The sequence below is a fragment of the Rhinolophus hipposideros genome (genome assembly GCF_964194185.1).
Source record: "Rhinolophus hipposideros genome assembly, chromosome: 22".
Lineage (NCBI taxonomy): Eukaryota > Metazoa > Chordata > Mammalia > Chiroptera > Rhinolophidae > Rhinolophus > Rhinolophus hipposideros.
The window spans coordinates 24,454,081-24,515,028 of record NC_138068.1 but is presented as its reverse complement, the minus strand read 5'-3'; the positions used below and the strand labels follow the sequence as shown (position 1 = coordinate 24,515,028).

The 60,948-nt window shown below is 44.6% G+C and overlaps 1 protein-coding gene across 1 annotated transcript; it reads right to left on the bottom strand.

The window, feature by feature from the left end:
- Positions 1 to 6,582: 6,582 nt before the first annotated feature.
- Positions 6,583 to 35,809, bottom strand: TGM3 (transglutaminase 3; the record flags this gene model as incomplete). The annotated part of the gene is made up of 13 exons (XM_081033776.1): positions 6,583 to 6,730; positions 7,136 to 7,269; positions 11,093 to 11,250; positions 13,796 to 14,104; positions 17,826 to 18,071; positions 19,685 to 19,788; positions 29,110 to 29,245; positions 29,354 to 29,531; positions 32,474 to 32,602; positions 33,945 to 34,063; positions 34,695 to 34,937; positions 35,282 to 35,455; positions 35,776 to 35,809. 13 exons carry the CDS (start codon positions 35,807 to 35,809, stop codon positions 6,583 to 6,585), a joined length of 2,112 nt encoding a protein of 703 aa, XP_080889902.1.
- Positions 35,810 to 60,948: the final 25,139 nt, after the last annotated feature.

Here is a 60,948-nt window from a genome sequence, read left to right as displayed (position 1 = left end):
TTTCCTTTTTAACTTCTTCTTTGAACCATGGGTTATTCAGAATACTTGTCTTTAGTTTCTAAATATTTGAGGATTTTCAGATATATTTATGTTATTGACTTCTAATTTACTTTCATTGTGGCCAAAGAACATTGGAACTCTTTATAACTGTCATTCTTCTTGATGGATTGACACTTTTATCATTATAAAATATTTTTCTTTTTTTCTAGAAGTTATTTTTATAACAATTTTCATCTATTTTGTCTGATATTTGTATAGCTGCTCCAGCTTTCTGTTATTATTTGTATGGTATATCATTTCCCATCCTTTTACATTTAACATATTTCTGACTTTATACTTAAAATTGAGTTTTTATAGCAGAATATAGTTGGTTTTTGCTTTTTAAAATCCAATCTGACAATATTTGCTTTTCAATTGAGGGGTTTAGCCATTTACATTTTATTATTAGTGATTATAATAATTAAATGATTATTAATATGTTTGGGTTTTAATCTACCATCCTGCTACTTATATTTTTGTCTGTCTCATCTTTTTTTTGTTCCCATTTCCCTCTTTTCCTTCTTTATTTTTCTATTAATTGAGTATTCTTTACTATTACATTAATTGAATGTACTCAAAAATTGTCAGGAGGCTTTGGTTAGAAAGAAATCACAAAAATTTATTCAAGGATCTTAGAGTTGGCAAACTGGAAACACAACTAGGCAATTCCCAGAGTGTTCTGAAGAAGAAAGAAAAACTAAGAGTTCTTATAGTGAAGTTGTATCCTTGAGAGTCATCAGTTAGCTCTCTTATTGGTCCAAGACAGATATCAGTTGGATGTCAGGAGGTCTATATGATGGATGCCGGATGATCTGAAGGATGGGCACCAAATTGTCTGGTTGCATCTTAAGTCCTTTGTGGAGTACTCAGAGTTATCTGTAGGTTTGATGTATGTCCAAGCATCGATACACAACAAACTGATGTATCTCTAGGTATTGACGCAGGACTGGAAAGTTCAAAAGTTTAAGTCCCCAAGCTAGTTAAGAATGAGAAAAAGAAATGTTTCCTCATGCCTCAGCTTGTGTAATGTCAATAATTTAGCAACTTGGTTAAAATGACTCCAATTTATATTTTCTGTATCTTCACTCTTTCCTCACATTACACCTGCTTTGTTGGTTTATTAATCACAACTCTATGGTTTTTCATTTGTTTTATTTTCTTTTAATGTTGCTTAAGTTAATAGTGTACATCTTTAGTCTGTCTCAAATGATATTTTATCACTTCATGTAGGATATAAGAAATTTACATCAGTATAGTTCAATTTCTCCCTTCTCAGCCATTGTGCTAAGACTTTCATACTTTTTCCTTCTATAGTGTTATAAGCCCCACAACACATCACTATTATTTTTGCATTAAATGTGGAGGAGGGAACTGCTGAATTTGTTAGTGATGTAATGCCTCTATCACCAACCCATTCCTGATGACCTTACTGAGTGATGGGTGCATCCAATGTGCCCGCCAATAGAACATAGTCTTCTGGCAGGTGTAGGGGGAAGGGTCTCCTGGACCCTCATAGTATGTCAAGACCACTATGCCCACTTCCCTGAGCCTTTTAATCCCTTCCTCTACTATCTGTCATGACAATTCAACCATTTCAACTTCACTCAACAGAAACCATTACTTTTCCCAGACATTTGGAGCCACTAAGCCACAAGTTTGTACCAGCCCTGGTCCTTGCTAGGCTGTTAAATCCTGTATCACAGAAGAATGGCCCCACGTTAATAAACTTTTTCTATTCAGGCTAATGTTCCGGTCCCTTTGATCAAGTACCCTCAAATCCACGAATCCTGATCCTGTTGGCACGTGATGGCTCATGTTTGCTACTTCATTGGAGTGTAGACTCTTTATTCCCTTATTTGGCTAAACACATCCTCAGCTGAGTTATGTTGCAACTTAATATTACTTATCAGCTTGGAAGCCAAGAGAGGAGGGAGGGGCAGGTCCTGAGTGGGGCTTCCATTAACCTGCAGGGGAGAGACCTCTTCATGTTCTTCCCACATGGAGGGATATTAGATCTTAACAGGAAGGCGGGGCAACCACCTTTATAGGCTCTGAAGATTTAGATGAGTCTGGGGATCCAAGATCTTTGAGGGTGTCCACCCAGATGCAGTTTTCCCATATTGCCTGAGATGGTACATGGGATGAGGATGGGGTTCTCATTGGCACCTGAGTGGTGAGCGAGGCCATTCCAAGCTCCCATATTACTGCTTCCTTTCTTATGCTGCTGCTGGTGTCAATTGTCAGTTGGATCTTCTAAGAAATAGACACTGAGATGTGGTTAGAAGCGTAAGAGGTTTATTGTGGAAGGTACTGTCTTTTTAAAAGGGAAGAAAGCAGGATTGAGCAAGAGAGAGCTCAGACTAAGACGAAGATCTGACAAAGTCTCAGTTAATCCAACAGAGAGCCCCAGAACAAAAATTTCCCACTAGAGGAACCCAACCACAGGCAGAAATCAGCAGACCCCAGTTTCCCTACGGGCTCAGTAATTGCTCAAAGCTACTCGAGAGGAGCATTACTTGGGCTCAAAAGCTGAGCTGGAGTGCAAGGGTACTAATAGTGGGGAGTTGTCCCTTGCAGCCCAACAAGTTGTTACTTAAAGGGAGAACGAAATGACACCCATCCACGGTTGACACAAGGATAAATCAGCCTTCTTCATATAGTGGTTTTGGGACAGTATTCGAGGAGGGTGAGCACAGAAAACACAAGGCCTGTTGAGTCTTAGGCTTCAGAATACACCTGACTTCTACCATGTTCTATTGGTTAAAGCAAATCAACAGACCAGCTCAGATTCAAGGGGTAAGAAATAGATTCCATCTCTTGGTGCAAAGGAATGGCCAAAGACTCAATAAAAGAGGTGTGTTTACAGGGATGGGAGAAATTATTGTGGCCATCTTTGTCAACATCTGCCATAGCTAATATTTTTTAACCTGTACGATACACAAGGCATATTAAATCCTCATGAGGTAAGTTCTATTATTATCCTAATTTTATAAGACAGGAAAACTAGGAAAAGAGAGGTTGAGTAGCTTGATCAAGCTCACACAGCTGGAAAGTGGTGGGGACAGGTTTTGAATGGAGGCAGAGGGCACAGCAAGTACGGTTCCTGGGTCTGGACCTTTTCTGAATAATATGCTTTTGATGGTAGAGACTGTGATTCCTTCATCTCTGTATGCCTGCCTCCTGGTCCAGTGTCCACCTGGCATACGGAAGACTCTCAATGATATTAATGTAGGTGAATCAGTTAGGAAGACTTTAATTTCCATATACCCAACTAAAAGTATCTGCAACAATAAGAACATGTATTATCCCACTTAATAGTGCGTCTGCAGACTGCTGGTGTTAGGGTTGGTTAATTAAATATCTTATCAATGTCAGAGCTCTGAGTTATTTTTTCTATTTTTTCGTCTTCCCCTCATACTTATACAATGACTGCCACTGCTCGAGACATCATCAGTTACAGGACCCTGTTCAAAGGAAAAAAAGGAGCCGGGCTTCTCTTTCCCAAGTTTCCTGTTTTATCGGAAGTAAAAATCTTTCCCAAATCCTGTTAGAAAACTTTCCTTACATTCCACCAGTCAGAACTGGGTTAGGTGTCCACCTTTTGGGAAAAGGAAAAAAAGATTGTCGTGATGGGTTTTGAACCCTAGACGAAACCAGGATTCAATTAGCAAGGAAGAAGGAGGAATGACGGTAGGCCACCGAAAGTGTCTGACACATTAGCATAGTAGCTTTTGCTCTGAAGGTAGACAGAAGGGTTTCTCCATTTCATGGCTCTGTGATCTTGCACAAATGACTCAACACCTCTGAGCCTTAGCTCCCTCAAAGGTAACAGGGGGGATGTTAGTATCCATCCTATAGGTTTGTTGGGATGATTAAATCAAGTATTGACTATAAAGTGCTTGGCTCAGGGCCTGGCATTTAGTAAGTGTTTTCCAGAGGCAGTGATTAACTGTGTATTAAATTGCATTATTTCTTCAAATGTGTAAGGGTGGGACTCAATAAGAATGACAGTTAAAAAAAGACATAGAAGGGATTCTCATGACTCATACTGTTCCTTTCAAAGATTCATGGGTACAAGTGTGCACTTGAATACAAACACTCATTCATCTATCAGACCTATCTATCTGTGTGCATTGGCTGAGGACTCTCTGCCTGGGTAAAGAATGCAGAAACGAAGGAGGTCTGGTCTCTGTCATGTAGGTCTCTGACAGACTAGTCAGACCTACATTCAGGGTTGATGTGTCAGTGGTGGAGGTGTGCTGCTCCGTGCTCCCTTCAATAAGAGACCTGCTGGCCAGTGGCATGGAGTGTCTCTAAGACCTGCCTCAGCTTTGGAGCTGAGGCCATGCGTGTACGTGGCCACTGCTGCCGCGTGGCGATGTCTGAGTGAGACATCTTGGGACTTCCCATCTATTCCTTCCTGCTGGATGAACCGTGAACATTTTTTTCTGAGCTGGAACAGCTAACCAGAACCACTAGGTGGAAGCTACAAGTGGAGGATGACAGAGTCATTAGACAAAGGAGCCTGGGCCCCTGAACTGCCTCCTTTGGCTCTTACACAAGAGAGAAATAAATGCCCATCTTGTTTAGGACCTTGGCATTTTGGGTTTCCTTGCAATGACATTTGACTATATACCCTACCCAAAGCCACCTAATTCTGGGGTTCAGTTAGCGGGTCCACTTGCGTCTCAATTGCAGTCTCCAACTTCAATTCCATTAGAAGTAAATGTAGCATTGTGGCCTTTGTCTGCTATGCTTTTGTTTTATTGCTAAAATTCTTCAGAATCCAAGTGGGGTAGAAGGATGCTATTAGGTAGAAGACATGTGCCTAGGCTTAGTTACAAACTCCACATGGATTTTTAATGTGGTACCTAGAGGGCGGAAACCAGAAGGCAGGGATCATGATGTTGTTGATTTTCAAGCTCTCTGGATCCCGTGGCTCCGCACAGAGCCTGGGACAAGTTAGGATCTCAGGAAATGCTTGCTGACAAGTCTGATGCTTGAGAGAATTAAGGTCTCACATGGATGGGAGGAAATGGAAAGCTCTGCACTTCTTTCTTCCTATCAGAAACCAATGCAGAAGTCTATTTCATCCTAACCTCCTCACTAGGGAAGGGGGCAGTCTCTCAGGAGGAACTGAACATGCCATCTCCAGGCTGAGTCAAGGGGCAAAGAAGGCCCCAAGAACACTTGGAGTGAGCGGTGAAGTTTGTAAGCGAGAGACAGGCCCGCCACTTGCAGTTGGAGGCCTGCTGTGCGGCAGAGACCGGGAGGTGTGGCTGTGTCCAGACACCGGAGCTGTGGCCTGCTCAGAGTTCCTTGACATTGGGGCAAGTGACAGACGCAGGAGGAGGCGAGGACAGTGCCTCCTGAAAGCCTGGGTGAGGCCCGAGCTACGCATGGAGAGAAAGCTTTGAGCTGACTGTGACGTTGGACTGGTCCTTCAAATTCAGAAAGTGAGGTATGATTGCCAAAATGGTGCCATCAGCACAGGTGACAGGAAAGATATGGGCTATACTTGGGGTTATTTCAAGGGCAAAGACTAAGGAACCATCAGAGCGTGTGTGAAGGCAGAGAAGATTCCCATTGAGTTAGCAGTGCTGTGGCCACCGAAAGTAGCACGTTTTCTCCTGGCTACAAGAGGAGGAGTGTGGCACGAGGAGGAAAGAGCCCAGCATAAACAGAGGCCAGGCTACAGAGGACTCCTGCTCTGCTAAAGAGCTCCAGTGAAGACTTTGAAGTCCCTTTTCACTCTGATGCCTGTAGAGGGCTCTAAAAGAGAGTGCTCGGCCACAGAGAGAACACTTAAAGCCTGCATGACAAGGAGCTCACTGCTAAGGCAGCCTAATCTAGTTTGGGACATCAAATCAGAAAGTTTTCCTAAATTGACTTGAAATGTCTCCCTAGTTTTGCAGCTGGAGACACACAAAGCAAGCCCACTCCTTTTGGGCATTGGAATGTGGAGAACAAGTCTTCCCAAGGTCATCCCTTCACAGGAAGGACATGGCCCCGGCCATTCTCTCCTTTTCTACCACCTTAGGTGAAGGAGCAGTCTTGAAGAGCCGATGCTGTGTGATTGCACTCTTTTTAATGTTTATTTTGAGTGCAAGAGTGTGAGTGCCATGACAGAAGGTTAACCATCCCCTCCCCTCCACAGGGGCCCCACGCTGGAACAGGAATGTCCCAACTGCAGGCTTGGGATCAGCAAACAGTCCAAACTGGCTTCTCCCTGGTATGCATTCAGAGAGTTGCTGGGTCAGGTACCATTCATCCTGCTGCAATGGTGGGTGGGAGGGCTGAGTGGGGCCTGGGGCTCACAGAGCAGGCAGCCACAGGGAGAAGCAGCCAGGGAATGTGAAAAACTGATCAAGTCTCGGGTCGGGGTGGAGCCAGGCCAGCCTGGGAGTGAGGGAACAGGGTGTGCTGGAGGCTGGAGCTGCTCGTCCAGGAAGCCTTAGGGAATGGAGTGGCTTTCCCAGGCTGGACAGGTGAGCCCTGCCTGCTCCATGGTACCCAAGTTTGTATGTGGGTCACCCGGGCCCTTCACTCGGCCACATCAATGGACAGCATAGCCTTGATTGCAGGAAACTTGTTGCAGGAGAAATCAGCGAGCAGCTGCTTGGTGCCACTCCGTGTGGGCATGATTTCAAAACGCACCCGGGACCGCTCCTTGGGGCGCAGGGTTGGCACACTGTTGGGGAAGAGCACGAGTCAATATTGATGGTGAGATTCACGGACCGCAGACTGGATGGGCCTCTGCGGCCTCAAGTCCTGCTCTGGTTGGGACCGGACAAGGTCACTGCTCCTTTAGTTCCCTCTCACTGCCACCCTGAGTCACCAGATCCCTCCAGCCCTGGGACCGCTCAGCAGGTGGAGGTAGGGGTTCCATGATCTCCCAAATATGCTAAGCCCTGAGGACCAGCTCCAAGTTCTGGTGCCTTAGACTTCCTGAGAGTTCAAGTTTGGTGAAGCCCCAAACCAAGGGCAAATGTGCATGCCTACATGCAGATTCTCGAGTTCCAAGGCTAGAGAAGCTCTGTGTGCCCAGCGCCCCCCTCCGACCACCCCACCTGGGCCCTTTAAGCCTGGGACTCACTCGATCTTGAGGTTGCCCAGCAGCAGGCCGCTCCCTTCCACCATCAGCACGCAGTTCTTCACTGGCTCGTCCAGCGGGTTGGAGAACAGCATCTGTACGTTCACAGGCTTCCGCACCTTGGCCCGCTCCAGCAGCTACGGGGGGAGAGGGGTTGACAGTCAGCACACTTGATGCTCGGCTCACCTGCCATTCGGTGAGAGCTGACAGGGCTGGCTGGGTGACTGGGTCATGGGGAAGATGTCACTGAGGACAAAGGCACGCAGGACTTCCTAAGTGTCAGCGACATTCATGCAGGGGGTTCCTAGGAAATTGCTATGATCCTCATGCTACAGACAGGACTCCCTTGCTGAGGGGGAAGGCGGCACATTGTAGTGGCTGAGAGCACTTTAACTTCCCTGCCGGGTTCACCATCCCTTTTCCAATTCACCTCGGGAAGGGCATCCACTTCTTCCCAGGACAGCCTGGTTCCGCTGCGGCCTACTCTGAGTGTTGGGAAAGGTTTCATTCTGAACTTAATAACAGTTCTTTCCTTGAACCTCACTCCCTGGTCCTGTTTCTTCCCTTCAAGGCTGGAAGCCCCCTCTCTGAGCTGCTCTCCACAGGACGCGGTGTTGGGCCCCCATTTCAATTCAGGTCATTCTCTTCTGATGACACCCTATCTAGTGATATCCTTCAAACTTCTGGAGCCCAGAGTTTCCTTACATGCTATCTTGTGGCCTGGACAGGGCTCCAACATTGCACTGTCCTTGGTCAGAGGCCAGAGAAGCCTAGGCTTCCAGACAGAAAAGCAAACCTGGATGATTTGTTTGCTTCCAAAAAGAAAAGCTTGTGGTTCTGCCAAGAAGCAGACATGACTGGGTCTTAACTTCTTTGTCTGATAAATGGACTAGTCATCCCTTCCTGCCTTCTTCTGTGGGATAGGAGGGCCCGTATGAGATCATGGATGGGAAGAAAGCTGAAATTGTATAGAAACTGAAATTGTATGGTTGGTGGATTTCTTTTCTTCTTCTTTTGAGGACCACTACAGGGGGCTGCTTTTTGTGTTTCTTTTTCTTTTTCTTGCCACGAATCCTTATAGCAACCGTTTTACAGTACGAACGGTATAGTTCAGAAAGATTGAATAGCCAGGGCCTCCCTGGTTTCAGAGCGTTTGCTCTCCTCACTAGTAATGCCTACCAATAATTTGTGCGTAACTAAAACATTTTAGAGACCATGGTCTATACCATAATTTCTCCCGTGGAACTCATTTCAGTGTATGACATAATTTGAAGGGTGAAGCATAATTTTATGCCCTTGGGTTACAACAAGACTACATGAATGGTGCCATGTTTTTCACATTGATATTCAATTTGAGAGTTCCATGTACTTGTTTTTCTTTCTTTATTGTTGTTCACCACCCTGTCCTATTGGCCGAAATCTGTACATGCACCCAAAGGAGAGGATAAAGGCCACTAGAAACCAGTGTGTGATAGTGGTCCCTGGATGAATAAAGGACATCACCCTTTGGCAAAACGTTCAGATTTCATGGTTCAGATTCTACAGTGTAAGGACCTCACTGCTAAGGGCCAATCAATGCCAGATAAGATAATGGGGTTTTACCCCAATTCGTATTTTTTCATACAGATCACCCTTATAAGATTGAAAAACTGCACCCTGCTCTGAATGAGCTATGCAGCAATTCATTCAGTTAAGACAAGGAAGGATGTCTTGATTCTCTGAAAGCCCAAGTAGAGGAGAGAATGTGTTAGGAGGAAATACACACAAAGAGGCCCACAAGAAGGAAGACCAGATGGCTTTTAACAAGATTCAAGAAGAAAGTTCTCGATGGTATATTTCCAGCCTGTATGCATTCTGATTTCCTTTTACAGACTCTTTAAAGACAAAGCAGACTTGATATGGAAATCCAAAAGATGTAACACAAAAGTATTGAATAAAAGATAAGGCTATGAGAAGGGTTGAGAATATTAGATAAGAGATTATAATGGGGAGAAACCTAAACTTCATTTAAGCATGGATCATTTTAAAGCAGAATTGTTTTCATAACTGAACTGGCTGTTACCCAGCCTCGTTTACCAGCCTCAGGAATGAGAATAAGGACTGGGCTGTCCATCAAGTCTTCAGTGACAGGGCACATTTCTTGGAAATGCCCTGGGAAGCAGGGGAGGCCTTAACACACAGGGAACAAGTATGGACAGACAATGAAAACTATGGGTGGCGAAGAATGCCAGCCTGGAGCCAAGTGTCTCTGTTCCAGGGGAGAGAGATGTTTTTGTTTCACAAATACCGATTATCTTCTATGATATGGCAGGGGAGGCATTGATGGCCCTGAGCATGGGGAGCACCTACGCTCATGCAGTTTATGTCTGCTGGAGATAGCGACCAAGCAATTGCACAAATCAAGGTATAACTTCAACTAATACAAATGCCGTGAAGCAAGAGGACACAGGCTCAAGAGGTGTTTAACTGGAGACCAGGCTGAATTTTGTGGGGGAGGTGTGGAAGGTCAGGAAAGGCTTCCCTAAAGAAATGACATCCTACAAGGAAACTGTTTTATCATCCCCGTTACAGAGTTGGAGCAACTGAGACTCAGAGATTAAGGGACATACGCAGGGTCACTGCTGATAAATGACGGGGCCTGGATACAAGGTTATAAACCCAAAGGTTGAACTACTGCCCCGCTCTGCTTTCGCCTAAACTGGCTGTCCAGTCCCTGACTCTCTAGCTCCTGAGAGGGAGGGTCACCCTGCCCATTCTGAAGCACAGGACAGACTAACCAGGACAGTGAAAGGGCTCAATCTCAGGCTAACTGCATGGCTGTAGGAGCCTTGGGTCCTCCTGACCTCTGTCTGAGCTCCCTGTGGCCAGGGTGCAGCTTGGGAAGATGGGACCAGGGTATCCACAATTATCCAGCTCCTCTAGAAATCTGGGGCTCAAGAGGCTGGCAGCATTGTGATGGAACAGAGAAAGGCAATCACTACCTAGACAGGTGGGGCACACGGTAGCTACAGCAAACGCCTGACCCATGAGGCTAGGCTGTCTGTGGGACCTCAGGGGAAGACCCCATCTCCTCTGCCTGCCCTTGCCTGCCAGTCCCTAACCCTTTAAGTTTGTGTTGTCTGGTTCTGGTGGCCTACACCCTGGGCTGAGGGGCCGGCAGGCCCAGGGGCTGGAGAGGAGGGACAGGCTTAGAGTCAGCACAAGTACTCCTGGCCCAGGCACCGAGGAAGGGATAGAGGGCCCCAGGAGCCTGGGAGCAGAGCCCGAAGCCAGAGCAGAGAGGCAGCCTCATTTTCCACCACTGTGAAGATGCTGCTGCTGGGTCCGGACGTGCTGGATGTCTTGGGAAGGGCCCTGGGCTGGGAGTCCCAGGGCCTGATGTCTAGCCCTGGCTCTTGCAGTAACTATCAGTTCTTTCTCTCTGGGTCTCAGTTTACTCTTGTGTGAAGCGTCAGAGTATGGGAGCATGAGACTAGGCTCCTAAGAGCCCACAGTTGTGTAACTCTGGGGTCTAGAGAGTGGAGCGATACATGTGAGTTGTGCCCATTTTTGATCTGCTCTACAAATATGTGTGGGGGCTGGGCTGTGATCTCCCTGCAGGCAGAACCCAGCTCCTGGGGCCCTCTGTGATTCTGGAGTCTGGCATGGCCCAGGGCACAGCAGACGCCCAGAGCGGAGTGGGTGGAAGAGTGAACAGAAGAGTCCCTCCAGCAACTACTGAGCTGCTCCCCCCAGTGGCTCTAGGACTGGAACCAAAGAAGACACAGGGCAATGTGCCCGTTTATCTCACTGGCCAGGGAACAAGGTTTGAGCAGGATCTCTTGGAGGATCCGTTTGGCAGAGACTGGACCAGAGCTGAGCCCAGTCCTCTGCCCCTCTCAGCAGGGAAGGACCTTCCTTGTGGTCTGGGAGGGCCATGGCGCACAGGGCTGGCTGGGGTCGCCTTCCCCACCCCTTTACCTCCAGGGTCAGGGTGGGGTTGTCCAGGATGACATCCCTTTCCACCACCACCTCAGCCTCGTCGGAGGCCTGGCATATGGCTGTGGTCCGGATCATGTTGTCCGCTTTCAGGTACTTCTCATACTGAGCGTACGTGATCTTCACGGGATGTTGTATTTCTGGAAGGAGAAGCCAGGGGAGCAGAGTGAGAGGGAGTGGGGTTGGCTTCTGAAACCTTTTTCAAAGCTGATACCAAGTCAAGTCAGTGCGAGCAGGCCAGGAATATCTGTAGCCCAGGGCTTGACTGAGTCCTCCCTGGGCCAACCCTTGTGGGAAACACCCCCCTCTCCTGTGCAGGCTCTAGAGGAGGGACCAGGGAGAGGCCAGGACTGTAGCTGGCTGGGCAGATTCCCAGGAGGACAGGCTTATAGGGGCTGAAGCTTCCTCCACATCCAGAAAACGTCAGAGGGCAAATTTCCTTCTAAGGGGCAAGGGAAGAATACAAATGTTAACTGATTGCTTAGTGATGATAGCAATAATGATGACAACACAGTAAAAACTAGGGAGGGAAGCCAGGGATTGGCAAAATGAGAGCTCGGGATCCTCCCAGTTCATTCCATAGCCTGGGATTCTACGGCAGCAGTGTTCGAAGCACCTCCCCGCCTCGGGTCTCTTCTGCTCCCAAGTCGTCTGCACGTATCAGTCAGACAAGGCTTCAGAAGAACTTTTGTTTTTCTTTTCCCAAATCATGTCACTCCTGTTCCATGTCACCTCAAAAATCTTCCGTGGCTCATCACTAAATAAAATTCAGATCCCTCAATCTGGCCCTGCATCACTGAGCCCAACTCACCTCTCCCTTAACTACAATTTTTTACTTATATATATATATATATATAGTTACAAGAAGTGGAGTTCAGCATTAGGAATAGAGACAGTGGAAATGTAATAGCTGTGTGCCATGTCAGAGGGGTAGTGGATGGGGGGAGGGGGGTTGTCACTGTGAGAGGGATATAAATGATGCAGGTCTAGTACATTGTTTTGTACACCTGAAACTAACCAAAAAAAAGGAAAAAGAAAAAAGAAAAAGAAAGAACCTTCTGCACCTCTCATTGTTCCTTCTCAGGACAGGCACATTGTCACCTCCCTGCTTTGACTCACATTGTTCTCTCAGGTGGAAATGCCTTCCCCAGCTTATCTCCATTCATCTGGCTCCTCCCCAAGCTTTAAGGCTCCCATCTGGTACCACAGACCACAGGTACCTCTCCTTTCTCTGTGGTCCAGGGCAGCCCCATCTCTCCACACTGTCATGCTCGGTGGCCTGGAGACACCCCTTTGAGGTAAGGCTGTAAGGAGGAAGCTGCCTCTGCTTTTAGAGAAATTTGTCTGGAGACATTTGCCCAGTCTGCCCCAAATGAAGATATGACAGGCCCTTGCATCACCTGGTCCAACCCTCTCAGACAGTGAACACTGAGGCTCCCTTCTGAAAATGGCTGAGGACTTCTTAACAGGGTCACTTGGAAAGTAGGTGACAGCATCCGGACCAGTTCACCTGTTTCCTCGCCCCTTCCCATTTCATTAAACCTCTTGCAGAAGTTTTTTTTTTTTTTAACCATTTCTCTCATGTGAATTACTTTTGGCCTACAAAGACAGCTCTTCTCTTGAGCTCTGAAGGTGAACAACAGCTAGGTAGTTGCTTTTGGTATGAGGAAGATTTCTGCTAAAATTCAGCCAGAAGTCAGGTTGCTAGGGGACTGCCGCCTTCTGACAGGTAAAACGTGTCTCAGGTTCCTCTGCAGACAGACTTCTTTCAAGATGGACTGTGTAATTAATCAGTTTTTATTATTTCTTTCTGTGAAGCAAATCACCACCCCACCCTTGTTAATCTTCTCTGTAAGTCTCAACTTTTCATAACAGCTTGAGGGATTTTGCCAGTGTGGGCACACCTGCGTTGTAATCCTTCCAGGGCACCAGCCTTTCCCTGCTCCGCCTGCTCCCTTCCCGTCTATGCCACCCAAGAGCAAGGAGTAACTGTTCCTCCCAAATTCTCAGACCTCCAAGAAAACCCATTGCTGTCGTCAGGAAACTCCACTCACTCCTGGACAGCTGTGGGGAACATTAGGCGAGGGTACAAGACCCTGTGGTACATTGCAACACTTCTAGGTGAAAAGTGATTCATTGTGGGGTGGGGTGGGTGGGCGTGGCATGTGGGGGATGGAGGTGGCAGCAGTATGTCCTAGAAAATGGGTGTGGAAGGTGGTACTCGATGTAGCATCAGGAAACCTAGGACCAAGAGCCTGGCATCGCCATTTACTAGCTACGACACTTAATCTCTTTGGCGAATCACAATCTCTCCAAGCCTCAGTTTTGGCCTCTGTAAAATGGGGATACTGAAATCTGTCCTTTACAGAAAGTCAAATGAGGTAGTCTATAAGGAAGCACTCTGCACACTGTGGGAAGTGGTATATACCTGTAAGGGATAATGTGGTATGTCTATTAATCCCCCAAGGCTCCCTCCTTCCTCACTGAGGGCATAAAAGGATTTGGGTTGGCACCATGCGTCAGCAACTTCCAAAACTTCAAAATCTAAGGCTTCACCGCAGAGGCCCCGTGCTGTTTGATCTTTAGACGATTGAGTCAGTTCCGATAGGAACTCTCCAACCCCAACAGAGTATCAGTGACCTTGGATGCATGGTGCCTCAACAACCTAGAGGAAGAATGAGTTACCTTCTTCAGGGTCCAGAGATATTGTGATGGAGTCCTTCCACACTTCGTGTACAAGCGTGCCATTGTACACGATGGTCCAGGCAGTCATGTTTACTGTCACTGTCTTCATATCTCTCGTCAGGTTTTTCACCAAGAGGGCTAGGTTGACTTCTTTGCCCACTGCTAGTATGCCATTGACCTTGAACTTGCCAGAGATGCTGGGCTCCCGTTCCTCATTTGTCCTGCCTCCTGCAGATGTTGGGCCAAATGAACTGTTGGGTTTAAGTTTCCCCACAGCTTTTTCGAACACTTTTCTTTCCTGGCTGGAACCTATGTGGGGGGAAAAGAGAGAAGCATCTCAGAGACGCAGTGGTAACCTGGACAGAGGACAGTGTCCTGCCTGGAAAGTGGCCTGGGACTAACACTGGTTCTGCTGCTGTACAGTGATTCTGACCCAAGCAAGTGTCCAACTTCTCCAGGTCACCATTTCGTCCTCTTTAACATTTTCGCTGCGACCTTCATCTATAGTTGAATGCTATTTCCATGCCGCTGACTGCGGTGTTTGGCTTTACCCCAGGAACTCAGTGTTCCAGAAGGGCAGTTTAAGAAAACGGATGTACATTTTTCTATATTTTTGTATTTTTCAAGAATGAATAATGATAGGAAATGTTTATACTTTAAAGTAATCATTGATTTTAACAAAATGTAGTACCTTAACTGTATTTACTTAAAAATATAAATATTGTAATTATTTTCTGTGGGTTTTTGACACATATTGGAGAACAAATTTGAAATCAGTTAATGCAGTGAAAAGGTTACGGTAAGGCTCTCAGACCAGCCAGTCTATGGTGCTTTTCCAATCAGCTCTAAATTTCTAAGGAGCTGTATGTAAGGAAAGCTTTCTCAGCAACAGTATAAAATTACTATATGGCTTGATATTTTTGCTTAGGTTAATTAGGTTAGATTTCTTTCTTTGTTTTTTTTTTTTTGAATAAAAGTTTCCTTGTAAGACTTAAAGAACAAACAGATAATTTAAAAATAAATAAAAACTGAGCTGAAAAGGTTTGAATGAGTTCACAGGCTAAATAAATAAATAAATAAGGTTATGATTTAGAATTGGCTTCAGTAGAATTTCTTTCAAACCAATTTACCGTGTTATTCTGCTTTGTTTCTAAAGGTGTTTTGGAGTTGAAGAGCGTTACTTTTGTCTGGGTCAGCTGACAGTAACTTCCCATGGTTGGTATGGTTCCAAGTTATGACTAGTTATGACTAAATTGTCAAGAGAGTTCAGGTTTCAGACACACAAAGGATGTGTTTCCTGACTGACTCAGATTGTGGGTCCCGCTGAATGTGATGGTATAAACATCCCGCGGAGAACAGCCATGATGAATGCTAAAGTTCATGGCTGTTGGGCACTAAGAGCTGAGTGATAAACTCCAAATTTCTGAGCCAGTGTTGAGGTCCCTGCCTTGATCTGAAGATAGAACCACTATCAATGGGAAGGTATTGATCTTCCAGGAACATGGACAGAGGTACACAAGGAATTACCATGTTTACATCTGCAGACCGTATTTATGGCTTCTACCTTCCTCAACCAACCTGGGAAATTTTTCAGACTCCAGATGACTTATTATAAGCACGTTCCCCATACGTTACATGTAAGAACTGGCTGAGATCTCAGAGACCAATTCATCCAAGCCCAGCATGCTAGAATGAAGGCTCTAAGCAGGGAAGTGACTGGTCCAAGTGACAAGTCTAATCTGGAGATTAGAAGCAGAGAGGGAGCCAGTCTTCACGACCCCATAGTTCAAGGTTCCTCCCACACTCCCTACCGAAAAGGAGGCAGGCAGCCAGATTACCCGAACTGGTAGCTCCTGGTGGGCTGGGTTCCTTTTGGTGACTTCCCATTCTCCAGCCGAGTTGTAAGTCCACACCCAGGGCTGATGTCTGCGCAGGGAGCAGAACCTTCTGTGCCCAGGACCTCAGAGCTGGTGTGTTTGCACAATGAGGCTCAGAGCCTAGATACCTATATAGGTCACCTGCTGGGCTTACTCAAGACTAAGCTTCCTGCTACTGTTTTCTCTCTTGGTGTTACTATTGCACAAATGCTTAGCAACCCATTTTATGAGCTTTTCTTCCCTAGGGCCCTCAGAGACAAACGCATCATTAGGTAAGGAGAACTGGGCAACAACAGGCAGGGTGATGAGCCCTGCTGTCACGCAGGGGCTGGGGCGTTGCCAGGAATCCTGCAGGGATTCTCTCCAACCTGGCTAAAACCTGGCCCCTCTTCATTGTTTAGAAGGTTTGGCTGGGACAGCCAGAGCCCCCAAGAAATAGAATCAAGGCATGACAGTAAGGTAGGGCACGCCCACAGAGTCATATATTCAAGTAAGCGGTGCACTTCAAAAGTCAGCTTGGGAGGTCATTATTCCAATGAGGCTGCAGATGTTCAAACTGGAAAAAAAAATCACCACTATTTGTGAAGTCCTCACTCTGTGCCAGGCACTGCACTCAGTGCTTTAGAAACACCAGTTCATTTACATCCTACTGAAGACGGGCATCGCTACTGTCATTCTACAGGTGAGGAAACAGGGGATCAGGGATCCTAAGAATCATGCTTGAGGTCGCATAGTTCTACGTGGTAGGACTGGAGTTCACCTCTTGCCCTGGGTGGTTTGTTCTCTGGCCCCTTCGCTTGTTTCCACGTCATGACATCACTGAAAATGCTTGTCTTCTATCTGCCTTCCCCTCTGATCTATGAGCTCTTCAAGGGCAGGAGCCTCTGTTGCCTCCCCAGAGCTGAGCACAGAGCAGGCGCTGGTGGAGGTCTCAGTCCATGTTTATTGACTGAGAGAAGGGCCATCTGATCCCGACAGTGCGAATAGCTTGCAGAAACAGATGGGCCAAATTGAGGTCACTAATATTCATTGCCCTAGAGTTGTGCCTGCAAATGTCCACAAATACCACTACCCAGAGGGTCATGCAACTGAACTTGGAGCCAGACCCTACCTCCTGTGCTCAGGGTTTCTCTTTTGTAAACTGCAGCCAGCACCAACAGCTAGCAGTTGCACAGTTGTAGGGTTTACTTTAGGATGTATTGTGGGCACCTTTCTGAGAGCACTTTTCTTGACCCCTCAGAACCAACTGTGAGGAGCCACTGAAGCAACTATTTCAAAGTATTTTAGAAAGAGTGAAACATTGGCTCTCTTAAGGAATGGACTGGCCTGCTAGAGCAAGCATTAATTTACTTTGGGCTATTTCTAAAAATGAACATCCCCTGCAAATGTAGAACTTTTGTCACAATTGAGAATCCTCAAAGAGAGAGGTTGCTGACTTTGAAAGCAACTTCCAAAATAGAGCGACAAGAGTCATTTGAGTTAAAGGTAGCCTGATAGCAACTAGCCTTCCCGGTGACTTTCGAGGGGCCAGCACTCATGTAGATGCTTAAGATTTCAGGGGCATGGGAATTCTCCTTGTGATGTAGTCCCACCTCATCTGGTTTCTTGGGAGGCCTCCGAAGTGAACACAGCACAAGCCCATGTCTTTGGAGTCTTTGTCCATTTCTTTGTTCAGAGAATGTTTTCTGTCTGTGTTTCTTGGAGGCTAAGGGAGGGGGTTGACTGAATAATTTCTCCTAAAGGCCTTGGGAGCCTCTCATGGGGACCATGTTTCTCCCTGTGCTATTTAATCATTGTGCTGTCACCCCAGGTATGCAATTGGCAAAAGACCCAGCTGAAGATGAGCTGGAATGACAACTGCCTGTGCCCTGTGGCAAACTTCCTCTGGCGCCAGTCTGCCCATGACAGTTCTGTCCCCACCGAAAACAGTCTGGGAAGTTGGGTGTTAGGTGCCAGAGAGCAGTCTTACCATTCAGGCAGAACTGGCTGAGCTTGCCCAAGGCCACAGAGCACGTGTGGGGCAAAAACCACATGGCTGATCCGACAGTGCAGTGCTCTGATACTCATCCAGTGAGTTTACTCTTTCCCACTTTAAAAGTTCTCTTGCCACCATCAATCCCCTAGTGCCACAGCCTCACCAGTGCCCCTCTTACCTTCTGGGTATTTGTATTTCTCGGTGACGTCCATGCGAGAGTAGCTGCCTACAGCCTTGGTGCTGATGTACTTGCCAATGGTGTGAGGGTCCAGGGAATTCTGCTTCTGGTTGCCGCGATGGGAATCGTAGATCCAGGTGATGCGGTCGGCATTCACCTCCGCAAATACGAAGGGCATGTCGAAGTCCAGGTTCACGTCCCCCTCGCGGATAGCCATAACGGAAGCGGGACCGCACTGGAACACCCCTGGCGGTCAGAATGCAGAGGTTAGATGCATGCCAAAGCAAGGCCCATCTTCAACAGCCCACCCTAGGGCCTGCTCTTCGGGGGGCCATCCACAGCCACCCAACTCCCCTGTTTCTATCCTGCCAAACTCCGTCAGCCCCCACAGTCTGCCCTCCTCATTTGACACTCAGCACAAACGGTGCTACTGTTATCTTCTGCAATAGTACCCTGGTCTGACTTCATCTCTTCAGAAGACTGGCCCAATCCTACGTGTACATTCTGTGGGTGCGTACTAACCCACTGCCCTAGATCTGTTTCTGAAAGAGGAAAGTCTAGCTGTCTCATGCTCAGGGTTGCCTCTTTTCTATCTCTGCAAATCATTCTTCCCAAATCACTGCCTCCCTGTTCCTGGAAGAGTTTCCTGAACACCCAGACCACAGGGGTCTCTCGCTCCTCTGAGCTCCCAAACCCTGTCACCTCTCTTCTCTCGCCTTCAGCATGGGTAGCTCAGATAAATAGACAGACAGACAGACAGACAGACAGACAGATATATAGATACATAGATAGATAGATAGATAGACAGATAGGTAGGTAGATAGTTGAATGAATAGATGGATCTAGATTAGATGTAGATATAGATATATAGATATAGTTTGACTCATGAAGTGCCCAGCCAAAAAACAGCAAGGTACAACAGAAGAAAAAAAAGAGAATTATTGCGTTTTATTGACAAAACAAATAAACAGAAAAGATACACACTTTTATATGCCTGGAACAGTCACTCTCAACTTTCTTTTTACCATGACCCTTAAAAATAGATAGATTTTACATCTTGGCACATATATGATCCTAAAACAAAAGTTTTACAGGACAATATTTGTTCTTACTATGTCCATGGACCCTGATATTTAATTTCTTTTCCTTTCCTTCAACCCACTCCTTTACCTGCCATCCTATTTCATTTCTTAAAATGATGGTCATAACCTACTGACTTCATTTTATAACCACTAATGGGTTACAGTGAAAAGTTTGAAAAGCAGTGGTCTAGAAAACAAGTGGAGGGTTACCATCCCACCCCTAAGTCCCCCAGTCTAATCTCATTCATTGTTTCTGGTAGAGAAACTGCAGTTGGGAGAGGGGGTAAAACTTAATTTTCATTGTAAGTCCTTTGAGAATGGTTTGAAAAACTTTTTTAACCATGTGTACATATTACTTGTATAATTAACTTTTTCTTTTTTCTTTTGTTAAGTTTGAAAGAAACAACTGAAAATGAAGGTAACAGACAATCCTGTGCTGGGAGGGACAGACTACTAGAGGCAGTGCAGGAAAATCACTGTTGGCAGAGGACGACGTCTTTTCCTTGTTGCTTGGCATGTGCCGGGGGCTCCGCTGCAGTGATGGCAGCTATGTGGGCACAGGCAAGGCACTCAGTTAAATAGCAGCCTGAGCCAAGCAAAATTAGGAAAAGAAATCTACCTGGAAAGTATTTTTGTTTTAATCCCATTGTGCTTTCAGAGATGGAGAGGACTCAGGTGACTTTTCTGTGCCACGGTTCACTACTATAAAAACTGAAAGGCTGTGATGTAGAGCCAAACCCAGAAAAGGGGGCCATCAGTAGGCCAGCAGGGGGTTACCTTGGCTTCTCTCCTGGGGGGTGGCGTCCAGAACCTGCCATCCGCTGTACGAGGGGCCCAAGTCAGTCCGCACAAACCAGGCTTCGTTCCAGACGTGGAAATTCCTACAGACAGAACCACAGACTGCAGAGCTTGCCCAAGGCCACCAAAGCAGGTGAGGGGCAAAAACCACATCTCTGATCTGATAGGGCAGTGCTCTGATACTCCTCGAGTGAGTTTACCCTGTGCCAGTTATTGCGCTAAACCTTGGCGCGCATTGCCTCTCTTAAATTCTCACAGCACTATGAAATGGGACCTATTTTTATGCCCATCTTATAAAAGGGGAAACAAGGCTCAAAGAAGTCAAGCAGCTAACAACGGCAGAATCAGTTTGGACCCAGGTATGCCTGACTCCAACACCGAGGTCCTTGACCATCATGTTCTGCCTGTCTGAGGAGCAGAGTGGATCTAGGTTAGAGCTAGAGACTCAGCAGGAAAACCCACATGGTTTTCTTTTGTGTATCCTACCGGAGGACATTACACTATTTGGTGCGGGCTGAAAATGAATGGGCCTACATCAAAAATGACACATCTGGCTAAGAGCCACACAGTCTTTGGCTGAGGTCTGGATTGAAGAATGACATATACCAGTCCTAACATGTGCTTCATCAATGGTATCCCCTCATCTCACAATCAGTACGTCTCAGTCACAGATTCCCTCCCTCACCAGGTATAGCCAATTAGCTAAAGTCTTATTCATTCTTGATTCTGCCCTCTCCTCTCCACTCCCACAGCAAGTACATTAACGGTGGCATTTTGGGGTTCAACTAGGAGAAAATATAAGTCCAACATAAGTCCAAGTCCTAGCTAACTTGAAAAAAAATTATCTATACTCACGAGGCAAAGAAGATGGATTTAAGCAGAGACCCAATTTCAGAAGCCATAAAGGAAAAGATTGATATATTTGACCAGGTAAAAGTATTAAACTTGCATGTAGATTAGACAAACAAATAAACAAAGATAAAAGTGTGTATTTTTTTTGTTTATTTGTTTTGTCAATAAAATGCAATAATTCTCTTTTTTTTTTCTTCTGTTGTACCTTGCTGTTTTTTGGTTGGGCACTTCATGAGTCAAACTATATCTATATATCTATATCTACATCTAATCTACATGCAAGTTTAATACTTTTAAACAAACAAACAAACAAATTCTGGTTCTGTTTCCAACATGGAAGAGTAAGTTCATAGGAGATAATCCCCTCTGCAGATAACAATAAACTAAAAAAAAATGCAAAAGACAATTATCTGAGACTGAACAAAGTAGAAGGATTTTAGAAGGGAGTCAAAACCTGGAGGAAGAGACCAGAATGGGACGAGTTGCACTTTTGGTGACTTTGCCCTAAGGATAGGCCACAGTTGGGGTAAAGTGCAGGGCAGTAAAAACTCCAACAGACAGCCCACATCTTTCTGATCTGAGGAGATAAGAGAGTGAGGGGCAAGTCTTGGAAAGGAAAGAATCAGAGAAAGGCAAACTCTAATTTGTATACAAACTCTGCCCAAGCTTCCAGGAGACCTCTGAGGCAGACTGCAAGTAGTCCAGCTAAAGACAAAAGAAGTACACTGAGACATGAGCTGCTGCTCACCTCTGGTGAGATAGAGTTTGCAGTTGAGTCTACCCTGGGTAGGCTGCTAAAACAAAATATCAGAATCCAGACATACCCAGTGTCCAGGATACAATCCCAAATTACTCACCATCCAAAGAACCAGAAACACATCACTTATCCTCAAGGGAAAAGACAATCAACAGTGACTAATCCTTAGATAATCCAGATGTTTGAATTGTTGGACAGGGACTTTAAAGCAGATATTATAACTATGTTCAATGAAATGAAGGAAAATATGCTCGTAGCAAATGAAGAGAAGAACTCTTAGCTGAAAAATAGACACTATATAAAAAAAAAACACCAAATGGAAATTTTTAACTGGAAAAAATACCAATATGTGAAATTATTCAATGGATGGGCTTAGTAGCAGAATAGAGATGACAGAGAAAGTGTCAGTAAACTTGAAGATAGAGCAGTAGAAGTTATCCAATCTGAAGAAGGGAGAGAAAAATTATTGGGGGAAAAAATCAATGGGGGAAATACATGCAACAAACATGGTAGACAGAGATTTACTATAATTAATATTATAGAGTATTTACAAATCAGTAAGAAAAAGACACAAAAGAAAAAGGTAAACACACCAATGATGGACAATGAGAACACAATTTTCATAGGAAATACCAATAATCACTGAACATATGAAAATAGTTTTAACCTCACTGCCATTCAAAGTATTAAAATGACAAAGAGACACCATTACATGTATTGGGCTAACAAAGATGAAAATATAGGATGATACACATTGTTGTGTGATACTCATTTCCAAGTGTGGGAAAACAAGAACTGTCATACACTACTGGTGGGAATTTAAAGTGGTATGACATTTGTGCAAGGCAATTTGACTATGCATATGAAAAACCTTTAAAAATCTACATATGCACTAAACCATTAATACCACTTCAAGGAATTTCTCTTATTAAAAAACTCATATGAATGCACATAGATATACATGAAAAGATATTCACTGAAGCATTGTTTGTAACAGCAAAAATAAAAGAGGAAAAGTTCATCAATAAGGGAATGGTCAGATAAATTGTGGCACAGCCATGCAACAGAATATCACAGAGCTGTCCAAAAGAATGAGCAAAATCAATCCAGCACTTATGGGGAAAGTTGTCTAAAACATATCATCAAGTAAAAAAAGCAAGTTACAAAATAGTGTGTAGATATATATGTATATCTATAAGTTTACAAAAATATGTACAAATATGATGAACCTATTTGGATTTAGAAAATTATACATTAAAAAGTCAGTGAATGTTAGTCCCTGACAGTTCTATTACCTTAAACAACCACAGTTTAGATAGCAGTTTGGTGTATATATTGTGTATGTGGACAGATTTTAGTACATTTTGAACTAACCTTATTACATTATTTATTTCTGTTTTCACTTTCTATAAGAGACTTACTTATTATTTCTATAATTATATAATTACAAAATGAATATTTAAAATATGTGTATTATATAAACACTAATAACTAATACAGTACGTGTCAACATAGAAAGTTATTAAGTATTCTAACAGCCCTATATAATAACCTATTTAACCTTTGTAATGCTCTTATAAGATAGGAATAATTATTATCCCTCCTCAACAATTCTAGAAACTGAGGCACAGAGCAATTAAGTAACTTGTTCAATGTTTCACACTAAATAAACAGAGTGGGCTGCAGTACCAATGTTTTTAAATACCAAACTATACTGTGTCTCTAAATTTTCATTTCTTAACATAGAAAGATATAAAAAATTATAAAATAGATTGTTTAACTTGATCCCACTTGGGTAATCAAATCTCAATGCACATACAGGCAATGTGTGTGAATATAAACAGAAAAAAATGTCTAGAAGGATCTATCTCAAAATGTTATTAGTGTTTTTCTTTGGGTAGTTATGTTATTAATGACTTCTTATTTATTGATTTATTTTTTATTATTTTATAGTCAGAAAAAAATTGTTTTCATTTTGCATGTTGTAAGAGGCTTCCTGTGGGGACCAGATAGGATATGTGTGCAAGAAGGAGCTCTACACTACACAGCTGTCAGAAAGAGTTAGAAGTGCACTGTAAGTACTTGTCAGATGCAACATGACCTTGCTATGTCCTTCAGGGAAGTAAAAAGTCAGCTCCAGAACAAGGCAGAAAGGGATAAGACTATACAAGGTGAACAAACAGATAATTAAAAATAATACCAACAAATGATACGAGTGGGAAGAAAGAATACCCTTATTCACTACCAGAATGAAGCATAGGTTGTTATAATCGTTCTGGAAGGCAACACCAATAGATGTCATAAGCCTTGAAATGTTCATTCCCTTTAACCCAAGATATACCATTTCTAATAATTAAGAAAGATTTCTTAATCACAGACATGCTCAAGGTTAACATAAGAACGCACAGTACTGTGTCATTTATAATAAAAAAAAGGGAAATAGATAGGTATCATAGGGAATGGGAAATTGGTAACAGTAGAGAAAAAGATATGGTTCAACAATTCAATGAAATATGATACACTTAAAATCTGATTTTTGAAGATAATTTAACGACAGAGGGAATATGCTCATAATATGTTTAGTCAAAGACACATGATATAAAAGTGTTTGTGAAGGGGTTAATTTCCAGGTGTGGGAAAAAGTAGGATGTATCTATCATATGCTGTATCTTGTACCCAGTCCTAGTAAAATGTACGATCCCAATTCTACAAACAACAACTAGAAAAAAGATTGGATAGAAAATGATGAAATATTAAAAGTATGTTAATAATCAGATTACAAATGACTTATATATTCTGAAATTTCCTATAATTGTGAAAAAAAGTCATTATAAAATGTTATCTCTAGGAAGACCCAAATAATGTATTTTTGAATGGGTCTTTAAGACCAGTTAAAATTCATCCTGGAGAAAGCAGAAGGAATGTGGGAAGATGACCCTACATGGGTGAAAAAGGCAAGAATGGGCAGAGAAATCAATAAGAACATCAAGATATATGTTCATTTTCTTTCTGGCAGGGAACCCTAGGGGAAGGGCGGGTTGGTTAAAACAAAAAAAAAGTAAGTAGCTATGTTTTAATACTTATTTACAAAGGAGGAATTTGAGATAGAGCAGATAAACACTTCCTGGTTCCTCCCTCATTTGAAAGCCAGCACTTTACTCAAACTTCTTTGGGGTGGATGTGCCTTTCAAGTAGCCGACGCGCCATCATGGAAATTCTGGTTTGTTTCTTGAAGTGTGCTGCACTCCTCCCACCTCCCAGCCTTGGGCTCTGTTCCTGTCTTGAGGGGTTTCAGTACTACTAGGAGCTCAGAAAAAGGACAAGCTGTAGGTATCAGAACTACCTAAGGCATTTATTAAAAGATGCGTTCCTGCCCCTCCCATCTCCCTTCACCAAGTCAATTTTAATAAAATCTTTAAAGTTTATAAACCAGTGCCCTAGACAGCAACTTAACATTACCCAGTTACGCTTACCTTTGAATTCATGGGGTTAGGAGACGTGATCTAGAAAGTAATCCCAAACCCCTACCCTTTCCACTGGTAAGCTCCTATTTGTCCTTCCAAACGCACTTGAGATATTATCTCCTCCAAAAGCCGGACATGCCAAGTGCCAACCATACCTCTGTGTTATCTCTGAACGTTGCACATACGAGTAATTGAATTATTTGACTTCTACTCTGTAACTGCCCATCTTCTCATGCAGCTATGAACTTCTCCAGTGTGGTTCCTGCCTCTCACTGTTCTTAGTGCCCAGTGCAGAGTCTGGCCCACAGTATGTACTTAATAATGTTTTCTGAATTAAATTACTCTGGGGCCTGCGCCACTCTTGGAGCCGGGGTTTCCCTGCTGTGGGTCTGAGTGAGGTGCTCTAGGTACGTTGGGCGCTGGCTTAGTATTAGTGGAGGCCACAGAGAGATTGCGTTAGGAGCCAGGGACTCAGGCTGATGGGCGGGTGCCAACAGCTTTTCTCCAGAACTGGCTGACTCTACCTCCCCGATGACAGGGCAGGGCAATCCCCACGTTGGAGCTCTATGAAGTCTACAGGTAGAGTCAGGTCTGTGACTCTAGAAACTGAGGGATCAAGTCCAATAAATTAAGAAAATGAGCCCGAAATGTCAAGATAAAGATAACCTTAGTCAAACTGTTCCAAATCATTTGGTCGCTGCTCTGTAACTGAGCAAGCCCCAGGGACCTCCTGTAAGTGGTCCAGAAGGAACCGTATAAAAGAAGCAACCCAAACATAGCTCTCCCCCAAAGCATCCTGACTCTCAAGAAAGGAATATTCCAGAGCCTGATGCGTCTCAAGCCAAACTATGGCCATGAGCAGAATGGCTTAGAAGAAAACGTACCCCCCTGGATGCTGTGAGTGTGATGTAAAGAAAGATCTGGAAGAAGTTGCTGAGGTCTTCTGATCTAACCCTTCATTTTATAGATGGGGAACGAAGGTACAGAAAAGTTAAGGCAAGTATGTAGAGTCATACACTTATTTAGAATGCCTAAATGCCTCCAGCTGTTTACCCTCACTGCTCTTTGGGCCTTTGTTTTCTCATTTATGAAATGATCAGCTCCCTTTCTAAGATTCTTTCCAGTCCTAATGTTCCTTGACTTGGGAGAGTCCTGTTGACAGAGACTTGTGTTCCACTCCTCGCTTGGACACGAACTCACAGTGTAAGCGGGCAGATACTCGGACCCCAGCTAGCTAGAAATAAACCTCGCTGTGTGACTTGCATTATCGTGTGACTTCTGTTCGCTCGAGGAGGGGTTGACTCCGGACCCTAACAACAGACTGACTGTGGGCAAGTCATTTTTCTTCATTGAGCCCCTGAGACAGTATTTAGTCTTACAGGAAAGTAGCATTTGCTGCCTAAGTGTGAACCAAAGAATCCATCTGAATAGGCCGGACAGCACTCAACCTAACCAGAGCTTTGGTTGGTGTCCAGCCAACCCACTCTGGAAAATTTCAAGGTAAGCTGTCAGATTTCTCCGACATCAGTCAGAAACAATAATAACAACATCCCCTGGCATCTCTCTGGTGCTCCAGAGTCTACAAAGCCATCTGGGTTGAAAGCCCAGCCCCACCATTTTCTAGTTAACTGCCATTGGCTAAGTGACCCTGTGTCTCGGTTTCCTCAGCTAGGAAATGGGGATGATCATAATAGTGACTACCTCACATTTTTGAAGAGGTAAAGGTAAGCACTGAGAAAAGTACCTGGCACACGACAATTGCTCAATGGATTAATAGTTGCTGCCATTATTATTATTAAGCACATTCAGATGCTTAACCTCGCTTGATTCTTATATTCTAATACTTTAGGCAAATCTGAGCAAGGGTCTAAATGAGTTGAACATTTGCAATATACAAAGATTCAGATAGAAGGTTTTCTGTCCAAATCCAAAATGTCCTTATAATAATAGGTTAGAAATTTCACTCCAGGCAGAAAATGACTCATGGTTTCACTCCCCCACCCTGGGTGGGATCCATGTAGAGAGAAGGGGAGAGCTCCTTTGGGACGGGTAGCTCTTGTGCAAAAAGTGGGGTGAGCTGAAGTGGCAGAGAATCAAAAGATTAGAGCTGGTAAGAGACTTTAGTGAACATGTAGTTCTAGGTGAACGCTTATGTTTCACTGATGGAGAAATTTGGGACCAGAAATATGAGGTGGTTTACATAAATCCTAGAGCAAGATGGTGGTGGGGCTGGAACTAGGATTCAGGACTCCCTGTCTTCAGACCATCCAGTGCTTTTTCCTCAGCCACAGGGAATAGGGAATGGGGTCGGAGGGACCATCAGCTTCCACTGCTTTCTGAGGAGAGTTCAGAAAAGGCTGTTGGGGGGTGGCAGGGTGAGGGATGATGAGACTCCCAGCAAAAATCCGAGCTTTTGGGCCTGACACCCTCCAATGAGGCCAAAAAATGACAGTGGAAACACCCTGGAATGTCTTCATGGGCCCATACTTGCCCCAAAGTGATTACATTTGGAATGAATTACGTAGCTAATGTGGGGTGGGAGCATGAATGAGAGATCTGGGTTCTAATTCCAAATTCAGCTTAGAAGTCCCACCTTCCTTCTCCCAGGAAGCCTTCCTTGATGACTCCATCCTGGAGTTCCCACAGAGCTTACTGTTGGAATCACTGACCTGGTGCTCCACATACCATCCTCAGCTGTTAACCAGCCTCTACTAATGACTTCCCCACTCCCTGTTCCCTGACAGCATCAGAAATGCAGTAGAGGGACTGAGTCTTAAGATTTCTGGTTTTTCTGCTGTTCCTAGTGTGCAGGATAATCACAGGATTATGTCTAAAGGTGTCTCACTGCCAAAATCAGTCATCTGGTTGGACCAATCATTTCTTTTTGTGAAGAAAAGCAAGGCCAGGAACGGCATTGCCTCAGCGATCAGAACAGTTGCAATAGGATTTTGGCCAAAACAACAAAGAAAAAAGGCAGGGAGAAGATAAGACACTCATTTATGAGAAGCTAGAAAACAAAACCTTGCCATAAGTAGCAGTGTCATTGGAGAGAAACTTGTGTATGTGCAGATCGATAAAGAACATCCTGTTCTTTCCTGAAATAAGCTTTCTCTCTCCCATTAAGCTCTAGAATCCATGAGACCTTGGGTGAATTACATGAGCCTCACCCTCGTTCAGAGGGGAGGGGCTGCTCATACTATTCAGTTCTGTTGTTGGCACAGGGTGGTTGTTTGTGTTAATAGCCATTCCGTTAATTTTTATTTTCCTTTGACTTTGCTCCATTCGTTACACTGAGCACAGTTCAGAAAAGTTGGGTCTACTTATTCTGGGAATTAAAACCAATAAAGAATGTTTTGTATAGACTATCTCAAACCGTTGAACATCTGGGAATGACATTTGCATCAGGTTATCTAGCCATGTCTGTGTATGTAAGGGATTATGTGGGTGTCATCTGTATATCCTTTGAAGTGGATTAAAACATGGGCTATTAACGTGTTTACTTATATGTATAGACACATAGCTATCTATGTGAATATGTGATATAGACATAATTATCTCAGTCCATCTGGCAATAACGTGGCATATGGTATATCCTTAAATAGCTGTAACAACATCTACTTTATCAATACATACCGCTGTAGGAAGCTATAGATATGTCTATAAGTTTTATATAACCTACTTCCAGTTGGCATCTATTATACATGACATATATATTTGTATGTACAGGTACATATGCACATGGTCTATTTATGGTTAGAAATATATTTGCCCTTATACATATAAAGCTTCTTATTTTTTGTTGGAATCCAGAATAAGCTAACTTTTTACTCTATCAACCAGGATACATAAAACATATATGTATGGGTAAGAGAAAAACGGGTTGCTTTTCTTTAATAAAGTCTGTAAGCAATATGTGTTGCCTGAAATGAGATAAATTTATATTTACTACTGGAAAATCAATAGTTCCAATGTAGCATTTAAAACTGATAGTTTTAATGTGGCATTTAAAACTAATAGTTTTAAAGTAGCATAGGGCCAACGGAGCCTTATAAATTAGGGCAGTTTTGCAGAGCCCATGAGCCATATTTGATACGGTATTTGGTATGAACTAGTATCAGGCTTTTCATCCAGCAGCGAGATAGAGCCAACCATCAGACTTTGCAGAAGAGTCGTTTTGGGTCTTGTTAGAAGTGAATCAGCATTTCTAATCTAAACCAGGTATTGACATGTTACTTGCTTCCCAACTCCTGTTTGGAGCTGGGTCCCAGGGGTTGGGAAGAGCAAGAAGCTGCACAGATGTGATACCCCAAAAGGGTCAGACAGACACTCACCATACACTGTCGCTGCCCTTGTCCAGTGGATTTCCCTTGGGGTCGTAGTACACATCTACGCTGAGGTTTCGGTCTGTGTCATGAGCTGAGTTGAAGTTGGTGATTACCCGGGAAGGAATCCCAAGAGCCCGCAGCACTGAAAGTCAAGGGGCAGTCTGAGGCCTTGGGTTGCAATGGAGATGCTATCTTGGGGCACCCCATTACTGTCCACTGACCCAGCAAAGGCATGTCACACCCACAGTACCTGTGTTGAGGGTCCCTGCAAAGACCCAGCACTGGCCAAATCGGACTGGCCTGAAGCCAGATTTCTTCCACTGCTTGAGGATCTCCACACTGCCGTTCCAGTTCCTGGGGTCCAGGCCACCTCCGTAGTTGCCGCTCCAATTCCCAGCAATCACACCATTGTCGTCATTGCCATTGATCTGGGTAGGAAAAAAACCCAAGAAAATCAGCACAGACAGTGACATGCAGAGTTCAGAAGACAAGGAGGAGGGAGATGAGGAAGGAAGCCAGGGAGCCATTGAGTGGATTTTTTGTGTCTTTATAGATGATTTAGGGACGATTATTGTGATGATGAAATATCCACTAGTTTATGAATTTAAAAGTGCTTTGCTCAGTGGGCTGTGTTTGAGCTCCTGAGCTCCTAATCCTAAAACCCATCAAGACAGGAACAGAGCCCAAGGCTGGGAGGTGGGAGAGAGTGTGGCACACAACAAGAAATAAACCAGAATTTCCATGATGGCGCCCTTGGGTGTTTGAAAGGCACATCCATTCCAAAGAAGTGTGAGCAGAGCTGGCTTCTGAACGAGGGATGAACCAGGGTGTGTTTGTAATCCATGTGTGATTGCCCACGTATCAATCCTGTGTAGGAGGTTCACGTGGAAACAGGCTCCTTGGCTCGTCAGTGGCAAAACAGCATCCAAAATCCAACCTGCAGATGATTTCTTGCCACAACTTATGGGCTGTCACTGGTATCTGACTTGGGGGTCCATGGTTTGAAACTTTCTTTTGGTGTACTGGTCTTCTAAAAGATCACTTTAAAACTTTAGCAACTGACGTCTTCTTGGAAAGAAAAATGATGGTATACTGCTTTTCATTCATTCATTCATTCATTCATTCAATCATTCATTCATTCATTCAACTTAAGGCATGATTCTTGTATAAGTAACACAAGCATAATGCAGTGTAAAAAGAGCACTGGACTAGGAATTGGAAGACCTGAGTTCCATTGTTTTTTAGAGACACTTCTTGAAATATTTATGGATGAAATGATGTAAAATCTGGGATTTAGCAAATAATCTGTGGAGGATAGGGTCAGAGATGAAACAAGACTGTCCTGGAGTACGTAATTGATGAAGCTGGTGATGAGTAAGGAGAAGTTCATTTCATTTTCCCCTCTACTTTTGTGAAAGTCTGAACTATTCCGTAATAAAAAATTAAGAGAGAGAAAGAAGGAGAAACCAGGTTATAAGCCCAGCCTTGGCGCTATCAGCTTGGTGATTACGGGCAAGTCAATTCACCAATCTGGGCCTTAGTGCTTCACCTTCGAATACAGGGAAAGTTAGAAACAAATGAGCTCCCAGGTGTCTTCCAGCAGCCAAATTTTCAGTGTTTATGACATTTTGATCAACATTTATCCGAACTGTACAGTGAATGGCTAGACCAGGATCTCTCAGCCTGTGAGTGCTTACTCCCTCTCTTTGTGGGGGTTCACAATTGGTAAGTCCTGTGAGAATGGACAGTCTGGAAACAGAAGGATCTTAGCCCAGGACAGGCTGACCCAGCCTCCTGCGGCCCCTTACGTGGGGTGGGTACACACCACACCCACCTCCAGGAGGGCCTCGGCTGTAATCGCAGGATCAGGCAAGTCAGGGCCTCCTCCAAGATGGAAGATTGTGCGGCTCACCCCCATTCCCTGAGTCACAATGCTCCAGCCACCACAGTGGTAATCAGCAAGGTCATCTCTGGCTAAAAGCTGAGCATTTCAAAGCCCTACACAGGTCATAATTATTAGCTTATGGCACAGCCCAACCAGGAGGTCTCAAGAGAGCAGCACAGAGGTGTAGCTGAGGAAATTGGCACTGAGATAAAGTGGCTTGTCCCGAGGGTGAGAGTGAGTCAGCAGCTGCTGGAGCCGGCTGGCCTCACCCACCCTCTCATGGGCCAAGAAGGCTCAGCTTTGTAAGTCACCCTGAACGCCAGCTTTTTTTTCATCTGGGCCTCGGCTTCAATCCCACCCCTCCATGGCCTCTTGGTTTTCAAGGTTTGGTCCAGTTCCCACTTCCTCTCTGTACTTTTCCCCAGTGGCCCTGGTTCCCATCCATCTCCTCAGTGTCCCCACGTTCCCTGCATCTCCACACTCCTTCCTGCAAAATTGGTTTAAGACTCTGTTCTTTCAGGAAGCCCTCACTAGTTATCCCCAGACATTTATCATCTAGTCAGAAGGCTGTTCAAGTTTCTGTCCACGGAACTAGGAGTAGCTCATTAACTTGGATATTCTCCAACACCAAAGTAAAAAGACTGGGACAGGCCTTGCCCATTAAAAAATAAAGTTAAAATCATTTCTGAGGTAATTATTTAGTTCCAGAGGATTCAAGATCAAGAGCTCTCTGACTTTCAACTTTTTAATTTGTAACTCTTGAGCAGGTTGGTCCATGTTTGGGTACTTGCTGATGGAGGCGGTCTCTACACACTGAGTGCAGTGTAAGAGATTCATTCCAACAGGATCCAGCTCGTGTGTGTGTGTGTGTGTGTGTGTGTGTGTGTGTGTGTGTGTGTTTGGGGAAGGAGGACAGGTCTCTCAAGGGGAGGGACTGGATGAGTGGAGAGGCCCTGGGTGGGCATTTCAAGGCCTTATTTTGGTTTGACTCTCAGGCTACGTGCTCTGAACAAGTCACTCCAGCCCTTGGGGCTTCCGTTTCCCCAATGAGTAGGTTGGCCTTCTGCCTTCCCAGTCTGACATTCAAGCACTCTACACTGTGAGCGGATGGGTCAAAACAAAGGAGGTTAACATTTCAGGTTTACTCGGGAACTTACTGCCTTTCCCAGAAGACCCAGGGATGGAGCAAAGTCTCAGCAAAGTCTCAGCGTCCTCCCAGTCTTGCCAGACACCAAAAGGGTAACTTCCCTTGTCATCTGAGAAAGGTCTCACAATACAGTGGAAAAGGCTTTGGAGCCAGCCAGACCTGGTTCCAATTCAGCGTCTGCTGCTCACTCACCATGCCGTCCTTTAACTTCGAGGAGCCTCATGCTCGGTGTGTGCAAAATGGGGATGGGAATAGCCACCAGCTCTATTTTGTGAGGCTTCAATGAGATGACATACATAAAAGCGCATGTGACTAGTTATGGTTTTCCTATAACTCACCATTGCACTCAGCACCCGCCCAACATATTTGGGGTCGCTTCTGCGGGCCACATCAGTAGTAGGGTCACGACGGAAATTCAGACTGTTATCCAGGATCGAGAGGCAAATGGTCAGAATGTCTCCTTCAAACTGTTCAGAATGGAACCATATGTTACAATGAAAGAAACGATAAGTAGTGCCGGCTAATTAAGGGCATGGGGGCTGCACAGGTGAGAATCATGGCAACTGCCTGGGTCCTTTCACTCTCTGGCCTCCAGAACTGAGAGCTACCGAGGAACATCTACCTCACCCAGCTTTTAATCCTGCAAATTTGGCCAGAGCTCTCCAGATACATGAGCTCTCCTGTGCACGAGCAGGACTCTCTCACTGTCATGAACTTGGATACAAATCACTCAGCCTGTCTGGGCCTCAATTTTTCCATCTGCATAACAAAGGATCTATCCAAGCTCATCTCAAAGTTTCCATCTAGCTCTGTGATCTTGACATATTTGTTAGACTCCTGGGAAAGTAATTATAAAGGTAAAATATCTCACTAAAAAAGAGGTATCTGAAGCTATTTTCACAAAATAAGACTTATTTTTAGTCACTGCTTCTCAAATGGAGAAAACCAAGCTCATCCTTGTCTTAGGGTGTTTGTAGGTGCTATTCCTTCTGCCTCCAATGCTCTTCCCCAAGATGTCTATCTGGCTCCCTTGCCTCCCTCAGATTTCTGATCAAAAGTTATTTCCTGGGAGAGGCTTGCCCAGACCATGTAATCAAGTCTGTTTTCTACCCCGGATGCATTCTATGTTCTTACCTTTTCTTTTTTCTTCCTTCCAATGAAATGTAACACAGAAACCCAACATATAAAATACATAGCAAACTTGCTCTAGTCGATGATGGAATGGGGTCTGAAGATAGGCAGAACACGCACCTGCCCACCTCTTCCTATATATCCAAGGCATCCCACCCACGTCACCTCATTCTAATGCCTTCATGTGTCTGCTAGAAAAGAAACAGTGGAGGGAATCACTGAGCAAACCTGGGAACTCTGTGGACTCACGTGAGTGGTCACAATAAAGAAGGACCTTTGGAAGGTCGGATACATATACCAAGAAAATTTCATCACATTCCTACATGAAATGAATAACAGAAACTACATTTTTATCCCAAGTGTCTCTATGCGGCCTTATCCTCATTTGTGTAACATGACACCAATAACACTTCATGGCACCAATTTAGTTATATGTTTGTTTTTGCCCAGTAGATTGTGACCCTCTCCAAGACGAGAAATCTGTCTTATCCATCTCCTGTATCCTTAATATGCAGCCAGGGCCTGACATATTAGGTAGTCAATAAATGTCTTCTGAATGAATGAATGAATGAATGAATGAAGGGCAGGCAAATGGACAGATTTGGGAACTTCCACCTATCTGTGGGGCCAGCTGCTGAGCTTCTTGGGTATTAGGGACATTACCCCAGCCTCCTTTACCTGTCCAAAATTCCAGCCAACCATGGTAATTCGATTTGTGCTTCCCACAAAGATGATGCCCGCATCTTCCTGAATGTACTCCTCTCTCTCAGCGTGGTTACTCATGAAGACACCATCCGCTGTTTGATATAAAAATCAGATATCAGGGACTAGAATCCTACAGAGGACAATAAAAACCAGTCCTCCTCTCATCCCTGAGGACTGGCCTGGGAGCCGGAGCAGGTCATACCTGCAGCCCTTCCCCCAACCTCCACTGGGGAAGGAAGCTTTGGGCAGTAATGCTTTCAACTCAGATTGTAGGAACTATGACCTGGAAAGAGAAGCTGGGATGATCCGAGAGTCTGACAATGAGACCCCAGGAATGAGACATTTGCTTCTTTAGGAAGGAAACTACCTCTTGCTACAGAATTGTACTGCAGTTGTTGTCCCTTATGGTGATGATATTATATTATGCAGTTTGTAAAAGCTCATGAGACCCCTACAATAGCACCAGAGGAAATAGCAGGATGTCCATTTAATGGTGAGGGATTTGAGGTTCAGAAAGTTAGACTGACTGCCCAGACTCGCATAGCTGGTTAAGTGGCAGAGCTGGAACTCAAACCCACAGCTTCTGACTTCTAAGCTTCTATGTTTTTTCCATAGCCCACACACTTTTCCTAATCAAACCTGAGCCCGTGAAAACCGTTTCCCCATCTGCTTTCCATGGGCACTGATTAGCTGTGGGCTGCTAGTTGAGTGTTTAGTACCTACCTTGCACCCAGGGGTTAAAGAGCAGTATGAACGTCCCAAGTTTCGAAGTAGAGTTATTGCCCTGGGAGGAGATCTGAATGCTCAGAGTGTACCATCCTATGGGAGCATTGGCAGGACTGACAATGGAGACGGTCAGAGTTTTATCCATTTGAGACACGATCTGTGCACGCCAGTTGCCATCATTTGTCCCCCTGGAGAGTGGAAACACAGCCTTTGTTTTGGCCAACTCTGAAGGGGAGGGTCCTGTAAAAGAAGACGGGGGTCAATGAAAACCAAGGAGTGCTGGCCAGACTGTGGGGAGAGATAAGATTCCAATATAACTTCCTTTCAGGAACATTATCCGAAGGAGTGCCACACTATGGTTCTGGAAACCACTGGAGAGACCATGCAGGCCAAATGGCTCTTGATTTGAAGACTAGGACTCTCAGGCTCATAGCCAAGCAGAAACTTGCCCAAGGTCACACTGAGTCAATAGCAGAGCTCGGCTAGAACCCAGTGACGCAGTGTCACCACCACCACCTCTTGGACGCACAGCCCCATGGGCTACTCAGGTGTGTGTGGATGGGTAGGGGGCAACGAGCAGGTACCTGTGGAGGCTGTGAACTCCAGACTTTCTCCAGATCTAGGAAGTCGGTTCAAGGTCAACAACACATCAAAGGATTGCCCTCTTCGCAAGATGAGATCCTGGTTGTAGAACTTATCTGTGTGATGTGCCTGCCGATTGGAGTTTGTCTGCCAGTCGATATTCTGGAATTTTAAATCTGTAAGACAGAAAAGAAGTCCTGAGGTCCTGGGAGGCAAGGAATGGTGGCGTGGGGAGAAGGTATAAGTTACCAAAGGGATAGCTTTGAGGTGGGGTTAGTCAGGACAAAGCCAAATGTCTAGGAAGAATCACATTAAAATCTAAAGACCTTGCCCGAGCATAGTAAAAACTTCACAACCTATTCCCCATCTGCCTTTTCAGGCAGCTGAACCTCTGCACATACTCTTTCCACTTTTGAGAATATCTTCCCCTTCCACCTGGCCAGCAGTCACTCAGCCATCAAGGAACAGGCCAGGTATTCCGAGTAGCTTTACCCACCCAGCCAGAAGAACTGTGAAGCCGGAACACCCATATTCTGTCCACTTTTAACATCATGCTTGGTGGATGGAGGCTCAAATAGAATTGGGAGGAGGCTGCTTCTCTCCAGTGCACCATCTTGGTTTGGCTCCCTTTGAGTCTCCCTAGACACCAAAAGTCTTTTATGCCTCCAACATCTAGCAAATGGTTTCTTGTGTATTCTATACTTTACACATGTCATGCCTTGGTGTTGACCTGGGATTCTGATGCTGGAGAGGACAACATGACTCTTAGAACTTCTAAGCCTAAAGATTGGATTTCTAGATGCTCACAGGCAAAAGCAGTATATAAGAGCAGGTCAAAGGCCCAGGAGATCTCTGGATCATACCCCGAGGATAAATACCTTGAAATTAATGCCCTCCCCCACTTCTCAAATGATTGTGGAGGTGATGGAGCTAAACTGAGAAGAGTTTATGAGAGAGGTCATGAGGTAGTTTAGCCTATATAAACCTTTAAAACTTGTTTTTATTTGTTTGCATTATGTTTGAGACATTTGATCATCCATTCTTCTGCAAACCAGACAGGTCTCTGTCTTTATGAAGAGGTCACAGCTATGAGAATGTGGTGGCACATCCCATCCCCAGGCACATTTGTTTTTCTGTCTCCCTTCGTCAGAATATGCCTTCATCAGCCTACTTGATCTTTGTATTCTGATGTCTAGTACATTGTTGACTGTATTAGGACAATTAGATAAACAAATGAAGGAATTAAATGAACAAACAAACAAAAACTAATGCCATGCTATGACCATCATGACTACAACTCAAGATTTAGTCCGTAAGGAAAAGTGAATATAAGGCATTCGTCCAATAAATATATAGTGAGTACCTATCATTTATAGGACACTAGGTTAGGCACAGTGTGGGGAGCACAAAAATGCATGAAAAGTTTTAACCCTCACAGAGCTTCAGCAATGGGTAAGATAAGCACAAGTGGTAAGGAATGATGGAAAGGTGTAAATCTGATCTCCCCGATTAAAGGTGTCTAGGAGATGCAGGCAGGAAAGAATCAGTTTCACTTGTAGGGATCAGAAAAAGCTTCATTGAAAGTGCTGGGCCTTGAAGGAAGAGAGAATTTTGTCAGGTGCAAACGGAGCAGCCTGCATTCCAGACAATGGGAAGAGAAGCCATGGCTTCTCATATAGGAGAGCAAGTATGTTATTTGGCTAGAGCCGAGGCTCTGCCCAGAAGAGAAAGGTGAGGCGGAGTGTGGCTTCAGAGCAGGTCTGGGGCCAGGCTCATCCCACCTGAGTAGCTTTGGAGATGGGCAGAGGCTCATCGTAGGTACCCTCTCAAGTGAAATGCAGCCTCTCCGGGGTGGTGAGCCAAACACTGCTACTGGAGAGGGGGCTCCGGGGGTGATCTTCCCAACAGCTCAGGGTACTAACGATTCATTCATTCACACATCCTCTTATTCATTCATTGAAAAAATAGTTATTGAAAGAATAAATTAATGTTTTTGCACAAACTCAGAGAAACTAAACATTTACACAATCAACAAATATCTATTACATGAAGGGAAGGGCAAAGGGAGGAATGGAGGGACAGAGGGAGAAACGAGAGAAGATGAATGTTTCTGTACAAAACTATCCGATGGAGACAGCCCAGATCTGACACACTCTCTGGCAACACCAAGCTCTACGTGGCCTGTAGATGCTTGTTCTCTCGAGGGCAATGACTCACCTTTTAAACCTCCCAACCTCGCTCCCTACCCGCTGTACATCCTTGCCAGTTGAGATTTGGTGGATTTTATTACTTGTCTTCTTTTGGAAAAAAGAAGAGCCCTAAGGAACACGTGGTTCCAGATCACATAAAAGCCCTAAGGATTCTTTACCCCCTCCCAAACCTGAACGATGCATGTAGCTGACCTTTCTCTTACTTTAATAAATCTTCCTTCTATATTTCCACCTGACTGATGAATGCTTTCACGGCCCACAAGCGAGCAGACACAACACGCCCCAGGTGAAGCTCACTGTTCTAGACCTAGAGTTCCTTGAGGGCAGAAAGTATGTCCCCAGACAGCGTCTGCCAAACAGGGGGTAAGGAAAGAGGGGTGGCAGGGATTTTACATCTACAGCTGGCATCTGCCTCCCCTGCAACAGGTCCACGTCCTTCTTTGCTCTGCCAAGGCTTATACACTATCTGCTGTAGCTGTGTCAATAGCAGAGGCTTCTCGCTTTCATCCTAGAGACCAGTGGCTTGTCCATAGGGAAAATGAGAAACACTGAGATCCAGGGTGATGTGGCTGCCGAGACACTGAAAGGAGATGAAGGGCATTCTGCATGCCCCGCTAGGTGGGGGCCCTAGGGTGACTGTGATGGTCATCTCCGCCTCTCCTGACACCTGATGTGAGCCCTGGCATGAAGGAGCCTTGCTCCCCATCAGGGTGCTTGTGGGATATGCAAGGTCATTTGCCATCAATCTATTGTATGTGAGCTGCTCCTAACAGTATACAGAGCACTTTACATATTTTCAATGGAATCCTTACAGAAACTAGAAACTGATGTTCAGAGATACAAATATCTTATTTGAACCCAGGTCTTACTGGCCTGCCCCTGTTGCCCTGGTCCCCAGTTCTCTGCATGAAAAGGGGACCCAGGCAGGACCTTATGTGCAGAAGGTACCCACGGGGTGAGGGGCCCTCATTATGCATTTGTATCATCTCCTGATAAAGGAGAGAATGAGCACCCGCAAGGGAAAAATGTGTTCCAAAAGGGCATTCTACATGGGAGGTAAACAAAAGGGGAGCAGCCCACCTCTGCATCCTGAAGTGAAAGGGGCTGGTTGACAGCAGGCTCCGATTTAGATAAATAAATAAAGCCTCCTATGTGGTTTCTGAAATCTTTCTCCTGCTGGCTGCTGCCCTTGGTCATTGTTCCACCCCTTGAATCCTACGATTGGCTCTGCCAGCCCCCAGATCAAGACTCTGATGATGGTGTCTGTGAATTATGTAGGTTCCGTAGTTGCCCCTGCTCACCACCCCTTTATGTAGCAGTAATCACAAGCCCCTTTGCCAGAGTGTGTCCTGGAAGAGAAAGGGAGGGGGTGGGGGAGGTACACACCATCTAAGTTTAGAACTTCATGGGTATTTATGAGTGCCAGGACTGTCTTCTGCACCAGCCTGGGATGAAGGGAGGGGATACAAGGAGCGTTGTATCAATTCTGCAATTCACTCTTTGGCATATTACTCTTAAAAAAAAAATCAGAAGGGAAAAAGTCCTTGGAGACAGATCATATATTTCCATCCTTATCCAGATGGGAGGACATGAAGGCCCGGATGGTGATTTGCCCACAGTGAGACATCTCTGGACACTCATTCCAGTGCTCTTTTCACAGTTCCATGCCACTTCCCTGATAATTTCAGCGCCACCAGCAATCCTAATGTGGCAGGACTGCTAAATGTCTATGCCAATATTCACTCACTCCTTCTTTCTGGGAATAAAATCCCTCATATTAATGGGAACTACATTTCCCAGGCTCTCCTGCAGGTGGGAGTCACGGGAATGAGTTCTGGCCAATAACCTGTAGGAGGAAGTTACAGGCACTAACTTCCAGGAAACCTCTCTCTCTCTCTTTTTTTTTTTAATAGAGGTAAAATTTACAGAACATAAAATTCACCATTTTAAAGTGTACAGTTCAGTGGCATTCAGTACATTCACAATGTTGTGCAACTACCACCGCCATCTAGTTTCAGAACTTTTCCATCATCCCCCAAAGAAACCCACATTGCACCCTAACTCCAGCTCTTGGAAACCACTAATCTGATTTCTGTTCCCATGGATTTGCATCTCATATGAATGGAATTACACATATATGTGGTCTTTGGGTTTGGTTTCTTTTACTTAGCATAGTGTTTTCAAGGTTCATCCATGTGGCAGCATTTATCAGTAGTCCATTCCTTTTTTGTGACTGAATAATATTCCACTACAATTGATCCTTGAATAATTGTGGGGGTTAGGAGTGCTGACTCCTCATGCAGCTGAAAAAAATCTGGTTATAACTTCTGATTCCCCCAAAATTTAACTACTAATAGTCTACTGTTGACCAGAAGCCTTACTGATAACATGAATTCAATTAACGTACATAGTCTATTAATGTATATAGTCAATAGTCAATTTGTATGTTATATGTATGATATGCATATATGTACATGTATACAAAAGAGTAAGCTAGAGAAAAGGAAATGTTATTAATAAAATCATAAAAGAAAGTATATTTATAGTATATATTGAAAAGAATCCATGTATAAGAAGACTAGTGCAGTTCAAATCTGTGTTTGTTCAAGAGTCAACTGTATATGAATTTACCATATTTTGTTTATCTGTTCATCAGTTGAGGGACATTTGGGTTGTTTCTAATTTGGGGCTCTTGTGAATAGTGCTGCTATGAACATTTACATGCAAGTATTTGTTTGAATACCTGTTTTCAGTTCTTTTGAGGAAATCTCTTTTTCAAAACGCTTGGCAAATGCCCTTAGCTTGTTTACCCCTGTCTTTTTCCATTTTGCTGCCTGGAGTGTGGGTGTGATGTGGAGCTCTAGTGGTCATCTTGGACCATGCATGCCTTGGGGATAACAGCGTGGTGACTGCACAGAGCCTGGGCCCCTGGGGATTGTGCAGATGCCTTATCTGCCCAGAACTGCCTACATCCAGACCCATTCTGTAAGGAAAAAGTAAACTTCCTCTGAGCCGTTATTACTTGGGGTTTCATTGTCATTCACAGCCATACCTAATCATATACACCTGGTGATGTAACGCCCCCCCCAACTTATTCTGGGGTCCACGTTTGGCAGGGGTAACATGAGAAGCACAGAGCAGATTCCAGACTGTGAAAGAAGGTTACTAGTCAACTGCCTCAATCCTTATCAGCCTGGCTCTGTAATCAAATCACCTGCAGCAAAGTGGGTTGGATTTGGTTACGGGCGTGTGACTGCGGTTCTCACCTCCTATTCCTGGGAGAACCACGGCATAAACTTGTTGGCAGGTGGCCCAATATGATGTAATTGATATTCCAGTAGCTGCATCTCCCCCACCTGCCCAGACCCTCTTCCCTATGTCTCTTCTCTAGACAAAGACATATTTTTATCTTTCCAGAGTTAATTAGGGCTAATTGATATACTAAAAATTATATAGCCAAGTGTCTTCAAGCATGTTTTTAGAGACCACATTAAGAAATACGTTTTACACAGTGCTTACATACATGGGTCTATACTTGACACAAAGTTGCACAAAACAATACTAACTCTTACTATGTACAATGTACTGATATTTTCCCTATACTTCATTTTAATTGCTGGTCACAATCCACTAAACTAATTTTACAACCTGCTAATGGGTGATAAATGGCAGCTAGAAAGATAGTGTAGTCATCCCATATTCCCCCATTACAGGTAAGAAAACCAAGGCCCCGAAAGGGGAAACCGTCTTCCGAAGCTAGCTTAGAAGCAGAGGCTGGCTCAGAAACCAGGTCTTAGATCCTTGTCACAGAGGGGCTGGGACAATTCCCATGTGGCCCCAGTGTGGCCCCACCACTGGCTCCAAGAACCAGGTGCTTTCCTGTCAGCTCTCACCTCTCTCTACGTTCTATCTCTGTAGCCTGTGCCATTTCCCTTTAACTTTCCCCTGCATTTAGACATTCTCAATCCCTGTGCGGCACACTGGTACAATTTATTGGCACCCAGGTGTCAGGGAAGCTTGGGGGTTTAGCTGGCGGATGAGTGAGGGGCTGGTGATCCTCGCAGGGATGAAGTGAGCGAGTCCTGGATGGGTCTGGAAGGCTGAGGCCTTGGGCAAGGTCTCCATGTTTCTGGATTGTACTTTTCCCATCTGTAGAAGGGGACAGTGAGATCTGCACATCCCTTTTGTGGAGTTGTTATCGGGATTCAACATGTACTTATCACTAGCACCAGGGCCCAAGAGGTTGGGGGTCGGGCAAATCCCTTGGGATCCCACACATACTGGCAAAAACAACAGGAGAGAGGAGGGTTTGAGCTTTTTAACGTGCTGCCATTGAGGACTTCAGTTGTGCTAGGTATTGTACTAAGCATTTTACCTGCATTGTAGCCTTTAACACAGAGGGTGTCAAAAAAGTGTATACACATTTTAAGAAAGGAAAAAAACTATTAAAATTGTAATACTCACTATATATACCAATAACAAAAGACGAATACAAGTCATGTTTGACTTCTGCCATTACAAGAGGTGCTCAAAGTGGTTACCTGATATCAGCATCCAGACACTTCTGATTATGGCGAACTACTGCTTGAGCAGTGGTCTGGACATATTGAACAAAATGTCCACTTGTATACATTTTTTTGGCACCCCGGCAGTTATAAAAACCCTATGATATTATTCTTATTTCACAGATATTGGATTTGGAAGCCCAGTCAGGTGACATCACTTGCCAAATATCACACACTGAGGCAGAGCCTGGACCCAAGCCCAGGCTGGAAGCCAGTTTTGCCTGACCAAAAGACCAGTTAAATTAGAATTTCTGGGTTAGGGTCAGCATTGGTATTTAAAAAAAAAACAAAAAACTTTCCTGGTGATTCTAATAAGCACCCAGGACTGAGAATCACTACCTTAGGCCTATATATCATTTTATACTTATCAAAATTCTTTTACATTAATTATTTCACCTGAGCCATACAGCAGCTTTGAGAGGGATGGGGGGTGGTGGTGGGGGGAATCACTGTCTCCTTTTCACAAAGGAAGAAAATAGGCTAAGAGAGAACAAAGCAGGCTTCTACTGAAGCCATCTCTGAGCCCCTACCAAAAATCCTGGGGCCTCATTCCCTCCACTTTTGAGCGATAGGGAAAATAATTTTCTAACTTCGGCTCACACCCCAGGACGGCATTGGGCCCTGGGGAGGAGAGTGATTTCCCCATCTGTGGAGTCTTACCCAGCAGGGTGGAGGCAGAATGAAGAAGTTATTTGAGGTGAACAAGAACTGCTCACTGGGGATTTGAAAATGTGTGAGGGGGCTGGCAAGAGGACAGGGGAGGCACTTAGTGGGAGAGGTTTCCCTGGCAATTGTCCTTAATTACAAAATGGACTTCATCTCATAGAGCTTTTCTTCAGGATTATGAAAAGTTTCCAAGGAATAATAAGCTATGTGGACTGAGCACCTATGAGGTGGGTTCCACAATCACCCCATTTTTGAGATGAGGAAACTGAGACACTTAGGTTAAGAACCTGCCCCAGATGGCTCAACCAGTAAGGAACAAAGCTGAGATTCAACCCAGAGCTTATCTCTGAACACGTACTCATAACCCTTTGGCTTGTCCTCCTCTCTACATAATCCTAGGTAACAAAAGTGAAACCATGGGCTGCCCTCATTTCATGTGGATGCAGCTACTGGCTGGTCTGTGTCTGATGAATAGGGAATAGCTGCTGCTCCAGATGGAAGAAAGTGGATGGGGCTGTGGGGAGAAGAGGCAGCTTCTCCTTATCAGAAACGCAGGGTGCCTGAAGCCACGAGCCTCTGAGACCAGAGTGGCGATCTGCTTTCTGAGACCCTCCGTAGTGCTCTGGTACAGGTGGCTGAAATGCGAGGTCTGACAATGAAGTTCGCAAACTCCTTGCAATGATGTTGCTAAACTTTTTGATATCAGAGGGATTATTCATTATGAATCAGTACCAACCGCACAAACAGTTAACCAAGTTTACTATTTGGAAGTGCTGAAAAGGCTGCATGAGAAACTTAGATGACCTGAACTTTTTGCCAACAATTCATGGCTCTTGCATCATGACAATGCACCAGCTCACAGGGCACTGCCTGTAAGGGAGTTTTTAGCCAGTAAACAAATAACTGTATTGGAACACCCTCCCTACTCACCTCACCTGGCCCCCAATGAGTTCTTTCTTTACCCGAAGATCAAGGAAATATTGAAAGGAAGACATTTTGATGACATTCAGGACATCAAGGGTAATATGACACAGCTCTGATGACCATTCCAGAAAAAGAGTTCCAAAATTGCTTTGAAGGGTGGACGAGGCACTGGCATCAGTGCATAGCTTCCCAAGGGGAGTACTTCGCAGGTGACCATAGTGAAATTCAGCAATGAGGTATGGAGCACTTTTTCTAGGATGAGTTAGTGAACTTAATTGGCAGAACTTGTAAGAAGCTGTTGCCCAGTGTGAGGAGAACTCAGGACGCTCCTAGAAGATTTCCCAACCAGAAGGAGGCAGGGACCCAGGAAAAAGAGCCACTGGTGTCCCAGATCCAAGGAAAGATATTTTGTGGCAGACCCATGGCCCAGAATGGCACAGGTCCTCCACAGATTGAGGAATGAGGCCAGAGAAGGTAAGTCTCTGCATCTGAGACCCGTGCTCTGACCAGAAAAATAGTTGACAGAAAGTTGACTACCCCAGGGGGTCAGAGTGTTATTCCCCAGAATGGTGATTCTGGCTTCCCACAGGCAGAGAGGTGTGCAGTTCAGGTTTGTACCCTGAGACTCTGCCTCTGACCCAGGGACTCCGAGTGGCTTTGGAGGTGGGGAACAAGGCTTCCCCTCCACACTGGGTCCAACATCTGCGTTCACAGTCTTCATTCCTGTTCACCCTGGAGCTCTGGCCTCAGCTGAAAATCCAAGTATAAGTTGGCCCTCTGCACACATGGATTACCAGCCACGGAGTTGACCCTTGAATAACTTGGATTTGAACTGTGAAGGTCAATTGAAAAAAATCTGCGTATAAGTGGACCTGAGTAGTTCAAATCCGTGTTGTTCAAGGGTCAACTGTACTTTGTGCAAGACACTGCCAGGCCCACTGTCACCCCCATCCATAGACCAGGCCGTTCTCTCCACCCGGAGGCATAATAATCGAACCCCTGCTGATTCCAACAAGAACCTTAAAGCTGGACGCAGTCCTTTCCAACAAGCACACATTGATCTGACAGTCCCCTGGGTCCCACCTGATGACCTACCCACATTTATTTTCCTGTGCCCTCTGCCCAGAACAGTCCTCACCCCACAAAACTACTATTGACCAAGCACGAGCAGGCTGTGAGCTCACAGAGGGCAGAGGCGATAGTTCATTTATCTCTGTGTTCCCCCACTGCGCCTATTTGTAGCTCCTTTCCCTAGATGTCCACTAAGTAAATTCATTCCTTCACGAGACATTTACTGAGCACTACCCGGCTGAGTGACGAGGAGCTGAGTTGGGAACTGCATGTGTTGCAAATTGAAGGGATGAAGGTATTCACTGTCTCTACCGCGCCTTTGTTAAAATTGATTTTTCTCCCAACTGGCCACTGCCTACTCTCTCCTGTGAGCTGGTTGGTGTAGATGTTGACCTCTAAGAGCTTAACTTCGCCATGACTCACCAGCACTGACACACCAGACCCTCAGGGTGTGGAGCAGGGCTCCCAGGGGCAGATGTGAAGCTATTCATGTGCCCACAGTGGGGCCTGCAGGGTAATGTGACTGCACACGCCCCAGGGGCCCATTGCTCTCTGTCCCCAGTTTCCTCTCATGGTGAGAGTTGTCAGTTCCGGAAGGAGCCTGAAAGTCCATCTATTTCAAGCCCTTCATCTTGCAATTGGGAACCCGAAGCTTGGTGGTGACAGGGAACACAGAAGCTGCTGGTAATGGTGTTCATATGAGACACCAGGTTCAGCATTGCTTTACCGTGCCCTGGATATCACAGGCACTCATGGATGAACTCAGCTCTGGTCGCAGGAAACTGAAAAGGGCTCTGCTGGGACCTCGTCTGGGCTCTGCTACCAACTTTCTGAGGGATCCGGTAAATCTCTAGCTCTTTCTGGAACTCCTCCCCCTGGAGGGAGGGAGATGTCCTAGGTGACAGCTGACATCCCCTCTTGCTAAAGTCTACAGGACCCAAAGCTCCTCTTCTTAGGGACTTAGCATATTCACAGAAAAAATGGGGGCGGGGGTGGGGGTCCATTTTTGCAACCAACCTGTCCTGGTCTTCGTGATTCCTGAAGGAATCAGCATTCCCCTTTTGCATTGTGCTCAGTGATTTCTTTGGCAAAACTTCTGTAGTCCTAACCATCATTAACGATATTTTACAGGTTCGATACGTGCATGCCTAGTTTGGGTTTGGCGACGCTGTCAACGCACAAGGTTGAGTACCCAGGACAGGCAATAATTATCGTGCTGCTCAGTAGGGGCACTGTCTACCAAGAGGCCAAATCCTCAACAGTGACCACAGAGCTAAAGAACCTGTGCTTCTTGTTCTTTTTCATCCACCTTCCCGGGTGTCACTTGTAGGGACAGCGTTGTTGGCACGCATGCTCCTTCTGCTACTGGGAGATTTCAGCTCATCGAGTCACTTTCAAAGAGGCTGCTGATGCTTCTGGATGTGTAGTGTACTTAGAAGCACTCCCGTGCTGCTAATGGTTTCTTTTAAATCAATTTACAGGCTGTCATGCTCTCACTTTCTTGTAGCTCTGAGATGTGCATTTCTTTGCCTGAGCTACTGAGAGCTGAGAAAACTGCATTCAGAAACAAGGGAAGCAGGTAGTGTCTGGCTTGACACAGCAAAGCTTATCCTTCTGTCTAAGGGGATGTGACCTCCAGCTGTGTTGAATACCCTGCTCATTACTCGCGACTACATCCCAAATATATTCTTCCCCTGGAATCACACTAGAGGGACTAGGCAGCCCCTGAGAAAGAATAGAATCCTAAAATACTAAGATTCAACCTTCAGAGCCCCAGGACAGCTGTCCCGAGCTGGGCACTCTGGCCTGTCACGCTGCCCAGGAGAAGCGTGGGCTTTCAGCAAGGGCTTAGTAGAGAAGATGCCATGCACTCACCACTCATGTTGTCTTCCTGTCTCTTCTTGGGGCTCCTCTGGGAATGGCAGGCAGAAGTGGGGAGACAGGCTGCTGGGGATTGCCTTACCATTTATAGAAGCCTCTCCCACACACCCCAATTAGAATTCTAATGAGGTGGGCGAGGCACCAGGTCATTCCTGTAGTGCTTGTAAGCGTTTCCCTTACGACATACTCATCACCCAATGGAAGGGAATCCTGCTTATGCAAGCCTAGCTTGGGAAGAAGAGGGGAGATAAGGAAGAAAGTGTCCGCTTTTATGATTTATTCCAAAGATGAACAGTTCTCTGGGTTGTCGGGTTTAGGTATTTATGTCATGCTTTTCTTGCAGTATCTTGTCCAGAGGTGGAGCTGAGATGTCTCCAAGGAATGTCTCCTCAGAGCCCAGAGCAGAAAACTGCTTAGTCCTTTCTCACTATACGCACATATTGGTGGTTTCCACTTGCGCCCGGGGTATGAGATGCTCATCACAGCTCATCTGGCCACGGTTTCAGTGTGGCAGAAAGCGCATTTGGATTGAAGTTAGAAGCACTCAATGCCAACACTAGCTGGGCCATCACTGAATCTCAAAGCCTTGGAAGCTTCCTCTGTGACTGGGAGTAAACCCTTCTCAAGTCACTAAGTCGAAGGAATAATCAAACGAGGTGATGTAAGTCAAAGTGTATGAATGTGTACCATCAGGGGTTAAATCGAGATACCATCTGGATTTGAACGTCAGTTTAATTCCAGATTGGGGAGGAAACTGTTCTTTTTAATGAGGCAGCGGGGACAGCCACTGATCTTGTAATGGTGACAGGTTTCATCCCGGTTCCACCACATGCTCTCTGTAACATTGGAGGGCAAGTCACAGACCGTCTCTAGGCCCAAGTTCTACATAGGTTAAATAAAGGAAGAGGAGAGAGGACTTCGATATTCTATATATTTTTTTGTTTGCTTGTGTGTTGTTTTAAGGGGATATATGTTTTTTTAAAGATCCTATTGTGGATATTTACAAGCACCAACATTTCCTGTGATGGGCAAGGGAGTTCAAAAAAATGAGAATGCTTCCAGGATGCATGATAGAACAGACATTTCTCAAGGCTTCCCCCAGAGTTTGGGTGGAAATGAAGATCCAGCACCATGATAACAAGAGTAGGTCTTTAGGGAAAAGGTGGGAAAGCTGGATCTTGAGAAAGGTGAGATTGAAACAGACAGGCGAGTTGCAAAAGGAGAATCTCCATCTTTCCTCTGTCCTTGGGGCTCTCACAGCCTTTTGTACATTGTAGGACCTCTGTTACCATCTGTATCTCACCAGAATCACCTGTTTGTGTCTGCCCCCATCCCTAGTCTGAGCTCTTTGAAGGTACAGGCTGCATATTATTCACAACTTCTCAGAACCTAGCATGGGCTGGCCACGTGGCAGGAGCACACATATGTTTGAATACATAAATCCACCACTCACCATAATGATGGAAATAACTACCATCAATTGAATGCTCACTATGGGCAGACACAAGTGAACACTTCGCATATGTTACCTTTTTTTCATCTTTATATCAACATAGATACTATTATTATTGCTATTTTTAAGGGGAAGAAATGGGTGAACCTGAATCTATGCAACCAGGAGATTCACATTCATTGTGAGCAACTCCAGAGCCTGTTTGTTTAGCCCGGAGGTTGGCTGCCCAAGCAAAGACCTCAGTCTTTCCCACGCCTCTAGTGGCTCCGAGGCGGATGACTCTGCACCCATGCAGAAGGAGACCGCTGTTGGCTCTGGCAGATGACCCAGAAGAGAGCGAAGGGTAGAGAGGCTTGTGGCAAGGAGTGCTTGTCCCCAGTTTGGTTTGAGTGTGGGTCCTGGCCCCTGTCCTGGCACTGCCTGTGACTTTGGACAAGGCTCTCCTTATGTCCAGTCAGTCTTGCCAGAAACCCCGAGAACCGTGGGAATCAAATGGGATGAATGGATGTGAAAGGGCCCCACATACCTCTCAAGTGTGTTATAAAGAAACAGGGGTTTGGCTTATTATTATTCCTGTTGTTGTTGGCCTAGGAACCAAGAAGAATTGGACCCTGGGCATTCTTTTCAATGATTTCGCAAGGCCACCTGCAGAGGTGACAGGGAGGCAGTGCTGTTCTTAGAGAGGAACCCTGAGATCATACAGATGTAGATCCAAATTCTGGCTCTGCCAAGTCACCTCCTCTCAGGGCTTCTGCTTCCTCAACTGCAAAACTGAGATAGAATTGCTGTGAAAGTTAAAGGAGACAATGAATATATAAAGTGCTTAGCACAGCGCCTGGCACTGCCCAGTGTAATGTTAATATTGATATTATTAGTATTCTTATTATCCTTCAAGAATTCCACAGTCCTGAGTTGTTGCAGATTTTGCAGTGGGACCCACAAGTGTGGACAGTGGTGCCTGACCGCTGATCACGTGGTCTTCCCTTGGAAAGTCTGTAGCTGATCAGACTTGACCCCAGGTGGTATGGTAGGAAGATGCCCACGTTGGATTCAGAAGACCCCAGCTGGAAGCCGGGCTCTGTGGCTTTCCCACTGTGTGATCTTGCAGGAATCTTTTTACTTCTCTGAACCTCCCTTTCCTTATCAGGCTACTCACACACGTCCCAGGGCTGTAGTGAGGCTCAAAACTAGGAAACCGTGGATATGATGCTTCTTTGCAGGCAGGATCATGTTGCACCCGTGTCAGGGGCCCGGCTTCCCTCCTCTTCCTCCTGCTGCTCCAGCCAGCTCCCCTGTAACCTGGTAAGCTCGGAGCAGCAGGGCCCTGCCTCCACCGCCCCGGAGAGGCTGCCCTGAGTCCATTTCATAGTAGCTGCTGGAGGATTGCACCATGCCACGCTGCAGCCACAGCCCCAACCTGCAGGCGGGCCATAATTTGCACACCATGTCACAATTTCAGCTAAATGATTTTCAGTTCATAGGTGGAGTCACCCAGCTACATGTAGGATGAAATTCCTGCTTGGCCACACTCTGTACCTCGAACTCCATTTAAGATGCAACATGCAAATGTGGGTTGTTGTTGTTTTTTAAAGACCCTAATTGATCTTTGCCATTTTTTCTCCTCTAATTAAGGGATTTAGGGTTGCCGAGGATTTTGCAACACATGGAGAAGCTCAGAATCTCATGAGAAGTCATTGACCCAGACTTTCTCCCAGCACAAGAATCCCTTTTCCTCACACATTTATTTTGAAAACTCCAGGGACAGGGAACTTACACCTCTTAAAGCAGTCTGTCCTTGCACTAGACAGTTCTGGCTGTAACATTCATTTCTGGGGTGATTCTCTTTAAGGTGTATCTTGCCCCATTTCATAGGAGCTCTGTGAGGGCAGAAACTTTATCTGTATCCATCACTGTTCCATTCCCAGTGTGTGCCGGTGCCTAGGCCATGTAGTGGTGGGCTCTCAGTAAACTGGGGTTAAAGTGCATTGAAAGGACCAGAAAGTTCTTTCTCATTTGAACTGAGAATTTGTCCCACTGGTCCTCACTGCTTACCCACCAATCCCTCATTGAGCCCACATGAAACAAGTCTGTTCTTTCACCTGACAACGTTCTTCCCTGCGTCTGGAAACCACTTCCTCCAGCCCCCACACCGCCGCCCTACCCCAAGAAGTCAGTTTCTTCAATCATTCCTGATGAGTCATGATTTGGAGGCCTCTCACCACCTTGGTGAGATCATGTTATTCACCTTCTCTGAAACTTGCAACAGTTCCACCATGGCCTGTTTCAGCCCCAATTCCTGAGTCTGGCTTTGAAGGCTCGCCAGTGTATGTTCAACCTTAATTCCATTATTTTCTACCACTGTCCCATGAACTCTCCTACTCAGCAAAACACGCCTAATCATTTTTCCTGGAACTCAACCCAATTGACCCGCCTCTATACCTATTTATAAAATGCCCCTGCCTGGAATACCTTCCCTATTCCTTCTGTATCCAGGTTTTCATCATTACCAAGGCCAAAAGCAAATCTCTCCCCTCCTCCTGGCCATCTCAGTGTGTCGTGGACAGAGGGTTTGCAATGAACCAAGCAAACCTAGGTTTAAGTCTCAGAGACACATTCTGACTTACTAGGAGGACATATTTTTATAATTAGTCAGAACTTGGGCAAGTCATTTAACTTCTCTGAGCCTAAGGTTACTCCTCTGAAAAATAGGTGTAATGATATGATACGTGCATCTCTCACCCTCTAGAGCATCCTGGGGAACCAGGAGATGACAAACGTCAAAGTCAAGTCCGTTGTCAATGACGAGATGAACGGACTTCCCCACCACTCATCTGGCACCTAATAATACACGATCTAAATTTATTAGTAGTGAGTTTCTTCAGGAGGGGCAGGCAGTACATGAGTCGGCATGGCTGGCCACCATTTCCTGATGTCAGGCTCTTTGCTCAGAGTTTCGTAATCAGTTAACTTTTAAGCCTCATGACCACCCGATGAGGAAGATATTGCTATTCCATATTACTCGTATAGGTAAGAAACCAGAGGTGTAGAGATACTAAGCAACATGACAATGTTCCATAACCAGAAAGTAGTCACATCAGGATCTGAACCCAAGCCAATCTGACAGCAGAAGCCCCATCTATGGAGCCCTGTCTCTGACGAAGCCTCCAGTTCCGTGAAACCCGGTCTTTCTGGACCTTCTGTTTAGGAGATTGTTGTTGCTGATACTGGTGATGATGGTTTTAATAACTCAGGGGTGTACAGGAAGATAAGGCCCTGCCAAGACTGATATCAAAGCCTCAACTTGACTGTATTTATGCCCCAAGTTTTCACTCTCACTCAAAGAAATACAAATAAAACAAAGGAAAACCTTGAAGGTAGAGTAGATGTGTAAAAGTCCTTTACAACTCGTGTCAGGGTTCATGTCATTGAATGCCTGCGTGTATGATGTGGGTGGTCAGCACGAAGGGACACCCAGCCCTCGGGAAGATAGGCAGAGAGCAACGGACGTTTTTTTTGTTTGTTTGTTTTGTTTTGTTTTAAAGACAGAAGCTGATAAGAACTAAAAACGTGCATACCATTCATGGAAAGAATTCAGAAGGAGTGATTATTACAGATTATGGAGATAAAGAAGAGTTATTTTTGGAGGAGGAGGCATGTCAAGCATCCCCCGAAGAAAAAGATCATAGAGACAGGCAATCTGGCAGGAGGAAAAAGAATGGAAGAGAGCATGCCACTGATCCCGGAAAAGACGACAAACGAGCTTATCTGCAGTACACAGCATCCAGGGATGTGGGAAAAGGCCAGAGAGGCCGGCTGCACCCAGAAACAGAATGAGGATGCTTATCCTGGGGCATGGGGAAGGTAAATGGGTGGGCAGCACCTGCTCACCACACATCTCAGGCCTCTTTGTGGGCGGATTGGTTTACTTCGCCAAGCTGTCACTTGGCTATTTATGAGCATACAGCGGAAAAACCAAACAGAGAGAAGAAAACACAGCCCACCCACCACCTGTGGGCTTCGAGGCCACACCTAGAAGGTGGACTGGTGGTTTCCATAAGCCTGCAGGCACCAAAAGCATGCTCAGGAACAGGGAGAACACAGGGCAGGTCTCCAGGGTTGTGTAAATTCTCAGAAGGGAAACAGATCAGAGAGGTCATCCAGCCCCACCCGTTTGTTTTACAGATGAGAAACCAAGGCCTTTTGGAGAAATAATTTGCCTAAGATCACAGATTAACTGACCTACATCTCTGAGCCAGAAGAGAGTTTAGGGGTCATTGTTGTCCAACTTCCTCGTTTTACTCAGATTACCTGGAAATGGCAGGTTTTGCTGCTCTCTGAACTCTGCTCTTCGGGCAGCTAAATCATTTTAGTCCCTTCCTTTCAGTTGAGAAAAACCATTGTAGAAAAAGGTCTAAGGGGTTGGGCCTGCAAGATTAGGGAAACATTTTTCAACATTATCAATAGCAGCAAATATTATTAACATTGTTAAAAATTTGTACGATTATCACAAAATTTGTTTTTATATTCAGCATCTCACCCAATCTTTACCCATCTCCTAGGAAGCAGATTTTAATACAATTGCCACGTTATAGGGGGGAAAAATGGATGCCCAGATGAGTTATGTATCTCAGCAGAAGCCAGACTCAAATCTAAAACTTCGGATTCCAAATTTTATGCTCCTTCTTCTCCATCTTATGTTAGGCACTACTAAAACATGGGTTTTTAAAAAAAGTATGTTCAAAATCACACGTGTGCTGGATGCTTTATAGTAACTTGTATGTACAATGCTTTGCTGTGTTTTTGCCATGTGACATACCATAAGCCATTTAAATATAAATGTGATTTATGAAGAAAACTAAAGATTTGGGAAGGGGTGAGTGGCTGTCCAGGAGAGTGTTGTAAGTGGGGAAAGCTATATACTAGGATGTAAGCAGTGGTCTATGTGCTGTGATTAAAAGATAATCTTGATTCTTTATGCAATTCTATATTTTCTCAATTTTTTTTTACAATGAACACGTATTTTTATAATCAGACAGCATATTTCCATTTTTAAAAAATGACCACATTGTCATAGAAAGATGTTAATGATATATAGTAATATACACATCAACTTTAAAACTTTATGTATAAGATGATTCAATTTTGACATATCTTTATGGCAAATGTAGGAATTTTAAAAACCTAGAATGTTGTACAACAAAATCCAAACAGTTAGTGTTCCCTGATTTTGCTTTGCTGTATTGTCTGGTTTCTAGAATGAATATGCATAAATCATGTAATAAGAAAGGAAAAAAGGGCATTCTCAGCAGAGAAAAGTTAGGAGAACAGCACATTGAAGAGCTGCCCGCCATTTCCGCCTAACCATCAAGCTCGTCCATATGTTTTCTCCTTTTTTTTTATACTTACCATTTTAATGTGGAATATATATATTTCATTATCTAAAGATGATCACCCCTTAGTGGTAACCAGGGTCAGCTGCATCAAGAAAAAGCCATTTCCTCAGCCTTAATATCTATGTATTGTGCTACCCTGGTGAAGAATAGAGATAATAATTAGAATTCTTAAGGTACTGTTTTATCCTCCTCATTCAATTATAGGGGCACTTATGTTCATATTATATGTATTCGTCCATATCTTTTCAAACAAGGCAATTGTGAATGTGGGCAAAAGGAGTACTTTCTTTCCTGATTTGATCTTACTGAATGAACTAAGTAAAACTGGATTCAGCACTAGACAACCTATTAGTGAATTATTTTGCAGTTTGAATATTGGCTGTTGGCTGGATTTGGTTTTGGTCTTCACCAAATTTATACACTACTAAAATTCTTTAACTCTCAAGGACAAGTAGGGATTTCCCACGTAACAGAATTCAATTTTAATTTCATGCATCCATAAAAAAAGAAAGCTATAAACTGCAGAGGGCTAAGGCTTGTCCTGGTATGACATAGGCCTTTATAGCAAGGAAATTAATAACTTTAAACTGAAAGAGTGACTTGCCAATGATGCTAGAACCCTTTCTCCCAAAAGAGAGTCAGGATAGCAAGGAGGGAAGTTCTGGGAATGGCTCTCTGGAACGTAAGGTATGGAAAGTCCAAATAAGTCTTGCTCTTAGAGCTGTGGCAATATTCGTAGGACTTGTGCCCAAGGAGCATGAGAAGGAAATGGAAATTCAAGTCAATTACAACACAGGATATCTGTTATCTCATTTAATACTCTGAGCAACCTACAACCTTAACAAATAGGTATTATAATGCTTATTTTATGGATGAGGATTATATTATACACATATTATATATGTATATATGATATATATTATAAATATATATATATATCATATTTAATATTTATATAACTTACTCATGGGTTTTGACATATTTACATGCCAGCCATAGGCATTATTTGCTTAATAATTTTTCTTTAAATCAACTCTCTTTTTTAAAAAAATTTTTTTTAATTGGGGAATAATGGGGAACAGTGTGTTTCTCCAGGGCCCATCAGTTCCAAGTCGTTGTCCTTCAGTCTAGTCGTGGAGGGCGCAGCTCAGCTCCAAGTCCAGTAGCCGTTTTCAATCTTAGTTGCAGGGAGCACAGCCCATCGTCCCATGCGGGAGTTGAACCAGTGACCCTGTTGTTCAGAGCTCGTGCTCTAACCAACTGAGCCATCCTGCTGCCCCGTCTTTTCTTTTTTTCTTTAACTTACATACCTACTCTATCCTGTACCAATCAATAACATCCATAAAAGGGTTTGGTATGTTAATTGTTTTTCTAATGCATATTTAAATAAACATTTAACTATTAGAATTTAAAAATGTCTATCCCCTTGTCAGAATCATGTGTGTTACACTTGAGGGTATATATAGGTTAGCTCATTTGGTTTTCATAATTGCTCTGTGAGGTAGGAATGATTGTCCTTCTATACATGAGGAAATGCTCAGAGGGGTTATGTATCTTGCCTCAGGTCACGAAACTAGCAAAGGCATAGTAGGGCTTGAAGACACTTATGTCTCTAGGGCCCCTGATCTTTTTCCTAATAGTACTCTACAGCGGGAAGAGGAGTACAAAAATGAGGTCAGTTCACTAAGATTCTAATGCATTTGATCCAACCAGCTAGTTCAGGCCCTACAGAAAGCCAAGCCTATTGCCTCCCTGGAGAATTCTTGGTTTCTTCTACCACAATCGAGTCCCATGTCTGGCACAAACCTGGTGCTTGATCTGTGTTTGTCAAGTCATGGCTTTGCCCAAGGGCAGGTCCTGCGGTAGCTATCCTGGTGCCAAGGCTCCTAGAAGCCATCCTGAACTCTGCCCTTTCTGTGTGCCATCACTCAGATCACCACCTTTGTTTCAGTTTCTTGCCCAGGCAAACAGGCCCAGGCTTTGCCTCAAGCTGGGACTTGGGAAGGGTTTGTTATTTGAGGTAGTGGCTTTATGGCAGTGGGCATTCATTCTGGAACAGTTTGAAAGTTTTTTTTCATTTTTTTCTCTCAGCCTAGCACAGAGAAGGTATATGTACTTGGCAAAGAAGGGCAGGATTTTCTGACCCCTCCCTTTTGGTCCCCTCACCTCTGTTCTGTTGGGGTGTGGGTTCTTCCATGACACTGAGAGAACACAGTCAGGGTCGTATGAGGACTTGGATTCAGCTTATCCCTCTGCCACATGCTCTGCCTGCCATCGACTGGCTCTGGGCTTAGGGGTGAGGGGGTGAGAGGTAGAAGAAGAGTGTCAGGAGTAATAGGGTAAAGCAGCTAATATTTATTATGGGCCTACTATGTGTCAAACACTCTATTAGCTACTTGATATCTGTTATCTCATTTAATACTCAGCGCAACCTACAACCTTAATAAATGGGTATTATCATGCTCATTTTACAGATGAGGAAATCCAAGTCTGGAAAGTTAAGTGACTTGTTTAAAGCCATACAGCTGCTAAAAGACTGAGCCAAGATTCAAACCCAGGTCTGTTTGACTCCAAAACCCCTGGACTTTTCACTATATCATTTTAGATGAGACATAGTTATAAGAGGACTTGGAAATCATCTAGTCAGGATTTCCCAGCCTATATGCTTCATAACACCAGCTTCTCAGATAGGAGGAAGAGGCCAGCAGATTTTGGAGAAAGTTGGTTTAGATAAAATTAAATAGATGTCTTTACTGTAGGACTTCTCAGAACCTTTAATATTCTAATATGTACATGACTCTCCAAGAGGGATCTGTAGTGTAACACATCATCCAAATTACCCAGGGAGACTGTTGATTTTCCTGAAAAATATCCAAGAAACCAGGGTGCTACAGAACAGTTTAGAAACTCTTCATCTAATCAGACTCTTTTATTTTATAAACACGGGGGCAGGAGACTTGCCCAAGTAATACGACAAGCTGAAGCAGGGTAATTCCAAACGCCCCACCACCTCACTCCTGTCCTGCCTGCCTGTCTCAGTAGAGAGAGGTTCTGCTCATTTCATCGGTCATTAGCAATGAGGTAAGTATTCCCCACATGCGAGGTACTGGGCTAGACAAGACAGTGGAGAGGCAGCCACGTGGCAGTGTGGTGATGGCATTGAGGAAGCTGTGACAGAATATGAGACTGCCCTGGAACCAGGCTCGGGGGGCTGCGGCAGCCTTCCTTGGAGACTGAGTAGGTCGAAGGACTCTGCCACAGTACTTCTCATGAGAACCTGGAGCATCTGCCCCCAGACCTGTACGCCCATTAGCAACAGCAGGGCCATTTTGGGGTTCCACCTCCACTCACATCCTCAAAACTCTTCCTTCTCTCCTGACAATAAAAGAAACAAGTGGCAGAGAGGTATAGAGTCCGTATTAATTCTGCTGACAGTGGTTGAAATCTCTCTATAACGTAAGCTACACAAATTCCTGGGGTGCCTGACCACAGAACGATCACAGAAAGTCTGAGCTGGATGAGATTTTGGTGACTGGCTAATCCAAACCATGCTACAAATGGGGAAAGTGGAAGCAGGGTGTGCCTACTCTATTTGTCAGCCCACAGTTTAGGTTCCATGTGATACTTAAGTTATCTGAGGTAGAAATGAAAGTGTAGTGTTTGTGAGCCTGCAGCCTATCTGTGGGAAATGGATGAAGAAAGGGAAGTGCCATGTCAAGTGCAGTGGAGCCTTCATGGTAGAGCCTAGAAAACACAAGACTGGCTACTCCAGATTCCAGGAGGTGGGACCTTCTCAGCCTCTGCCTCTTCATCACTGTGTGCCCTTGAGAGGGGCTTACTTCCCCTCTCTGGGCCTGTTTCCTCATCTATAAGAAGGAAGAAGTTGGGTTTGTGATGTTTCTTTTAGCTCTAAAGTCCTGTGGATGCTCTGTGGGAGAGAGCTTTGTGTCAAAGGTCAAAGCACCACTGACCCCCTGGCTGCTCTCAGTGCCCTTCTCTGGTCTCACTTTTTAAAGCCCTGGCCATTTACTGGGCACGTTTTCTCTCTTGAGATTGTAGAACTTGTGTTTGAGAGACTCAAGGCGCAGGATGGACAGGCTGTGTTGCTGTAAGAATATAAATTACAACTAACTTGCTGGGGCAAGAGTAGGCCTGATGGAGCTGCTGCCTGAGCGGCAGGGAGGGAGAGTCAGCCTGCCCCTGAGGGATCCTCAGGAGAACGCAGTCCCTCCCCCTCTGCTGGGCCCACAGCCACAACCTGGGCTGGGGCCAGGCCCTGATCACTGCAGTGCTAATGTACTGACATGGTGCTCCCTGTTGCCTTGACAACCCAGAGCCGGCCCAGGCTGTGGACACTACTAGTGATAAATCTTCCATCTCTGAGATCAGAGACCATTCTTCCATTCTCCACTCCCTCCCCACTTAGTGGGCATTTGCTGAGGTCAGAGGTAGGTGTCAAGTAACCATCCTAGAGAAAGTACCCTCTGCAGTTCAGACCATCTTTGGAGTCTAGCTTTCAATCCTGAAATTTTTCCAGGAGGATGGCCATGCTGATACTGGGCCTGGAAACCCAGTTCTTGGGATAGTTTAATGGACTACTCTCTGGCTGGAGCTATTTAGCTTAGAGATGTGTAGCTGCATGGGACCGAAGCACCGTGATTACAATGGGCTGTCACGTGGAAGAGGGATTAACTTTGTTTGGAACGGACTGCAACATAGAAAGACCTGGGTGGCAGTTCTGGATTCAACATAAGGACAACACTTTCCAGAAGTCAGATAAAGAGAAACAGTATTTCAAGGGATATTGAATTTGTCCACGACTGAAGGACAAACAGATGCTCAATGACTGTGACAGGAATGCTTTGGAGACAGTTGGCAGACCAGCCAGGACTAAGGGAATTGTAACAGATAGCTAATTTCAGGCCCCTTTCAATTTGGAGACTTGAATTCTGGAAAATTCCTCAAAAGAAGATACTTGCCTTTTTCAGCAGAGGTTGTCCAGTAGTGCCTGCATACTTCCTGAAAATAAACAATTTGTACATTTCCCCAAACACCTGTGGATTTATAGAAACCACATCCTTTCCCTCACCGCTGACAATGTCACTACTCCTTTGGAGTTCTAAATTTCTTCTGAGGTTTCTCTTTTCAATCTTGAAGTTCCTGGAGAATAAAGAGGCACTCTCTTCTTTGTGGAGGTATCTGTGCCATAAACTGGAATCAGTACCAGATGTCGCCTGGTGTGTGTGTGTGTGTGTGTGTGTGTGTACATGTGTGTGTTTGTATTTTCCCACTTTCTTTGATAAGCTAGCATTATTTTGCACTTGTGATTGATGGCTCACAGATTAATCTTTCTGCTTCTGTTTCTTGATAGATGATAAGAAGTTTGGCTGCTATCCACTGACATCTTCACTCTGCCTTGGCCTGTTTGGGAAGCAACATGCCAATTTGGTCTTTTTACTGCTCTTCCAGTGAGAGTGAGTAATGACTTAATTTCCAGAATGTAAGTGATTAGGAATAACTGGAGAGACCTGAGATCCCCCCAAATCCTTACTTCATGGAAAGTCGGATGATTTTCCCTGGTGATTGATATTCTATGGTGTATGTTTAAAAACCAGAACTCAAGGGAAAACTCATATAGGAATATGATCAGACTTGAACGCAGAAAATATGTGTTTCAGTCATGGTTTCCTCATTGGGACAAACCACTCAACCTTTTGGACCTCAGTTTTCTCATTTGTAAAATGGGTTCATTCATTCTTTCACTCAACAAAACACTGTATACGAGAAGTAGTAACTGTTCTCTGCTTGTGGAATTGTTACACATCAGAATTGATTGAGATAAGTCTGAAAAAGTTTCATAAATTACAAAGTGGATTGTGAGGAGAAGGAGTCATCACATATGAGATCTAGAATACATTTTTCTTTTGAATAAAGCCCATTGTGTTCGGTTCTAAGGAAGTGTTTCTTAGCAATGATCCCACTTCTTTTGTGGTTGATACCACTGGATTATAATGAATGAGAACAGCTATTTCCCTTTCCTTCCATCCTGTCCAAAGTGGAAAGTCGATGCATTTACGAGAGAACAGAGGCTTGAGTTCTCTTCAGTTGGCTGATAGTCCTCTTAACAGCTAGGACCTCTCTAGACACATACTCTTCTAAGAAGCTCTCTACATGCCCTAAGTTGTATAAGGCATCAATCAGGCATCAACACTTCTGTTCTGGGGAAGCTTAGGAAGGCAACAAGATGTAGTGATGATAAACAAAAACTAAACAAACAAACAAAACCCATCACTCTTACAGACACCTTTGCCATTCACTACTAGCCTCTGTCTCCTTATCTGTGAGGTGAGAATTACAACACCCAGCCTACTTCCCATGCAGAGCTACTGTGATTCTCCAGTGAAATGATGTTGTGAAAGCGCTTTGAAAAGTTAAAAGACTGTGTACTAATGTAGGGATTTTTTTGTGTGCTTACCACCTGAATTTGCATTAGCAATTGTAATGTCTTACTGTGACTGTACTTCCCGATTACCAATGCCAGCTTGGGTTGCAACTACTAGTGATGGTATCTGATTTTCTGATCATTATCTACTTAATAAGTTTCCAACATTTCTATTTTCTAAGAGTCGTTCTCTCTCTTTCTAAATACCTGTGTAGAATCATTCTCCCAACTCAGAAGTTGCAAACTGATTTCACCTGATGGCCCCAGCTGTATGGCTAATATCACTTTGTTCCCCGGAACTGTTAACTATATGTATTTCCTCTTTCTGTTTAAGTGCAGTCATTCCTAAGTCATGGCCACCTACAAGTTAATGACTTTATTTCCAAGGTTTAATGACCATATTAAGACAGTCCCAGCACCAGTCTTTGCAACACCTCCTGGAACGTCTTCCCACAGTTAAACCTACTGATAAACAGGAATGATCACTTAGCGTTTATAAAGCATTTGGTGTCACAAAGGAATTTATGACTTGTTTTATTGTTCTCTCTTAGAACCTCCCTAAAAGGATGGTCAATAAAACATTGGTGAAGAAATCGGGGAACTGGGTGACACCATCAGCATGACAAATCACCGTTTCCATGGATAAGACTCCTGTGATTGATTCCTCCAGTAAAATCCCGCTGGGTTGATCGAGTTTTCACATTAATAATAAAGGGTTTGTAAGAGCTCCATCAGCGCGATCAATGAAAGTGATGGGTATTGATGGCCTTTCAAAACTCCACCAGTAAGCTAATAATTTCCAGATGTATTTTCCTCCAGCTGGTACAAACAGTTCTCTCCTTCCTATGTGGGTATTTTCTCAAAGATGGAACAGGGAGCCTGAGGCCCTGAGAAGTGACTTGCCCAAACGCATTGTGTGACTTGGCTGTAGGGCCAAGACCACAGCACTGGGCACAAAGTAGGTGCTCGATACATACCTGATGAATGACCGATGAAATAAACCCTAGTCTAGGAGATGTGTTTCTCCAGCCACTATATGCTATAAGAAACTATGTTTAGCTTCC